The sequence below is a fragment of the Dipodomys merriami genome, unplaced genomic scaffold, assembly GCF_024711535.1.
Source record: "Dipodomys merriami isolate MVZ:Mamm:240054 unplaced genomic scaffold, mDipMer1.0.p SCAF_233, whole genome shotgun sequence".
Taxonomy (NCBI): Eukaryota; Metazoa; Chordata; class Mammalia; order Rodentia; family Heteromyidae; genus Dipodomys; species Dipodomys merriami.
In genome coordinates this window covers 1,051,687-1,122,879 of record NW_027203749.1, presented here as the reverse complement: position 1 = coordinate 1,122,879, position 71,193 = coordinate 1,051,687, and the positions used below count along the sequence as shown (strand labels likewise).

The 71,193-nt window shown below is 45.4% G+C and overlaps 2 protein-coding genes across 2 annotated transcripts; one reads left to right on the top strand and one right to left on the bottom strand.

Annotated features, from left to right (window-relative positions):
- Positions 1–17,459: 17,459 nt before the first annotated feature.
- LOC138835354 (C-type lectin domain family 2 member D11-like) lies at positions 17,460–23,893 on the top strand. Its single transcript, XM_070033956.1, has 6 exons — positions 17,460–17,498; positions 18,336–18,552; positions 20,507–20,635; positions 20,733–20,914; positions 21,480–21,586; positions 22,503–23,893. The coding sequence occupies exons 2-6, from the start codon at positions 18,474–18,476 to the stop codon at positions 22,714–22,716; spliced, it is 711 nt and encodes a 236-aa protein (XP_069890057.1). The 5' UTR covers positions 17,460–17,498; positions 18,336–18,473; the 3' UTR covers positions 22,717–23,893.
- A 26,552-nt stretch (positions 23,894–50,445) lies between these two features.
- LOC138835355 (C-type lectin domain family 2 member H-like) lies at positions 50,446–63,308 on the bottom strand. The gene is made up of 7 exons (XM_070033957.1): positions 63,243–63,308; positions 62,217–62,432; positions 57,795–57,923; positions 57,517–57,698; positions 56,847–56,953; positions 55,729–55,926; positions 50,446–50,574 (listed from the first exon to the last, which is right to left on the bottom strand). The coding sequence occupies exons 2-6, from the start codon at positions 62,293–62,295 to the stop codon at positions 55,770–55,772; spliced, it is 654 nt and encodes a 217-aa protein (XP_069890058.1). The 5' UTR covers positions 62,296–62,432; positions 63,243–63,308; the 3' UTR covers positions 50,446–50,574; positions 55,729–55,769.
- Positions 63,309–71,193: the final 7,885 nt, after the last annotated feature.

The window sequence follows — 71,193 nt, the reverse complement described above, 5'->3', positions numbered from 1 at the left end:
GTTCTCAGCACTTTGACAACTGAGAAATGATCTGGCATTTCTGCCTGGGTGCATAGTTCTAGAATAAAACCTTTATCACTTCAATCCTAAGTTCTAGGTTTCAGATTCATCTAGATCCAAGAATCCACAGGATTGCTATACCTGTAAACCTCTAGAAGAGCTGAGAAGCCTCCTCAAGGAAAAGGAGGCTTATGCAGATCTCCTGGATGGTTTGGTCAAGTCTCAAGTTGTTTTCTTTTGATTTGTTTTTTGGTTGGTCGAGGGGCTTGAACTCTGGGTCTGAGTGATGTCCCTCAACTCTTCCGCTTATGGCTAGAGCTCTACTGCTTGAACCACAGCGCCACTTCCGGTTTTCTGGTGGTTCATTGGAGATCACAGTTTCACGACTTTTCCGCCTGGGCTGGCTTTGAACCTCGATCCTCAGATCTCAGCCTTCTAAGCAGCTAGGATGACAAGTGTGAGCCACCAGCGCCCAGCTAGGTCTCACGTTTTAATGAGCACTATTTTAAATGTTTGTAAAAACCTATGTTATGTACTTTCTTGAGTTTTATTCCCTGGGCTAAAGTGGAAACAACTTCATTTTGGCAAGGTGCGCAGCATTCTGCGAGGGAGGAGGTTTGGGCTAATAACACTCGAGGCCACTGACTGGTAGGCGACCAACTGGCCCTTGAGACCAGATATATGCTGTGCAGCTCCAAAAGGTACCAAATTGCTTTGTGGGACCAAACTCTGGTTCTTGCTGCCCCCACCGCAAGGTGAAGAGGATGCTGTACTAGAGGCTTTCCCGAGATGCAGGGGAGATGGGTCCCCACTTTAGCAAAGCCTGCACACTTGGCAGCATTACAACACATGTGGCCCCGGTCTGTTTTCCACTACTATGATCACCTGGCCTCTGTCTTCAGTTCCATCTATTGGTCTGGACGAGATCATGTGACATATGAATCCTCCAAGAAACATGTGTAACAAGTCTTCAGGGATACTGCTAAAATCTTTTCTTTGTTAAATTCAGAGGGAAAAGTGATGAGGCAAAACAGTATGGCTAAAGATGAGCATTGGTGGCTCACGCCTGTCAACCTAGCTACTCAGGAGGCTGAGATCTGAGGATCACGATTCAAAGCCAGCCCGGGCAGGAAAGCCGGTGAGACTCTGATCTCCAATAAACCACCAGAAAACCGGAAGTGGTGCTGTGGCTCAAGTAGTAAAGGTCTCCCTTGAGATGAACAGCACAGGGAAAGTGCCCAGGCCTAGAGTTCAAACCCCACCCCTGACAAAAACAGCAAACAAACAAACAGTATGGCTTTAGAGAGCCTTACTGCAGCCCAGGGAGAAACCTGTGCTGCCACGCCGACCCCAGTAGAGTCTGCTTAGCATGGGAAACCATCTATCAGACCATGATAGGGGCTTCGAGACCTATCTCTGAGTTTTGGGACTTCACCGAAGTCTACCTCAGAGAATGGGGCTTTACAGAAACCTATCTCCAAGTTTTGGGACTTCACCGAAGTCTACCTCGGAGAATAGGGCTTCTAAGAGGCCTACTCCTGGGAAAAGGCTGGCAAAACCCCTGGAAAAGATGTGTTTTCTGCCTATCTTTTCCTCATAAGAGTGCCTATTAATCTTTTACTGTTTCTACTGCTCTTTGTACTTGCTCATTGTCAGCGTTTCCCTTATTCAAAGCTCTTTCTTAAGAGTGTTGATGACTCATATCTGATGAGTGTCTTAAAAATATGACTAACTCACCAGAGTTAAGTGCTACCCTGAAACCCCTCTTATGGAGGCTAGTAGACAAGCCCCATAAGCAAATATAAAAGTATTGGGGGTTTCACAAAGTCACTTCAGCAGAAGGAATTGTTTGTAAGAGATTTACAAAAAGTTGTAGGCCCGGCTAGAACAGGAAGAATGTATGGCAATTGCTGAGATAACTACTTAGGAAAAAGAACTTCCTCATTTACTAAGAGACTTGCTAAATCTAAGTCTCCTTGGTGCTTACTATTAAAGAAGAAACAGGAAAGATCTTAATGGGACAGTTAAGGCCTCTATAGAAAAAAGTAGTGGTTAATTGGTGACAATCATCGAAACCAATTGTATTTCTTAAAAATAGAGGTAAAGCCGGAAACAAGTGCCTATCAGGCGACCAGCTGGTGACCGCCCAAGAATGAAGCCCTGCAGCAAGATTATGTAACCTTTTGCCCTTTCTTATGGAGACTTTTGCTATAAAAGTTTGTTATCCTCTGCATTAAATCGCACTCAGCACTCAGCATCCACTCCTAATGTGTGTGAGTTGTCTGTTTGCCATCTCCCCATCCTATTCCAGGTTCCTCCCCTAGGTATCCTCCGTCGTCCCGACAGAACCCCGTCCGCGGCACTGTGCAATTATAAAGGTGAAACAGTCTATGTTCCAAAAAACTCAAACAATGTCTCCTCATCCCTTCAGGATGCACACGCTCAGATGAATGCTATGTCTAACCCTGTTATTAGCTTTAGTGAGCTCTTCACCTCATTTTCTGGAGCTATGTGATGGGAAAAATGCTGATTTTCCTAATGGCATTAGTATGCAGGGAATATTAATCTGCTGCACCTTGCATTGTTTCTGTGCTTTATTATCCTCCCTCATTACTCGTCTGGCTTCCATTTCAGTTCAGAGTCTAATGATGTCTGATCCTAGCAATCCGACAAACCATCTTCCCATGGCACCCCACCATAAGACCTAACTTCAGATCCCTGGCTAGTTGGATCAACTCCCTGGCTACGAAAGATGCATCTTCACCTATCAACTCCCTTAAGATCAAGGGACCCAAGTCATTTAGGGGGAAATGAGACTAACCTAGGGAAAATGAGGTATGGGAAATGGCTTCCAGGGATTCAGTCTCAAGCTTAAAGCTTGTCCATCCTACTTTCCTGAAGGTTAAGGGAACAAAGCCATTTTAGGGGAAATGAAGCTTGATAGACAAGGGACAACCAACACTAATCAGCTTACAGCAAATACAGGAGATATTCCTTCATGGACTTGCTTGAAGATTAAGTGAACAAAGCCATTTTAGGAGACATGAAGCAGGACAATTTAAGGAAACTGAGGCCTGGAGAAGGCAACTCAAAAATATGGTATTTAGAAACAGAAATGTTATCTTTACTTCAAACAGTGAGGACTAAATGCATTCTTTCCTGTAGGATGCATTTCTCACCGAAGAATTCACAACTGTCTGACAAGATGCCCCAAAACACAGATAGCAGGGTGTCTCCTTGCTTCAAGGGTAAGGATGTGTTTCATGGCAGGATGCATTGTGCCTGGAAACTCAGAGAATAACACCAGGTGGTATTAGAGCAAAGACAAAACACCTAGCTTTACCTAACCTTAAAGCCAGACCCCCTGCCTTTACCCTATAAACACCCAACTGCCCAAGGAGCTGTGTGACTCTCTTAGTATCTCCTTGTGTGTGTGTGTGTGTGTGTGTGTGTGTGTGTCTGTATAATTGTCCCCCCCGTCTTTCTCTGTGCCTGCCTGCACATATGTGTATGTGTGTGTGTGTGTGTCTGTGTATCTTATCTCCCTATGACAGCTCCCACACTGTGCTAGTGTGTGCCCTATCCTTCTGTTAGTTTCTTTGTCTGTCTGTTAGTTTCTTTCCCTGCTTGTGACTTGTCCAGAAATTCATTTTTTTGTACCGGTTGTGGGGCCTGAACTCTGGGCCTGGGTACTGTCACTCAGCTCTTCAGCTCAAAGCTAGTGCTCTACCACTTGAGCCACAGCGCCACTTCCAGCTTTTTCTTCTTATGGGGTGCTGAGGAATTGAACCTAGGGCCTCATCCATGCGAGGCAAGCACTGTACTACTGAGCCAACTTCCCAGCTCTTGTCCAGAATTTCTTATTCAGGATTGAAGTCAAGGCCCCTAAGCGAAGAGGTCCCATATTTAAAGAGCAGCTTCACTAACCCTCTCCTCCATGGCTTCAGTCATGGGGCCTGGGTTTTACTTGGCCTCGAACGCAAGGCCTCTGTGCCTCTGATCCTATCCACGCACACTTAACCAAATGACCTCCAGGAAATGGAAACAAGAGGAGGTTCTGTGTTTTGTCTTGTGCATGGGTTTCTCTGTGTCTGGGAGGGTAAGGGGAGACACAGAAATGGGGGCACAGAGGGTGGACAAATGTAGCCCTGGTCCTCACTGAACACTATGTGGAAAATGAACTCTACAATTTGTGGGTGAGGATGGGAGGGGAAAAACTAGGTGAGCGAGAGGGAATGGAGAACACTGTCCAAAAAGAAATGCACTCATGTTTTTGTTTGTTTGTGGGTTTTTGGTTGGTTTTATTTGCCAGTCCTGGATCTTGAATTCAGGGCCTGGACACTGTCCCTGAGCTTTTGCTCAAGGCTAGCGCTCTACTACTTGAGCCACAGTGCCACTTCTGGCTTTTTCTTTGTATGTGGAACTGAGGAATCAAACCCAGGGCTTTATGTATGCTAGGCAAGCACTCTACCACTAAGCCACCTTCCCAGACCAAGAAATGCACTCTTCACCTGACTCATGTAATTGTCACCCCTCTGTCTATCAACTTTATGATGAGAAGTTATAAAATGGATAAAAATAAATCACTTTTCCTCTTAGTTGCTATGCTTGCAGTTCCCAATGGAGGGCGCTGTAGTACTTTTTGTGGAGAGAGCCATAATCGTATGGAGAGAGCCATAACCCTTTGCTTCTTTGGAGGCACTTTACTAAAGGGATTATTTCCCTCGCCTTTATGCATGAGTAAAGGATAAGAATGAATTTCTGATTCCTAACTTGAAAATTCAGGTACTGGGCTGGTAAGGTGGCTCAGTGGTAGAGCATTCGCCTAGCATGCATGAAGCCCTGGGTTCAATGAGTCAGTACCATATATACAGAAAAAGCTGCAGGTGGTGATGTAGCTCAAGTGGTAGAGCACGAGCTTTGAGCAAAAGAATTTCAGGGACAGTGCCCAGGCCCTGATTTCAAGCCCCAGGACTGACAGAAAAAAAAAAAGACAGAAAATACAGGCACATTCAATCCTACCCATAGTACAATGCCAGATATAACAAGACACAGGAAGAAAAGGAGCACCAGACAAAGACATTATTGCTTGAGGCTCGTCTAATTCTTCAAAGGTGCATCTTATCTCCTGGTTACATTCTCTTACTCAATTAAAGCCCACCAAAGCTTGCTTTGTTTATTATGTATTGATTGCTCCAGCATGGGGCTTGCACTCAGGGCCTGGGCACTGTCTCAGTATTTTGCTCAAGGTTGGTGCTCTACCAATTGAGCCACAGCGCCGCTTCTGGATTTTTTAGTTGGTGGTTTCTGGAGATTCCTATTACACAGGCCCAGCACTGGTAGCTCATACCTATCATCCCAGCTACTCAGAAGACTGAGATTTGGGGACTGTGGTTCAAAGTTGGGGTAGGAAATTTCATAAGGCTCTCATGGCCAAATAGCCACCGAAAAGTGGTTCAAGTGACTTTGGCTGGTGTCTCTGTCTGTTCTGGTTCTCTGGGTTCTGGTTTCTGGAGAAATCATTATCTCTGTTGTAAATGGGAGGGAGCCACTCGCTGGCTCCCATAGGAAAGGCCCTGTGGCTTCCTAGTCCAGCCTGACCCTTGTCGTCATTGGTCCAGCCTGACCCTTGTCGTCATTTGGAGTGCTCTGCTGCCCCATGTGGCTCTACTGTTCCTCACAGGTCATTTCAGCCCCTTGTCAGAAAGATGTTTCCGTCAGTTCTGTCTTCTCTGAACCCCAAGGTCATTGTGAGAGATACTGTGGAGAGACCTATAAAAAAACACAACATAGATGCAGAGCCAGGAATTGTGACTCCTGCCTGTAATCCCAGCTGGGGAACGGCTTTCAAGGTTTTTTTTTTCTTTTTTGTCGGGCGTGGTGCCTGAACTCTGGGCACCTTCAGTTTTTCAGCTCTTCAGCTCAAGGCTACCACTTGAGCCACAGCACCACTTCGGGCTTTTTCTTCTTATGTGGTGCTGAGGGATCAAACCCAGGGCTTCATGCATGCAAGGCAAGCAGTCCATTACTGAGCCACCTTCCCAGCCCGTGGGGACCAGGGTTCAAAGCCAACCCCGCGAGGGAAAGTCTATGAGACTCTTCTTAACAATGAATGACCAGAAATCGGCAAGTAGAACTCTGGCTCAAATAGCAGAGTGCCAATGTTGAGCAAAAAAAAAAAAAAAAAAAACAAAAACACACAAAATAAAAAACTGGAAAACAGTGCCCAGGCCCTGAGTTTATGCTCTAGGAAAGGCAACAAAAAAAAATACTAAAAAAAAAGAAATTTAAAAAAATGGAAGCAGAGAGCCCAGGCTTTGCTCCTGCCTCTAATTAATGTATGGCCACACAAACAGATGAAGTATAAAGGATTGAGTCCTGCCTAATTCCCCAGGGTCAAGCAAAGCACCAGGTGTGTGCTCACCGGGGGTGGCTCATTCCCACCTGGGCCCCCAAGAGTCAATCCACAGCCAGCATTCAACTGAGGGCCTGGCCAAGGTCATTGCCCTGCATCCCAAGAAGACTGTTAGGAAAATGGAAGAGAATGCAAAAGGAATAGGCCAGACTCAATCTTCAATGGGGAGCACTGTTTATTGAGATAGATCAGCAAGGGGCACAGACGTTCCCGCAGGTTTGGAGGTTGTGCCTGAGAGTTGGGACAGGAGCTGGGTTTTTATTGGAGGCTCAAGGAAGGAGGCAGAGGTGAAGGAAAAAGCCACCAGGAAAAGGAAGTTGGGGGGCGTTTCAGTTGAGCTCTCAATCGGATGTGTACAGTGGGCTTAGATGGATTGCCCTGCCTGCACTTCAAAGGAGTTCACACACACCCGGGATTTTGCCTGGAGTCTGTATGGGCCTGGGACAATAGGCTGGGGGTCAGTCCCTCACATTTCATCTTTAGATACATAAAATGATTGGGCCAAGAGGAGAGAGGCAAATCTTTCATATTGGATCTTTGGATACATAAGGAGAATTGGGCTGAGAAGGGTCTTGCGTGGAGTTATGAGAACAAAGCAGATTCCATCATTTGGAATCTTGAAGGAGTATAAAATGTGGAGAGGCATCTTGGTCTTTTTTGAGCTATTTCCTGCTGTGGTATGGGGCTGTTGAGGAGTCACTGGGCCTGGGGGCTTCAGGGTCCAGGCTTACAGTCAACAGGACATTGTAAGCCAGGCCACTGGTTGCCTGCAGTAATTGGATTTACTAGACTTGCTCCCAGATCCTGAGTGAGGGCTGTTACCCTGCTAGAGAGAAAGTTGAAAACACTGAGATCTGGCAAAAGACTGATAAGAAGGCAGGACTGGTAGATACTAATGACACAGGAAAACATCCTGGGCACAAGCCAGAAATGTTCCATTTGGATCATGAACCCATAAGCAGTCAGAAGTTAGGGCTGGATTGCAGTAGCTAAGGGCCTGGTGAGAGACCTTGATCATTGACTGTAAGTAGCAGGTAACAAAAGCAAGAATGTCAATTCCTCAGCAGTTCGAAGTTAGACAGATATGGACATTAGATGAACATGCTTCTAAACTTGTTTCTATTGTTCTCCTGGCTCTGGTGAAGTTTGAAAGGGCAGGCACAAAGTGGCTGATGTGACATCATCTCCTTCAACTCCTGTCCACCTGGTCTTGGGGGTCTGGGTGCTTGTTGCTGGGATAACTTATCCCAGTTGGGATTTACAGGTTTTGAAGTCAAGGCCTGGGCATTTTTCCTGGAGCACTTCAGCTCGAGGCTAGCACCCTACCACTTTGAGTCACAGGGCCACGTTTTGCAATTGGCATCCTCTAAGGCCCTAATTAAAAGGTACCAGGGGGTCAGGCAGGGAAAGACTCCTGGAGTCTCTGCAGACCCCACAGACAATATGGAAGGGCAGGAGGGGCTCCTGGAGTCCCAGGGTCTGTATGGACCTAGAACAAAACATGGGGGTCCATACTTCAGAGAATGTACATAGCCCATTTTTTAATTCTCTGCCTGATATAAGTGCACAGCAAAATCCAGTCCCTGGCACAACCTCCAAATCCGTGGGAAGGTCTGTGTCCCTTGCTATTCCTCAATCAACAGTCCTTGCCTGTGGGGGATCGAGTCCAGCCTATTCCTTTTCCCTTCTCCTCCATTTTCCCAATATTTGGGGCTGAAACCAGGAGAGGAAAACACCAGGAATAACTGGGTCCTTTCCACCTGCCTCTCACCGAGCCTTTCACCTTCTCTTTCCCAGGACTTCCTTCACTTTTTAAAAATTTTTATTTATATTTTGTTGTTGGTCATGGGACTTGAACTCTGGGCCTGGGCGCTGTCCCTCAGCTCTTCAGCTCAAGGTGAGCGCTCTACCGCTTGAGTCATAATACCACTTCCCCTTTACTGGTGGTTTATTGGAGATCAGAGTCTCAAGGTCTCACCTTCCTGGCCTGGCTTTGAACCACGATCCTCAGATCTCAGCCTCTGAGGAGCTGGGGTGGCAGGCTTGAGCCACTGGTGCCCGGCAAGGCTCTTCACTGTTTGACCAACTCCATCCAACATCCAAAAGCCTTCAGGACAAGGTAACTAGCCAGGTCTGTGGATTCCAGGAGTCTCTCCCTTCCTGTTTGTGGGGTGCCCAGAGACTTCATGAGCCTCTCCATTCCTGAAGCCCTGCACCCTGTAATTAGGAACTTTGGGGATGCCCTCTCCTAATTATTGGGATCTCTCCATCCACCTTCCCAAAGCACCAGGGACGCCTGGCTCAATGGGACAGGCTTCGTAGTCCTACTGAATTTACCAAGTTGTCTCCCAGAGACACACACCCCTTGGCATGCCTACAGTCTAATCTGAACACTCTTGGCAGACACACACCCCTTGGCATGCCTACAGTCTAATCTGAACACTGTTGGCAGACTGATTGACAGTCAAAAAAGAAAAAAACCCTGACTTGTTTGTCTACTGAAATCTGGCCTCACTAAACCATGGCCACCGCTGGCCTAAACTCGAAATCTTCAGTGTTACTCTCAGTGATTTAAACAATTCTCCAACAAAACTGAGAGTGGTCTGAGGTCCCCTAAACCTACGCCCTTCTCTGACCTCCACTCTAGTGACCCCTCTGCTCTCCTGCCTTGCTCACCAAGCCCTTCTCTGCCATGAGCTTCCCAACCATCTCCTCTAGAAAATAACTCCTTGTCGCAGCTCTATCTATCACCCCCTTTTCTCTCCTTGCCTCCCTCTTTCTCTCTTTACTTTGATGACCTCCAGCACCCAAGATCCTTTTCTCCTTCCTTGCTCTTCTAACTATACTCTTGCTATTTTAAGTTAGTCCAGATTATCTAAGCTAAAACTGTCTGTCTGCTGCAACAAACTCCTCCTGCTGAACCCTGTCCCCATGCCTGGCTATCTGTCTGTCTGCCTGGGTAGCTGACACCAGGCGGAGGTGGGCATAAACTCCAAAGGTAAAACAACAGCTAATGGCTCTGCTTAAACTCCCTCTAAACAAGTCCCTCCACACTTACACATTTCTCAACCCCCTTCTCTGGCGAATACACCTTCTTCCCATCCAGACCCTAAATACATGGGCCTCTGCTCTGGTGTTTTCATTAATCTGTCAGTGACAGTGGCTGGCTGATAAACAGTTTCTCTCTTTTACTGCTCTCTCCCTTTCTCACCCCAAAATACCCTAATTAAAATGAACCAGTCCTTTTTCTCTTTGGGACTCAATTAGTCCAATCCTTTTCTCTTTCCTGAGTCCACTCACTTCAAAATCTGGATTCTTCATTTCTCCTCTAGGAGGCTGCAGAAGAGAAATCCCTCCCTCAAACGTCTTCTAATAACTCCCTATCCAATTACTCAAACACTCACTTTTCAGCACCTTCATTATGCCACATCCTCCCTTTAAATGTCTTCAGGTGCAAAGTGCTGCCTTTTCCCTTTACAAATCTGTTCAGCCACCCCCTCCCCCAGGTCTCTTTGCAGGCTCTGGAAGCTGACCCATAGGAAGAGACAAAGGCCCCATGATGGGATTTTCTACAACCACCACTCTTCCACCAAGCTTACTCCTCTTCACTCTTTTAGGGGTTAAAACATCCAATTCATATACTAATGTGCCTCATCACCAAATCTGATTTAAAGGGTTTCTGTTCTTGTTATCAGTGTTTGTTTAAGCAGGGAAACTGTTCAGTTCTGTGTGTCAAAATTGGCTGGTGTTTTTATGCTATTGCCTATTACCTGACACTGACCAAGTGGTTTTATCTTGGACAAAATGATATCCCTTTGCCACTGGAATTCCAGAACACTTTTGGCCAATTTCCTTTTTTGCTTTAAAACCCAAAGTGTTCCTAAAAACTTTTGTTTATATGCATGTATGTGTGCACATGTTCAACATAATCTCAGTGTAATCCATAAAACCTGTTATCATGGGGTCAAAAGTCATCTTGTTCCAGTTCTTGCCACTGATGTTTCCTGAAATGTATGTTCCTGGACTGCAATTGTAAATTTGGTGTTAAACAAGTTAATTACCAAGTATACTGTTTGTTAAAAGTAAACATCTTTATCAAGGGCGGTAGTGAAAAGATTGAGATGCAGCTCAGCTCCTAGCCAGCTGAGACCCAGAACACTGTAAAGTCTACTCCTAGATGGTGAGCAGACCCTGCCCAGTACCTGCATTACCTAGGCAACTGGCACACCTGGAAGAGGTCACATTCCCATCCACTGAGGTCACTTCTGGGTCCAATATGGCCACAGCTTTCTGCCACCTGGGCCCACCTCCTTACCTGGTCCCACCTCCCTTTAGCTTGGCCTTTCCCACACTTTTCACCTCCCCTACCCTAGATAAGGCCTAGCCCAGGGTCAGATGCCTTCTTTCTCAGTCGCATGGAGTGCCAACCTGGCCTGGTTCCAGCCAGAACAATGAATAAACCTACCCCTAACCTGAACATACCAGGTGTGTGGTGTTCTAACTCAGTGGCCTCCTCTTTAAAACCCTAACAAACATCAGTAAGGAGATAAGGGAATATAAATAAAGAGGAAAGCCGGTAAAGAAGATCTTGGAGAAGGAAACTCCAGAAAGTTCTAATAGGTGGCAAATCATATGAGTATGTTGTGAATTATTAACTAGTATGTAATCGAGCTAGCTATAATTGAAATACTGATTTAACCTTTATGTCGACCTTTGGTCCTCAGCTCCACCCAGACCTGCTCTCTGCCAAGACCCACTAGAACTCACGTCTACATCAGCTCCTACCCCCAGACCCTGCTGCTAGTTACAGCAGAGGCTGCCATGCACTCTCTCTCCGGGGCAAATATGGCTCCTCTAATAAACCTTTTAGGAATCTTTCTCCTGTGCCTGCATGGTCCCCTGGCATGGATGTGATGGACCCATTCATTGATGCTTTCTGATGCAGCACCAGCATGTCATCTTCCTGTCAAATATCTTTAACCAGTCTAGGTATATATTTGTAAGCAACCCAGCAGGAGATGTGAAAGTCCACCCGAGGGACACGTTCCATCCCAGATCCTGCCTGGACCAACCTGTGTAGCTGCCTCCACCATGGCAAAAGCAGACTGGACTCTTGCCTGACTCCATCACGGCAGCTGATACCTTGTGATAGACTGCTTTAGATTTACACAAACTAAGACTCTTTCGAGACACTCTCTGTTTGCCCATGTCATTCCTGTCCACCAGTCCTGCCACCTTCTCAGCCTTTTTCCTGATCTTAAGTTTCTGGTTTTTTGGTTGGTGGTGGGGCTTGAACTCTGGGTCTGGGCGCTGTCCCTCAGCTCTTCCACTCAAGGCTAGTGCTCTACCACTTGAGCCACAGCGCCACTCCCAGCTTTCTCTGCTTATGTGGTGCTGAGGAATCGAAGGGCCTCCTGCGGGCAAGGCAAGTACTCTACCACTGAGCCATCTTCCCTGCCCTCAAGTTTCTGTTTCACTGGCTTATGGGTCTCACTCAGGACCTCAGAGCAAGTCACAGGTGTTGAAAAAAATGGAGACTGGGAAAGGAATAGGCTGGACTCCATCTTCCACAGGTGAGGACTGTGTATTGAGACAGATGAGCAAGGAGCACAACCCCTCCTGGGGTTGGAGATTGTGGGTCGAGTCTGGCCTATTCCTTTTGTTTTCCTCAAATTTCTGTGTGTAGCAGAGAGAGAATGAGAGAAAGGGGGGAAGGCTCAAGCTGGTAATACTAGCTATTCAGGGATTACAGGCATGAGTGACCAACATATTTGAATTTCTTTGAGTTTTATCGTGTATGCCAGTATTGGGGCTTGAATTTGGGGTCTGCGGGCTGTCCATGCGCATTTTTGCTCAAGGTTGGTGCTCTACTATTTGAGCCACAGCTCCACTTCTGGTTTTCTGGTGGTTTGTTGGAGATAAGAGTCTCATGGACTTTCCTGCTTGCATCGTACTCCTCAGATCTCAGCCTCCTGAGTAGCTAGATAAGAGACCTGGGCCCCAGAGACCTAACTCTGACAGTGTAATTGCAATATTTTCTCAGAGACCCTGTGAACTCAGTCTGCATTTTAAGCTGTCTTTACAAATTCTTGCTCATGGCTATTGACCCCCCAGCCCTCTGTGTAAAACCTTCCAGTAGCATCCTAACTCCTTTAATCCCAGCTACTCAGGAGGCTGAAATCTGAGGATTGTGGTTTAAAGTGAGTCCAGGCTAGAAAGTCTGTGACACTCTTATCTCCAATAAACCACAAGAAACCCTGAACTGGAGGCATAGGTCATGTGGTAGAACCTCCAGCCTTAATCCTTGAGTTCAAATCCCAGCTCTGGCACACACACACACACACACACACACACACACACACACACACACACACACACACACACACACATACACACACACACCCTGAAACGCAGTAACAAATGATTCCAAAGTAAGCAGTGGTGGTCAAGTTTCCCATGTACTGAAAGAAGGAAATGATTTTATTGGGAAAATGTTGTCAGCTTAGTTCTCTTGAGCCAAAACAGAATAGCTGACATTATGGGATGGAAGCCCTTGTGTACAACTTCTTAAGGGAAGAAAATGATAATGGCGGGAAAGTGCAGAGATATAAGTGGTAGCTGTCCTTGTATCCTGAAATTCCTCTAGCAATTATCTGGTGGATTTTTTGACTGTTTTTTTGTTTGTTTTAGAACACTGGTCACAATTGATGAGCACACTTGGACAGACAGATGCTAAGAAGAATACTTCTGGGTTGGGAACACCCTCTTTCCCTGGGTGGGGGGGAGTGGCAGGGAGAGCATCTGCCTTGCAGAAGTCCTGGGTTGCTCCTGGGCAGAAAATAGGGCCCTCCCTAGGGCCCCACACCCAGTGTCAATTTTCCCTGACTCCTCAGGTTCTGCTCTACAACTTGGGGTACACCCATCCAGATAACCAGATCTCCCAGATTCTCCCCCATGAGGAGTGCTGTCTCTGCAGCTGTTGGCAAGAACTGGAACTGGGCATCTTGTTTGCTTTATCTGGATTATACTCAGACACTAACTCCTCAGCCTAGAAACCCCACACTGAGAGTCAAGTGTAGTGAGACGCATGCGCAGAGCCAATGATCTCCTGGGGTGCCCCGTACTCTTAGACCCCCAGATCTGGTGAAGGGAGAGTGGAGGGGTTGAGGCCCCGTGGCCCCGCCTCTGGGTGAGCTGGAGAACTCAAAGGCTTCCCCCGGGAGGCAGCCTGGGGAAAACAAGACATAGAAATAGAAATAGTAGACATAGACCTAGGAATAAATAGAACTAGGGCCTGTGGGGCAGAGTGTGACCTCTGGGGGCCTCCAAGATAGGGAATTGAACCCAAGACTTTACAGCCACATGCACGGTACTGTGGCTCACGCCTGTAATCCCAGCTATTTAGAAGATCTGAGATTCAGGATTCAAAGACCACCTGGGCAGGAATCCATGAGACTCTATCTTCCATGAGCCAGCAAAAATCCAGAAGTGGGGCTGTGGTTCAAGTGATAGATTGCCAGCCTTCAACACAAAAGCTCAGGGACAGTGCCCAGGCCCTGAGTTCAAGCTCTAGAACACACACACACACACACACACACACACACACACACACACACACACACACACACACTAGACCAGATGTATTTGTTCCACAGCAGCCAGGGGTAGACAACACTTCGATCTTTAGGGTGCGGACACAGGCTTCAGGTTTAACAGGGGAACTTGGGGGACAGTGAGGAGGAGGTGGAGAAAGGCCTGTAGAGTGATCACAGCCCCAGGCTCAGGTGTGTTTAGGGGTGCTGGGGAGGGGGTGTTCCAGTGGTTCAGGGCCAGGCCTGGCTGGGACAGTGGGACCCATGGGTGCTGATGGCTGTGTCCTCTCCCATGCTTGCAAGATGGCAGCAGATGACCCTGGAGAGAAAGGCTCAGGCCATGGAGCAGAGACACAGAAATGGAGTCCTCTTCAAGCCCTGCCTGTACCCTGACCCAGGAACAGAGTTAGTTTGTCTTTCACTCTCTCCCTCTAAGGTGCTGTGCCAAGGGACAAAAGTTACACATCAGGCAAACAGTACATTTCTGTTTTGGACAAGGTCCCAGCGGGCCCCAGATCCTCCGTATCAAGGCCATGTGGAACATTATCTTTTGTGGGGGATGGGAGAAGCAGCTCCTGGGACAGCAGCTCTGGTTTAGGGGGGTGAAAGTGCTTCCAAAGGCCCAGAGAGGGAAAACCAAACCAGCATCCCCAGTGTCTCACACCTCCTTTTCCCAGACCCCCTCCCCTCCACTCCTTTGCATCAGTGTCACCAGGAAGAGGGGACCCGCCCCCCCTTTATGACACATCTGGGTGGAGCCTTGGATGCCACAGGAAGGAGAGAGGAGGGAAAGAGCAGATATGATCACTGCACCATCTCAGCCTCTAACTTAGGTCCTGTATGCTAATGAAGGGCCAAGTCTGCCAGGATGTGTGCTAATGAGGCTATTATATAAGGTGGGGCAGGGTGGGTGAAGTAGTTGGGGGCAGCTGGGAAGGGACTTGGCCCTCCAGTTAGAGCAGAATTTACACTTCATAAGGAAATTTCGGTTGGTATTCCAGGTTACTGCCCCTTTCTGGAGATAAAGTTCTTGAAAACTGGCTGTGTCTGGGTATTCACTTTCTTCTTCCAAGAAGCAGAACTAACTAGGAAGCTGCAGAATGCAGGCCTGAGGGATGCAGACCTGGTCACCCTTCACAGCCCATTTCTCAGTCCAGGCCCGTGTCCAGCCCAGGGGATCTATCTGCAGCCACAGCTGGCTGACAGGGGACAAGAAAGAAAATGTGTGCTTCTAAAAGAGTGACTACAAATAAAATGAAACAAAACACCAAACCAGGTGCTGGTGGTCACGCCTGTCATCCCAGCTACTTCAGGAGGCTGAGATCTGAGGATCAGGGCAGGAAAGTCTGTGAGAAGCACCAAAGAAGAGACAGGGGAGCTGTGGCTCAAATGGTAGAGTGCCCAGCCTAGAGCAAAAACCAAGCAGACACACACACCCACAAACCCAGGCCTTAAATTCCTAGGCCTTCAATTCAGGAGCAGCACAGAGATAAAAGACAAAGCATAGCAAAAGTCCACTCAAATGTCAAAAGTAAAATGGGATTATAACTAAAACATTCTTGGGCTGGGAACATGGCTTAGTGGTGGAGTGCTTGCCTTGCATGCATGAAGCCCTGGGTTCGATTCCTCAGTAGCATATACACACAAAAAGCCGGAAGTAGTGCTGTGGCTCAAGTGGTAGAATGCTAGCCTTGAGCAAAAGAAGCTCAGGGATAGCACCCAGGCCCTGAGTTCAAGCCCCATGACTGGCAAACAACAATAAAAACAGAAATGAAACATTCTTGCTTTTGATCACAAGATCAGCAATAGGCATTGCTCTTTATGGGGTTCTGTTCTTTTTAAGTAATTATGATCTGTGTAAATGTTTATATTTGAACTTAACAGCCATGTGTGTGCTTTACAAGCATAAGCATGAATGGGATATTACCAGAATTACCAGAATCAGAAACTTCTAGAAATGCCAAATTAAAGATTCAAACTCATTCTGAAAATTTGTCTCCTCAAAGTGAGCAAAAATGTGAATATTCTTTTGCTTTTGGCTTGTGTGTGTCTGTGTGTGAATGCGCCTACACATGGGTCGGGTTTGAACTCAGGGCTTCATGGCTGTTTCTGAGCTTTTATTACTTTTTGCTCAAAGCTGGTGCTGTTGTAAATCATCCCAGAAGCCACATGTCAAAATATCCAATATTGGAGTCTTTAGTATACAGTTAACCTGCTGCAGGCCACCAGTTGTTACAAAGGCCTGCAGCATGCAAATACACAGAACACAGCTAGGAAACATGTTAAAGAGGAAAGAACAGGAGCAATACCAAGAAGCCAATTCAGCTCCAATGGAGACCTGAACTGGGACACCATGATGACTGTAGACGAACCAGGAGACAGGACACAGGACAGGACCACAGAGACACACGTGGCATGGAGCCTCAAGGCTTGGCTGGTCTGGGCATAAGTAGGTCTGCGCAGGGGGCAGATCTTCAGGAAATTCCCAGTTCCTGGCACTGCACTGACAGATTTAAGTGTCTTCCCCTGCCTCCAGGAGTCTGGGCAGGCCCATTACCTGGGAGGAAGGTGATGAGGGAGGGGGTGTTCCTACCCCCAACATGAAGACAAGATGCCAGATCTATAATCCACCACGTAGCCAATATGGCACCTGACCTTCTTACTTAAGTGTCTTTTTCTTTGTTTATTAGTGGTTAACTTGGACTTTGTTCACGCTCTTGCAATAAATCTTGGTATGACTAAAGTTTACTATTGTGAGGTCTGCCCTGGGAAGGTAGAGCAGACTCCATCCTCCTCTTGGTTAGTCTCCACCCAGTAGCTGTGGTCCACAGGTGAAAATGGCTCCCGTGGAGGCCATCACCTCCCTCCCTCACTGAGCTCACTTGGGTATTTGGTGTGGCCACACCTGCCCCTGCCCTTGGTCCTGGCCCTGGTGTGGTTCCATCTTTTTTATTCCTGCTGTGCTTGAAAATAAACCATCCCCTTCGCTGAGTACCATGTGCTGCTCTCTCTTTTCTCAACTGCCAATTTAATTTACCTAACAATATTTATCACTATTATTATTATTATTATTATTATTATTATTATTATTATATACCAGCCACCATGCTGGCTGCGTTTTTATTTTACTGTAGCAGGCTTTGAAGTCTGGACTTTACACTGGCTTCGACAGTTGAGCTACATCTGCAGTGCAGCCCAGACTTTCATTAAGTTTGCATTTTGTTTAAAATATGTTATCAGCGTGTACGTATATGTAATATACCCATATATTTATATTACATAATATATATTTGTTATTGTGGTCAAAGGAAATGGGGAACTTGCACAATTAGAAGCAGCAGTATTTATCTGGAAGTGTCTTGCACTTCCGTTGACTTAGCTTGGGTGTGTGTTGGGCGGGATCACAGCTGCTATTTATATGGGGTTTTCTCCGTTTCTCTGGCACAGATCAGCTTCTAGAGACCGACTATTCTGTGTGAGACTCGCTTCAGGTGTGTGAGTACTGAGTCTGCGTGCTACACTGCCTGTTTTGAGCGGTTTCTCGCTGCTCTAGGCCGGTTTGCAGAGCTGTCCTGCGTCTGGCCATGGATCTGAGCATTCTCCAGCTCACAGCTGTGTGCCTGTTACTAGTACTTAGAATCTGCTTTTTCAGTTTTGTTCTTTTCTTTGTTAGGCAACTCTATTATTTGTGTCAAATTCCTATCTCTTCATGCTTTAGGAATTTATTTATTTCTGTGGGCTCATTTTTCGTGTGTGTTTTGTTTTTTTGCTTTTGTTTTAAATTTATTATTATTATTGAAGTGTGCTATATTTGAGCTTTTCCACTCGAGGCTGGCACTGTACCATGTAAGCCACCTCCCCTCCACATAACTTTTTGGTGGTTATGGAGTTTTTGGTGGTTAAGGAGTTGAGCGATTTCACAAACTTTCCTCTCCTAGATTTTTCAATCCCAGATGTTCAAGATAAGATCTCAGCCTCTGAGCCTATCAGCTGCCTGTCCAGCTTCATTATTATTTTTTGAAAAAATAGATCTCAGCTTAGGTGCCCAGCTTATTTATTATTATTATTATTATTATTATTATTATTATTATTATTATTATTATTATTATTTTAACTGAGCTCAGCTGGGAATTCTCCCTCCCAACCAACCCTCCCTCCTCCCCCCTCCCCATTGTTCTATCCTGGAATGTGTGGTTTAAATGGGTGGAAATTGAGAGGCACCTGGGCATTGTAAAATCATTCTGAACCTATGGATCATGTCATTTGTAATGAATTGTTCATATCCTAATTCCTCTCCTGGGTTAGTTTTGTTTTCTTTTCTCTCTCAGGTATAGGAACGAGGAAAGGGCTCTGGTTGTTAGGAAGTGTGTTTGCATAGCTCTGATGTGATTGTAGCCAGCTCCAAGGTTACATCCATGAGTCATAGGCCCAGTCGTCCTGCCTAAAAAGAGCCAGGAGGAAAAAAAATGACATCTCTGGAAACTTCAGTGGGAATGTTACAGGGAGATTTCTCTTCCACAGAGGACTCAGAAAGCAGGAAAGCAGGTAAGCAGGTAACCCCATTCATGAGTCCCAAGGCAGACAATTCCAGGTCAGGCTCCTTAAGGTTGCAATCTGCCACAAAGGCAGCTCAGTCTGGGATGGAGGGAGGGAAGGTTGGATCTGGGATGTGTGACTTGAGTTGGGGTAACATTTTTGTGGCTAGAGATGAATGGGAAGTGTGCTGGAGGGGAGCAGAGGTGTGTTTTTGTTACTTGATTCCTCCTCTTTCTTTATTCTTCCTCATCCTTCTCTTCCCTCTTCTTCCTCTTTTTCTCTTTCCCAATTAGTTGGTGCCTAACTTCATTTACACTGGGGCAGGATTGCAAACTAGTCATCATAATCTTGCAATGTATACTGCAACCCTTGCAGAATTTGTCCTGAAGCAGGGCTTTGGTGATTCATGTCTGTCATCCTAGCTACTCAGGAGGCTGAGATCTGAGGATCATCGTTTGAAGCCAGCTCAGGTGGGGAAGTCGTGAGACTCACCTCCAGTAAATCACCAACTAGCTGGGCTCAAGGCCTGGCTGTAGAGGTCAAGTAGCAATCCTGAGCAAAAAGACTGGCTCAAGGCACTAGTGTACACACACACACACACACACACACACACACACACACACACACACACACACAGAACTAAGTTAGCAGGAAATTGTGGGTGACACAGTTAAATTATCATCTGTTGATCTCTTGAAGGAAGTCACAATAGTAAATTTAGTTCTTTTGGTAAGATTCTTGAAAAAAAACAAGGTGTTGGGGTTTTTTTTCTTCCTCATGCTCTAGTGCTTGCTTTAAACTGAGAGCCAGAAATCCAGCAAACACAGGGACGGGCTAGAGTAAGTACAAAAGAAATTGCAGGAAGCTTCTGTGTGCAGGCAGCGGTGCCCATGACTTTTGGGTAAATGTGGAAGGTAACTGGTGAGGAGGGTAAACAGGCATACCTGCTTAGAAATGTCCTTAAATGGTTGGGCCATTGGTGTTTCCAGAAAGAAGGCGTGCAAGTTCCATTCCAGCTGGAGTCCCTGTGTGTTTGGTTTAATGTGACAATAAAATACTTATATAAAGATTGCTCACTGTTTATATATATAAAACATGTATCATAACATATCATACACATGTTTTATGTAATATATGATACAAAATAATATGGTATATAGATATCTAACAACATAATATACTACATTACATACATGCTATAGCTTATAGCATATATACTATGATATACAGTATATATACTCTATATTATGATACATAATATAGCATCATTTAGTATATATGATATGCTCTATATCATACATAGAATTCATATTTTATATTGTAAAATATATATCATACTGTTATATTTTCTATTGTTTTTAATTTTATAAGTTTTTGTATCTTATTACATATATTTTTATTTCATGTTAAATATACTTCATATCATATAGTATAATATATGATATATAGTGGATAGTACTCTTATATTATATCTTATATAAAATAATATGTAGATTATCTGACTATATTATACTTTACATAATATATCTTTTATTGTAATGTTTATAAGATAAAACACAATATGTATATATAATTATAATATATGACATAATGACCATAGTATGTAGTATAAGAGTATATATAGTGGAATATTATCTAGTGTAATACAGTATAAAGTTATATCATGTTATACACACTATATATTAATGAGAGCATAAACTAGATAGTATGTCATGTATTATGACAAATTTATAGCAGCTATCATATACCATATGATCACGCTGGCGCTTGAACTCAGGGGCTGGGCGCTGTCTCTTAGCTTTTCCTCTCAAGACTGGTGCCCTACCACTTGAACCACAGCGCCACTTCTGGCCTTTGCTATGTATGTGGTGCTGAGGAATCAAATCCAGGGCTTCATGAAGTGGGGACTGTCTCCCTTCTATGTCTTTCATTAGATTCAAATCTCCTATTTCTATGTTTCCAGTGAAAGATATCCCAGGAAAATGCCTAGGAATTTTGTCACCCATCACACCCAGAAAATATTACTGCTCTGTGCTCATTAATGTTGTTCTGCTTGCAACTGTACTTGGACTTGTTGCTCTGCTTATGGCAGGTGAGTCGCTTCCAATGCAGAATGTGCGGGTAGCCCTGGGGTCTGGGCAGGGGAAAGGAATGGTTGATGAGCAGCTAATCCATTTTCTCTGCGTCAGTGAACAAAACAGAAAACCGTATTCCGGAGACAAGGCTGTTTTCCTCTTGCCCAAGAGACTGGATTGCATTTGGGAATAAGTGTTATTATTTTTCTGATGATATAAGGAACTGGACGTCCAGTCAGGCCTTCTGTGCATCCTTTGGTGCCAATCTGGTCAAGTTTGACAGCAAGGAAGAGTTGGTAAGAAATGCTTTTGGGGCTCTTCTTTTCTGTGACATGCTAAAAGACACCCTGAAATTGGACAGGTTGTATAAGGTGGAAGCTAAAACAGAATGAAGGGCGGTTGTCAGTGGCTCACACCTATAATCCCAGCTCCTCAGGAGGCTGCGATCTGAGGATCATGATTTCCAAGCCAACCTGTGCAAGAACCTCAGTGAGACTCTTGTCTGTAGTTAAGCAGCCAAAAAGAGCTGGAATGAGAGCTGTGGCTCAAGTGTTAAAGCCTTGAACAAGAGAGCTCAAGGACAAGGCTGGGAATGTGGCTTAGTGACAGAGCACTAGTCTTGAGCAAAAGCAGCTCAGGGACAGTGCCCAGACCCTGAGTTCAAGCCCCAGTACCGGCATATACACACACATGAAAAGAAAAAGGCAAATAAGTAATTACACCTAATAAATAGCTACTTAGGACGCTGAGAAGTGAGATCACAGTTCAAAACCAGCCCCTGGCCTGGGGGAAAAGAAAAGGAAAAATAAAACCATCTGAAAGATAAGGACTCATATTTTCAACTTACTGTGTTTGTTACAGAATTTCTTGGAAAGACACAGAGATTTGTATGACCGTTGGATTGGCCTTAGAAGAGAATCTCCACAGCATAGTTGGAAGTGGACAGACAACACCAAGTTCAGCAACTTGTTTGTATCAGCCATCTTTTTGTTTCTTTGTTCTGTGCCAGACCTGGGGTTTGAACTCAGGTCCTGGATGCTGTCCCTGAGCTTCTTTGGCTCAAGGCTACCGCTCTATCACTTGAGCCACAGAGCCACTTCTGGCTTTTTCTGTGTATGTGGTACTGAGGAATCGAACCCAGGACTTCATGCATGCTGGGCAAGCGCTCTACCACTGAGCCATACTCCCAGCCCAAGCCTGTGAGACCCTCATCTCCCATTTACACCAAAATGCTGGAAGTGGAGCTGTGACTCAATTGCTAGAGTGCAAAAGCTCAGGAACAGGGACCAGGTCCCTGAGTTCATATCCCTGGACCAGCACATGAACAAACACAAAAACTAAAACCAAAAAGCAGAATGGAGGCGCAAAAAATAATGGCAAAGCTGGGCGCCCGTGGCTCATGCCTGTCATCCCAGCTACTCAGGGGGCTGAAATCTGAGGAAAGCAGTTCAAAGCCAGCCTGGGCAGGAAAGTCCGTGACTCTATCTCCAATGAACCACTGGAAGTGGTGCTGTGGGTCAAGCGGTAGAGCACTAGCCTTGAGCTGAAGAGCTCAGCGCAATGCCCAGGCCCAGAGTTCAAGTCCCACGACTTACAAAGAAAAACAAATAACAATAAGGATGGCAAAAAAACAAGTATAAATGGTGCCGATGTCTCAAACCTGGAATGCTAACGACTCAGGAGGCTGAGATCTGAAGTTTGAGTTTCGAGGCCAGCCTGGACAGGAAAGTCAATCTCTAACGAACCACTAGAAAAATAGAAGTGGTGCTGTGGTTCAAGTGGTAGAGCGCCAGCCTTGAGCAAAAGGAGCTCAGGACTGACAAAAAGGAAAAAGAAAGTGTATACTCCAATATCAATATGTGCTATTTCTCTGTTTGTTTCTAGGACTGAGGTGAGGGGAACTGGGGAGTGCGCCTATCTGAACGCAGTGGGCATCAGCAGCGGGCGGTTCTACACGGAGCTGAAGTGGATCTGCAGCAAGCCGAGCAGCTACGTGCAGTGTGCAGCGACCTCGGGGTCCTTTCTGCAAGGGGTCTCCTGGCTGGGGCTCATGACGCTCATCCTTACTGGGCAGATATATATGCATATATTTTATTAGAATATCTAAATATTCTGTGTAAATACAGATAGATAGGTATATGCATATGTTTTAATAGAATACCGTCCTATCTGGAGGCACAAGCACCCTGACAGGACAGGGAAAGCTAGCTTCTGCAGAAAACCCTGGGCCAGAGGCAGCAGTCAGCTCCCCTTTCATACCTCATGTGGCAGGCCCTGCCCCTGGGCTCCCATTGGCTAAGCTGAGGCCTCTCTGCTCCCATTGGCTGGCTGAGCTCAGGTCCACAACCTGCAGAAGAAAGTAGCTTCATAGCGCCTTAGCCATAAAGGAAGAAGAAAATAGAGTTGCCTTGGCCTCTACTTACCACTTTGTAGGGCAAGAAACAACAGGTCTACCACAACGGTAGGGAGAAGTCTTATAATTTCTTTTTTGTGTGTGTTTCCATATATTTTTTTATTTTTTTATTTATTTATTTATTTTTATTTTTATTTGTGAACATACTGTACAGAGGGGTTACAATTACATGGGCAGGATAATGCGTACATTTCTTACCAAGCATTGCAGCCTCCTCCTTTTGTTTACCCTTCACATCACTTCCCAGCCTCCCCCCTCCCCCCCCCATCCCAATCCTTCTCCTTCCCCCCTTCCACCCCCCCCCCCACCGACGTTGTAAAGCTCGTTTTGGACATGACAACTTGTACTTCTCATTGTTGCAACAGGTCCACCTGTATCCTTAAACAACTGGTTTTTCCCCATCTCCTCCACAAGTTATACTGACATCAAATATAGTGAAAGCAGGGGTTATACTGTGGGGGAGGGTCATACAAAGCAACAAAGAGATAATCTTATAAATGCGTTAGAAACACATGCATGAAAGAAAAAAACATTAAAATACATATCTAAGGGTTCATTTTCCTGACATCACATTATCTGACCTTTTCCGCTTGACTCATACATATACTAGATATTACAAATAAGGGAAACCATGGGACCTATGTTTCTTTGGGCCTGGCTTACTTCACTTAATATAATTTTTTCCAAGTTTTTCCATTTCCTAACAAATGGGGCAATGTCATTCTTTCTGATGGAGGCATAGATTTCCATTGTGTATATATACCACATTTTCTTGATCCATTCATCTACTGAGGGGCATCTGGGTTGGTTCCATATCTTAGCTATGGTAAATAATGCTGCAATAAACATTGTTGTGTTGGTAGCTTTAGTGTGGTCTTGTTTGTAGACATTTGGGTAAATGCCCAAAAGTGGGATTGCTGGGTCATAGGGGAGTTCTATGTGAAGTCTTTTGAGGAACCTCCATACTACTTTCCAAAGTGGTTGAACAAGTTTACATTCCCACCAACAATGCAGTAAGGTTCCTTTCTGTCCACATCCCCTGCAGCATCTGTTAAGCTTTATAATTTCTATATACAGTTGCTGCATTGTTTTTGGTTTTCCTTTTTTGGGTGAGTTGCTTGTCCTAGAGCTTGAACTCTGGGCTTTTTCACTTAGGGCCACCTCTCTGCCACTTGGAGCCACAGCTCTACTTCCAGCTTTTTGTTGGCTGATTGGACGTCAGAGTCTCCAATTTGTCTGCCCAGGCTGGCTTTGAACTTCCATCCTCTGATCTCAGCCTCCTGAGTTTCCAAGAGCCTCCCCACAGTGCTGGGCTAGTTGAAAACACAATATGTGGGGCTGGCTTTGAATCATGATCTTCAGATCTCAGCCACCTCAGTAGCTAGGATTACAGGCATGAGCCACCAGCACCTACACTGTACTGATGATTCCCAACAAGGATGAAATAGCACATTATAAAGCTTCTCTATCTTGTAATATAATTTGTATATAAATGCCTTAGTGGTCTGGGAATGTGGTTCAATGGTAGAGAGCTTGCCTAGCATGCATGAAGCCCTGGGTTCAATTCCTCTGTACCACATACACAGAAAAAGCCAGAAGTGGCCTTGTTGCTCAAGTGGTAGAGTGCTAGCTTTGAGCCAAACAGGCTTAAGGACAGTGCCCAGACCCTGAGTTCAAGCCCCAGGACTGGCAAAACAAAGAAAAAGGCTATGTATATTTGTGTTGATTATTAGTATATTTGTGCATTATTATTTGTATATTGTACAGAAGTGGGTAACAATTTGACAAGTGTTGCAGACCATGAGGTGGCCGCAGCTGGCAACGTGGGAGCCAAGATTGCCAGCCACGGACTCCAATGCTCTGGGCTGAAAGCACTTATGCTTGTATTTGAGGAAGTGGTTTCCTCGGCTTTGGGTCTGACAGCTTGTCTGAGGGAGGATGGGAAACAAAGATTGTTTTCTTGTATATGTGTGTGTATGTTTTTTATTGCAAAAATACTGTACTGAGGGCTCACAGTTACATGAGCAAGGTAATGAGTACAGTTCCTATCGAGCATTGTTGCCTCCTTTGTTTTCCCCTCACTATCCCTTCCTTCCCACCCTCCCAAATTACTCCCTGCCCCCCCGAAAAGACTATTTAAAATAGAATGAGGAAGGATGCATACTGCATGCACTTGTTGGCAAGTTAAGTCCTGGATTCATGTGATGAAAGCCTCTGACAAATATAGAAAGTGTAGAGAGCTGAGGCTTTTGCTGGAATAAACAGAGCTGTGCCTTCAGCCTTCTCTCCACCTCCTTCACCCATCTCTTTGCCCCCCCCAGGCGCCCCTGTTTGTGCCCTGGCTAGACTGGGCCAACTGGTGTGTGAACAGGACCTGAGGAAATCCCATGGAGGACTTCTCGAGCACAGCAATAGTTTGGTTAGGGGACCGCAAAGCACAGTAGTGGAAGAGGAAAGGAGACATAAAATCGGGGTGTTTCTTTCTTTCATTTTGGTTGTGGAACTTGAAATCAGGGCCTGGGCATTGTCCCTCAGCTCTTCAGCTCAAGGCTGGGGCTCTACCCCTTGAGCCACAGCACCACTTCCGGCTTTTTCTGCTTATGTGGTGTTAAGGAATCAAACCGCGGGCCTCCTGCACGCGAGGCAAGCACTCTACCACTGAGCCAACTTCCCAACCTAGAAAGGTGACTGTTTCTGAAGCTCTCTTGGCCCTCGTGAGGCAAAAGGGCTGCGAGATTAGTTCAGAGAGGCTAGAGTCATTTTTGAGGTTGTAGAAAAATCTCTGTCCCTGGTTCCCCAAAGAGGGAAAGGTGGATTTGACTACATGGCAGAAGGTGGTTCAAGAATTAAGAAAATAGAGGAAAAGATGCTTTTCCTCCCTCAGACATTTTCTGTTTGGAATAAGAGAGTCTTGACCCCAATCACCAGAATTGAAATTGTTTCTATAAAATCCTTGTGTGAGGAGAAAATAAAGTGACCCTCCTTTGTACATCAGATGTGGAGGGAGAGGGCTGTCAGTCCCAGTGCAGGAGTGTTAGAAGCCTTGAAAGTCTGTGTCATGGGGCTGGGAAGGTGGCTCCGTGGTAGAGTGCTTGCCTTGCATGCCTGAGGCTCTGGGTTGGATTCCTCAGCACCATGTAAGCAGAAAAAGCCAGAAGTGCGGTAGAGTGCTAGCCTTTAGCTGAAGAGCTGAGGGACAGTGCCCAGACCCAGAGTTCAGGGAAAAAGAAAAGAAAAAAAAGTGTGTCCGGTTTTCCACACTCTTGTAAAGAAAACAAAGACCCTCCAAGGCCACGGCCAGCCCCCATGCCCAGCTCTGTAAGAGCTCCCTGCTCACTCCTGTCAACCTAGCTGCTCAAGAGGTTGAGATCTGACGATCATGGTTCAGGGCCTGCTCGGGCCGGAAACTCTATGAGACTCTTATCTCCAATAAACCACTAGAAAACTGGAAGTGGCACTGTGTCTCAAGTGCCCAGGCCTAGAATTCAATGACCCACCAAAAAAGAAAAGTGGAGAAGGGGGAGGAATTACCACCTGCTCTTAATTCAGACTCCTCCACCTATGTCTGCAGTCCAAAAGGCTATTCTGACTGCTAAAATACTGGGGACTTCCAACTTTGTCTTACAAGATGGAGCTATTGTCTTTATGGATTTGCCCCCAACAAATTAAGACTGAAAATGGTCCTGCTTGTATTTCTCAAGCCTTTAAAACACTGTGCCGGTGGTTCACACCTGTCATCATAGCTACTCAGGAGGCTGAGATGGGAGGATCGCAGTCCAAAGCCAGTCCAGGCAGGACAGTCTACTGTTACCTCCAATAATCCACTAGAAAATCAGTAGTGGGGCTGTTTCTCAAGTGGTAGAGCACTTGGCTTGAGCTGAAGAGCTGAGAAACAGCATCCAGGCCCAGAGTTCAAGCCCCATGACTGGCCAAAAGGAAAAACAAAAACAAAAAAAACACTGTGCTCACAAATACACATTACTCTTACCACAGGTATTCCCTATAATCCACAAGGACAGGGCATGCTACATTAAAACATCAAATTAAAAACATAACAAAGGGGGAATTAGCTACCCAGAAGATTTCACCTTATACTATCTCTTTTTATTTGAGAGGTTTTAAATGTCTAAGAGGATGGCTTTGCTACTGCGTAGCACCGATGGGAGAAAGCTGCCATGCCCACGGCAATGGGGGCCCCCATCCCTGAACAGGATGGGGTGAAGTGTCTGCTTGTGTTTATCTGCAGGATGCAGAAGCACTGAGGTGGATTCCAGGCTGGCTAATCAGCCATGCTGAGATTATGTTAGTAACTCCAGAGAATGATCTTGAAGGAGCAGGGCCCCATTCCCCAAATGGGGGCAAACCAAAGCCCTAACCTCTAGGGGTCAAGAGATAGTTAAAGTGGCAGGAAGGGCCCTCACACCCATCTGTGGTAATGCTAGCATTGAGAACCTGTGTCCAAGTTCCAGCTGAGATACACTGTGCCTCCCTGCCTGACTCCCGCCTACTGCCAGCCCCGAGTGGTGGGAGGGGCCATCCATGAGCATGTAAACTAATGCCACAGGGCTCTTTGGGCGAGCAAATGTTGGATTTCTGGAGCCATATCCTAGGCCGATAGAATGGACTGGGCTGTCTGCTCGCCCACCTATTTGCACATCCATGGACAGCCTCCTCGGGTGTGTTAGTGTGGTAGATTGAACACATGTGGTAAGGTATTCAAGGATTGATTGTGGCTCTGAGTTCCTCTGGTAGGAAAAGGTGTATGAATAGAAAAAGATGGAGCTGAGGCATGACCCATCTAGAGTGGCTTTGGAAGGAGCTGGCATGCGCCCCACATGGATTCCACTATGCCAGGAACTTCCTGCAGCCCCTGCTCATCAACCACCATGAAGGACCTGTGGATTCGACATCTTGTCTACTGTTCTGGTGGTGGGAGTTTCCCACTATGCAGTGCAAGACTGGTCGCAGAGGAATGACGTGATCAACGGTGTCTTGCCAGTCACCATCTTGGTCAGCCCACGTGGACAAGCTCATTCTCATATCTAGAGACTGGCTGTTGCCTTAAGGCTCACTTGGACTAATGCCTCTTCCTATATCTGTTCCAGAGACCTATCCCACGCCATGGATTTGTATCACTGACTGTGCAAACTTGTGTTATGCATCCATACAGGCTGGTGGCTGGGCAGGGTGTGATTGTTAATGATGGGGAGACATTTTATGTCTCTGGCAGGAATAATTGTGGTCTTACTAACTGCATAAATAATCCTGGACATTTTGGAGCACGAACAATATCTTTTACTATGCAACCCCCTTGTCTTGTTGCCTGTTAAGTTGATGCAAACATGGTTTAGTGACTGTTGGATTCAATTTGCTACTGAGGTTCCAAAGGCTCTTAGCCGCTCACAGAGATTTTTGGAACTATTGGTTGCCAGCATTATTGCTACTGTAACACTCAACTGCCAGAGATACTGCTTCTGCCATGACCATTACCCAAACCATATATACAGCACAACATGATAACACTTGAGCTTGAAAGGTTTCTAGTGTCATTGGGATCCAAGTGTGAGTGGATAAAAAGATTGTAGAACGTGTAAGTGCTTTGAAAACAGCCATGATGTGTGTTACTAATCAGGTAAAACTGCTATGGACTCAGTTAAAAATAACATGCCGTTTCCTCTAACTTCAGGAACGAGACAAGGACGTCCACTCTCCACTTCTCTTCAATTTAGTAGTAGAATGCCTACCAAGAGCAATAAGACACGATGCAAAAATAAAGGGGATCCAAATAGAGAAAGATGAAGTAAAACGCTCCCTCTTTGCAGATGACATGATCTTGTATTTAAAGAATCCCATGGACTCCACTCCCAAGTTACTCCAGCTGATTCGAAACTTTGGCAAAGTAGCAGGGTATAAAATTAACCCTCAAAAAACAATGGCTTTTCTATATGCCAACAATGAGAAGAGTGTGGCAACTACTTTTGTAATAGCCCCACAAAAAATAAAATACTTAGGAATTAACTTAATGAAAGAAGAGAAGAGCCTCTAGGATGAAAACTTTAAAAACCTGAAAAAGGAAATTAAAGCAGAACTTAGGAAGTGGACAAACCTCCCATGCTCCTGGATTGGAAAGATCAACATCATGAAAATGGCAATACTTTCCACAGATATCTGCAATACCTATCTATATTCCAACTTCATTCTTCAATGAAATAGAAGAAGCAAATCAAAAATTCATATGGAATAATAAAAGGCCAGGAACTGGTGTCTTAAGGATCGCTTTTAATCCTGAGCAGAAAGAATAGTGATGGAGGAGTATTAATACCAAGTTTTGAACTCTACTACAAAGCCATAGTAATCAAAACAGCTTGGTACTGGCACAAGAACAAACCTGAGGAACAATGGAATAGAACTGAAGACCCACAAATGAACCCACGAACCTACAGTCACCTAATATTGGATAAGGGAGCTAAAAAACTAGAATGGAAGAAAGACAGCCTCTTCAGTAAATGGTGCTAGCAAAATTGGTTTAACATCTGTAGAAAACTAAAGTTAGATCCTTATATATCATCCTGTACCAGAATCAACCCCAAAGTTACCAAAGATCTTGAAGTCAAAGCAGACACCCTGAAAACATTACAGGAAGGAACAGGAGAAACTCTAGGGCTCCTCGGTTTAGGTAGAAATTTTCTTAAGAAATACCTAGAAACACAACAAATCAAAGAAAGGTTGGACAAATGGGATTGCATGACACTGCAGAGCTTCTGCATGGCAAAGGACACAGCTAGTAAGATAAATAGAAAGCCCACTGAATGCTAAAAGATCTTCACTACCCATACAAAAGACAATGGCCATGTACCTAAAATATATTTAGAAATAAAAAAAAAATGTAATCCCTAACAACAAATCCTCAAAGAAAAAACTGCCCAATAAATAAGTGTGATAAAGACTTAGAGAAACTTCTCTGAAGAGGAAATAAGGATGGCCAATAGACACATGAAGAAATGCTCAACTTCTCTAGCCATAAAAGAAATGCAAATCAAAACAACATTGAGATACCACCTCACCCCAGTTGAATGGCTATAATCAAGAAACCTAATAACAACAGATGCTGGAGGGAATGTGTACAGAAGGGAACTCTGCTGCATTGTTGGTGGGAGTGTAAACTTGTTCAACCACTTTCGAAAGCAGTATGGAGGTTCCTCAAAAGACTCCACATAGAGCTCCCCTATGACCCAGCAATCCCACTTTTGGGCATTTACCCAAATGATCACAAACAAGGGTATACTAAAACTACCAGCACAAATCTGCCTATTGCAGCATTATTTTCCATAGCTAAGATGTAAAACCAACCCAGATGCCCCTCAGTAGATGAATGGATCAAGAACATGTGATATATATATATATAGATATATATGTATATATATAATAAAACATACATAATATATAACTATATAATATATAGATACATATAGTTATATATAATACATAATAATATATAGTATATATTTTATATTATATATATAATGGAATTTTATGCCTCCATTGGAAAGATTGATATGCCCCATTTGTTAGGAAATGGAAAGACTTGGAAAAAAGTATACTGAGTAAAGTAAGCCAGGCCCAAAGAAACATAGGTCCCATGGTTTCCCCTATTTGGAGTAACTAGTATATATCTAGAGCAAGCAGAAAAGGTCAAAAGCTATGTACATATGACCTTATAATATGAAGTTAAGCCAAATAAACCCCAAGATAGGGACACAAGTGTTTTTTCTTTCTGGCTATTGTTTTTAATTTACTTTTAATATTATATATATATATATATATATATATATATATATATATATATATATATATAATGTACTTATAATGTACTATGTGATTTTTTTTTGGTTCTTTTGTATGTTCTTCCCCCACAGTAGAATCCCTGTTCTCACTGGATTTGATGCTGGTGCTCTGCATTTTGTATATACATTTTTATAATTTGGGGAGTGGAAGGGAAATAATAAAATGCTGAAATGAGGATACAGGTTGACACATTGTAACAATGAGATGTACAAGACACTATGTTTAAATGAACTTTACAACTTCATGGGTGTGCTGGGGAACAGTTGGGAAGGTGGGGAGGGAAGGGATTGTTGGGGAAAATCAAAGGAGGAGGTGATAAGGCTTGATAAGAAATGGTCACATTACCTTACTCATGTAAGTGTAACCCCTCTGTACATTATTTTTCATAATAAAAAACATTAAAATTGAAAGATTAAAAATTAGAATTACATTTTACAATTGCTAACTGCGGATTTTGCTTCTGTAAACTTGCTTGAACTAGCACTGACCCTTCCCCTCCCTGGAAATAAATAAAAAGTTTCGGAGTCTAGGTGTCGGCCCTGGGACAAGCTCTGTAGTCATAAATAAAGAACAAAGGTTGTAAATAAAGAACAAACCAGTGTGAGTTCCTGTTTGTAAATTCCCCAAATGGGACCTGAGATAAGGGCCATCTGGCGAGTCCAGCAAGCTAGGTCAAAGGTCAACCTGTAACTATGTGAATTCCCCTCCAAGGTAACTGCTCCCCCTAGATTTGCCCTGAGACAACCAGTTTATGATAAGTGTTACAAAATTTCCCGCCAAGCAAAATGATTGCCAGAGTACATGGTGAATTTTAAATTGGGCCAATCCTAGAGCACCCATATCTCCTTACTGGTGTTTGTTAGGTTTTTTAAGAGGAGGACACTGAGTTAGAACACCACACACCTGGTATTTTCAGGTTAGGGGTAGATTTATTCGTTGTTCTGGCTGTAACCAGTCCAGGTTAGCACTCCATGTGAATGAGAAAGAGGGCATCTGTCCCTAGGCTAGGCTTTATCTAGGGTAGGGGTGCTGAAAGGTGTGGGAAAGGCCAAGGTAAAGGGAGGTGGACCAGGTAAGGAGGTGGGCCCAGGTGGGAGAAAGCTGTGGCCATATTGGATCCAGAAGTGACCTCTTCCAGCTGTGCCACTTGCCTAGGTAATGCAGTTACTGGGCAGGGTCTGCTCACCTTCCAGGAATAGACTTTACAGTGTTCTTGGACTCAGGTGGCTAGGAGCTGAGCTGTATCTCAATCTTTTCACTAATACCCTCGATAAAGATGTTTCCTTTTAACAAACAGCACGCTTGGTAATTAAATTCTTTAACACCAAATTTACAATTGCAGTCCAGGAACACCCATTTCAGGAAACATCAGTACCAAGATGCCTTTTGACCCCAAGATAACAGCTTTTATGGATTACAATGAGATTATGTTGAACATGTTCACACACACACACACACACACATTTAAACAAAAGTCTTTAGGCACGCTTAGGTTTTTAAAACACAAAAGGAAATTGGCCATAAGTGTTCTGGAATTCCAGTGGCAAAGGGATATCATTTTGCCCAAGAAAAATCCATGTGGTCCATGTCAGAAAAGTAGGCAATACTGAACAAGACACCAGGCAAATTTGACACACAGAATTAAACAGAATTTCCATGCTTAAACAATCACTGATAACAAGAACAGAAACCCTTTAAATCAGTTTTGGTGATGACACACATGACTATATGAATTAGATGTTTTAACCCCTAAAAGAGTGAAGAGGAGTAAGCTTGGTGGAAGAGTGGTGAGTTGTAGAAAAACCCATCATGGGGCCTTTGTCTCTTCCTACATCAGCTTCCAGAGCCTGCAAAGAGACCTGGGGGAGGGGGTGGCTGAACAGATTTGTAAAGGGAAAAGGCAGCACTTTGAACCTGAAGACATTTAAAGGGAGGATGTGGCATAATGAAGGTACTGAAAAGTGAGTGTTTGAGTAATTGGATAGGGAGTTATTAGAAGATGTGAGAGGGAGGGATTTCTCTTCTGCAGCCTCCTAGAGGAGAAATGAAGAATCTAGATTTTGAAGTGAGTGGACTCAGGAAAGAGAAAAGGATTTGACTAATTGAGTCCCAAAGAGAAAAAGGACTGGTTCATTTTAATTAGGGTATTTTGGGGTGAGAAAGGGAGAGAGCAGTAAAAGAGAGAAACTGTTTATCAGCCAGCCACTGTCAGTGACAGATTAATGAAAACACCAGAGCAGAGGCCCATGTATTTAGGGTCTGGATGGGAAGAAGGTGTATTAGCCAGAGAAAGGGGCTGAGAAATGTGTATGTGTGGAGGGGCTTATTTGGAGGGAGTTTAAGCAGAGCCATTAGCTGTTGTTTTATCTTTGGAAGTTTAAGCCCACCTCTGCCCATTGTCAGCTACCCAGGCAGACAGACAGATAGCCAGGCATGGGGACAGAGTTCCGCAGGAGTTTGCTTGGAGCAGACAGACATTTTAGCTTAGAGAACCTGGACCAACTGCAAATAGCAAGAGTGTAATTAGAAGAGCAAGGAAGGAGAAAAGGATCTTTGGTGCTGGAGGTCATCAAAGAAAAGAGAGAAAGAGGGAGGGAGGGAAAGAAAAGGGGGTGAGAGATAGAGCTGCGACAAGGAGTTATTTTTCTAGAGGAGATGGTTGGGAAGCTCATGGTAGAGAAGGGCTTGGTGAGCAAGGCAGGAGAGCAGAGGGGCCACTAGACTGGAGGTTAGAGAAGGACGTAGGTTTAGGGGACCTCAGACCCCTCGGAGTTTTGTTGTGGAATTGTTCAAATCACTGAGAGTAACATCGAAGATTCTGAGTTTAGGCCAGCGGTGGCCATGGTTTACTGAGGTCAGATTTCAGTAGACAAACAAGTCAGGGTTTTTTCTTTTTTGACTGTCAATCAGTCAGCCCAGAGTGTTCAGATTAGACTGCAGACATGCCAAGGAGGTGTCTGTCTCTGGGAGACAATTTGAAAAATTCAGTAGGACTAAGAAGCCTGGCCCACTGTGCCAGGTGTCCCTGATGCTTTGGGAAGGTGGATGGAGAGATGCCAATAATTGGGAAAGGGCATCCCCAAAGTTCCTAATTACTGGGTGCAGGGCTTCAGGAATGGAGAGGCTCCTGAAATCTCTTAGCACCCCACAAACACAAAGAAAGAGACCCCTGGAATCCACTGACCTGGCTAGTTACCTTGTCTTGAAGGCTTTTGGATGTTGGATGGAGTTGGTCAATGAAGAGCCTTGCCGGACACCAGTGACACAAGCCTGTCATCCCAGCTGCTCAGGAGGCTGAGATCTGAGGATCATGGTTCAAAGCCAGGCCAGGAATGCAAGACCTTGATACTCTGATCTCCAATAAACTACCAGGAAACCAGAAGTGGTGCTGTGACTCAAGTGGTACAGTACTCGCCTTGAGCTGAAGACCTAAGGGGCAGCGCCCAGGACCAGAGTTCAAGTCCCATGACCAACAACAAAATATAAATAAAAATTTAAAAAAACAGTGAAGGAAGGCCGGGGAAAAAGAAGGTGAATGGCTCGGTGAGAGGCAGATGGAAGGGACCCAGTAATTCCTGGTGCTTTTCCTCTGGGTTTCAGCTCTGGAGCTGGGTTTCGGCTCCAAATGTTGGGAAAATGGAGGAGAAGGGAAAAGGAATAGGCCGGACTCGATGCCCCACAGGCAAGGACTGTTGATTAGGGAATAGCAAGGGGCACAGACTTTCCCACGGATTTGGAGGTTGTTTAGGGACTGGATTTGGGGGTGTGCTTATATAAGGCAGAGAATTAAAAAAGGGGCTAGTTTCTCTGAAGGATAGACCCCCATGCTTTGTCCCAGGTCCATACAGACCCTTGGACACCAGGAGTCCCTCCCACCCTTCCTTATTGTCTGTGGGGTCTTCACAGATGCCAGGGTCTTTCCCTTCCTGACCCTCTGGCAGCTTTTAATTCGGACCTTAGCAGATTCCAATTGCAAAAAGTGTCCCTGTGACTCAAAGTGGTAGGGTGCTAGCCTTGTGCAGAAGTGCTCAAGTAAAAATGCCCAGGCCTTGACTTAGAAGCCCGTAAATGTCAACTGGGACAAGTTATCCCAGCAACAAGCACCCAGACCTCCAGGACCAGGTGGAGAGGAGTCGGAGGAGATGATGTCACATCAGCCACTTTGTGCCTGCCCTTTCAAACTTCACCAGAGCCAGGAGGCCAATAGAAACAAGTTTAGAAGCATGTTCATCTAATGTCCATATCTGTCTAACTTCTAACTAGACAGGAATTGACATTCTTGCCTTTGTTACCTGCTACTTACAGACATTGATCAAGGTTTCTCACCAGGCCCTTAGCTACTCCAATCCAGACCTAACTTCTGACTGGTTATGGGCTCATGATCCAAATGGAACATTTCTGGCTTGTGCCCAGGATGTTTTCCTGTGTCACTGGTATCCACCAGTCCTGCCATCTTGTCAGTCTATTGCCTGATCTCAGTGTTTTCAACTTTCTCTCTAGCAGGGTGACAGCCCTCACTCAGGATCTGGGAGCAAGTCTAGGCCATCCAATTACTGCAGGCAACCAGTGGCCTGGCTTACACTGTCCTGCTGACTGTAAGCCTGGACCCTGAAGACCCCAGCCCCAGTGACTCCTCAACACCCCCATACCACAGCAGGAAGGAGCCCAAAATAGACCACGATGCCTCTCCACATTTTATACTCCTTTAGGGTTCCAAATGATGGGAATCTGCTTTGTTCTCATAACTCCACGCAATACCCTTCTCAGCCCAATTCTTCTTATGTATCCAAAGATCCAATATGAAAGACTTGCTTCTCTCCTCTTGGCCCAATCATTTTATGTATCTAAAGATGAAATGTGAGGGACTGACCCCCAGCCTGTTGTCCCAGGCCCATGCAGACTGCAGGCAAAATCCCGGTGTGTGTGATCTCCTCTGAAGTGCAGGCAGGGCAATCCATCTAAGCCCAGCTGTACACATCCGATTGAGAGCTCAACTGAAACGCCCCCAACTTCCTTTTCTTGGTGGCTTTTTCCTTCACCTCTGCCTCCTTGCTTGAGCCTCCTATAAAAACCCAGCTCCTGTCCCAACTCTCAGGCACCACCTCCTAACCTGCGGGAAGGTCTGTGCACCTTACTATTCTATCTCAATAAACAGTGCTCCCCGTTGAAGATTGAGTCCAGCCTATTCCTTTTGCAATCCCTTCCATTTTCCTAACAGTCTTTCTGGGATCCAGGGCAATGACCTTGGCCAGGCCCTCAGTTGAATGCTGGCTGTGGATTGTCTCTTGGGGGCCCAGGTGGGAATGAGCCATCCCCGGTGAGCACACACCTGGTGCTTTGTTTGACCCTGGGGAATTAGGCAGGACTCAATCCTTTATACTTCATCTGTTTGTGTGGCCATATATTAATTAGAAGCAGGAGCAAAGCCTGGCCTCTCTGCTTCCATTTTTTTAAATTTCTTTTTTTTTAGTATTTTTTTTTGTTGCCTTTCCTAGAGCATAAACTCAGGGCCTGGGCACTGTTTTCCAGTTTTTTATATTGTGGGTTTTTTTTTTTTTGCTCAACATTGGCACTCTGCTATTTGAGCCAGAGTTCTACTTGCCGATTTCTGGTCATTCATTGTTAAGAAGAGTCTCATAGACTTTCCCTCGCGGGGTTGGCTTTGAACCCTGGTCCCCACGGACTGGGAAGGTGGCTCAGTAATGGACTGCTTGCCTTGCATGTATGAAGCCCTGGGTTTGATTCCTCAGCACCACATAAGAAGAAAAAGCCCGAAGTGGTGCTGTGGCTCAAGCGGTAGTATGCTAGCCTTGAGCTGAAGAGCTGAAAAACTGAAGGTGCCCAGAGTTCAGGCACCACACCTGACAAAAAAGAAAAAAAAAACCTTGAAAGCCATTCCCCAGCTGGGATTACAGGCATGAGTCACAATTCCTGGCTCTGCATCCATGTTGTGTTTTTTATAGGTTTCTCCACAGTATCTCCCACAATGAGCTTGGGGTTCAGGGAAGACAGAACTGATGGAAACATCTTTCTGACAAGGGGCTGAAATGACCTGTGAGGAACAGTAGAGCCACATGGGGCAGCAGAGCACTCCCAAATGAGGACAAGGGTCAGGCTGGACCAGGAAGCCACAGGGCCTTTCCTATGGGAGCCAGCGGCTCCCTCCCATTTACAACAGAGATAATGATTCCTCCAGAAACCAGAACTCAGAGAACCAGAACAGACAGAGACACCAGCCAAAGTCACTTGAACCACTTTTCAGTGGCTATTTGGCCATGAGAGCCTTATGAAATTTCCTACCCCAACTTTGAACCACAGTCCCCAAATCTCAGTCTTCTGAGTAGCTGGGATGATAGGTATGAGCTACCAGTGCTGGGCCTGTGTAATAGGAATCTCCAGAAACCACCAACTAAAAAATCCAGAAGCGGCGCTGTGGCTCAATTGGTAGAGCACCAACCTTGAGCAAAATACTGAGACAGTGCCCAGGCCCTGAGTGCAAGCCCCATGCTGGAGCAATCAATACATAATAAACAAAGCAAGCTTTGGTGGGCTTTAATTGAGTAAGAGGATGTAACCAGGAGATAAGATGCACCTTTGAAGAATTAGACAAGCCTCAGGCAATAATGTCTTTGTCTTGTGCTCCTTTTCTTCCTGTGTCTTGTTATATCTGGCATTGTACTATGGGCAGGATTGAATGTGCCTGTATTTTCTGTCTTTTTTTTTTTCTGTCAGTCCTGGGGCTTGAAATCAAGGCCTGGGCGCTGTCCCTGAAATTCTTTTGCTCAAAGCTCGTGCTCTACCACTTGAGCCACAGCACCACCTGCAGCTTTTTCTGTATATATGGTACTGACTCATTGAACCCAGGGCTTCATGCATGCTAGGCGAATGCTCTACCACTGAGCCACCTTACCAGCCCAGTACCTGAATTTTCAAGTTAGGAATCAGAAATTCATTCTTATCCTTTACTCATGCATAAAGGTGAGGGAAATAATCCCTTTAGTAAAGTGCCTCCAAAGAAGCAAAGGGTTATGGCTCTCTCCATACGATTATGGCTCTCTCCACAAAAAGTACTACAGCGCCCTCCATTGGGAACTGCAAGCATAGCAACTAAGAGGAAAAGTGATTTATTTTTATCCATTTTATAACTTCTCATCATAAAGTTGATAGACAGAGGGGTGACAATTACATGAGTCAGGTGAAGAGTGCATTTCTTGGTCTGGGAAGGTGGCTTAGTGGTAGAGTGCTTGCCTAGCATACATAAAGCCCTGGGTTTGATTCCTCAGTTCCACATACAAAGAAAAAGCCAGAAGTGGCACTGTGGCTCAAGTAGTAGAGCGCTAGCCTTGAGCAAAACCTCAGGGACAGTGTCAAGGCCCTGAATTCAAGACCCAGGACTGGCAAATAAAACCAACCAAAAACCCACAAACAAGCAAAAACATGACTGCATTTCTTTTTGGACAGTGTTCTCCATTCCCTCTCGCTCACCTAGTTTTTCCCCTCCCATCCTCACCCACAAATTGTAGAGTTCATTTTCCACATAGTGTTCAGTGAGGACCAGGGCTACATTTGTCCACCCTCTGTGCCCCCATTTCTGTGTCTCACCTTACCCTCCCAGACACAGAGAAACCCATGCACAAGACAAAACACAGAACCTTCTCTTGTTTCCATTTCCTGGAGGTCATTTGGTTAAGTGTGCTTGGATAGGATCAGAGGCCCAGAGGCCTTGCGTTCGAGGCCAAGTAAAACCCAGGCCCCATGGCTGAAGCCATGGAGGAGAGGGTTAGTGAAGCTGCTCTTTTAATATGGGACCTCTTCGCTTAGGGGCCTTGACTTCAATCCTGAATAAGAAATTCTGGACAAGGGCTGGGAAGGTGGCTCAGTAGTACAGTGCTTGCCTCGCATGCATGAGGCCCTAGGTTCAATTCCTCAGCACCCCATAAGAAGAAAAAGCTGGAAGTGGTGCTGTGGCTCAAGTGGTAGAGCACTAGCTTTGAGCTGAAGAGCTGAGTGACAGTACCCAGGCCCAGAGTTCAGGCCCCACAACCGGAACAAAAAAAAATGAATTTCTGGACTAGTCACAAGCAGGGAAAGAAACTAACAGACAGACAAAGAAACTAACAGAAGGATAGGGCACACACTAGCACAGTGTGGGAGCTGTCATAGGGAGATAAGAGACACAGACACAGACACACACACACACACATACACATATGTGCAGGCAGGCACAGAGAGAGACGGGGGGACAATTATACAGACACACACACACACACACACACACACACACACACACACACACACACACACAAGGAGACACCCAGAGAGTCACACAGCTCCTTGGGAAGTTGGGTGTTTATAGGGTAAAGGCAGGGGGTCTGGCTTTAAGGTTAGGTAAAGCTAGGTGTTTTGTCTTTGCTCTAATACCACCTGGTGTTATTCTCTGAGTTTCCAGGCACAATGCATCCTGCCATGAAACACATCCTTACCTTTGAAGCAAGGAGACACCCTGCTATCTGTGTTTTGGCGCATCTTGTCAGACAGTTGTGAATTCTTCAGTGAGAAATGCATCCTACAGGAAAGAAAGCATTCAGTCCTCACTGTTTGAAGGAAAGATAGCATTTCTGTTTCTAAATACCATATTTTTGAGTTGCCTTTTCCAGGCCTCAGTTTCCTTAAATTGTCCTGCTTCATATCTCCTAAAATGGCTTTGTTCCCTTAATCTTCAGGGAAGTCCATGAAGGAATATCTCCTGTATTTGCTGTAAGCTGATTAGTGTTGGTTTTCCCTTGTCTATCAAGCTTCATTTCCCCTAAAATAGCTTTGTTCCCTTAACCTTCAGGAAAGTAGGATGGACAAGCTTTAAGCTTGAGACTGAATCCCTGGAAGCCATTTCCCATACCTCATTTTCCCTAGGTTAGTCTCATTTCCCCCTAAATGACTTGGGTCCCTTGATCTTAAGGGAGTTGATAGTTGAAGATGCATCTTTCGTAGCCAGGGAGTTGATCCAACTAGCCAGGGATCTGAAGTTAGGTCTTATGGTGGGGTGCCATGGGAAGATGGTTTGTCGGATTGCTAGGATCAGACATCGTTAGACTCTGAACTAAAATGGAAGCCAGACGAGAAATGAGGGAGGATAATAAACCACAGAAACAATGCAAGGTGCAGCAGATTAATATTCCCTGCATACTAATGCCATTAGGAAAATCAGCATTTTTCCCATCACATAGCTCCAGAAAATGAGGTGAAGAGCTCACTAAAGCTAATAACAGGGTTAGACATAGCATTCATCTGAGCGTGTGCATCCTGAAGGGATGAGGAGACATTGTTTGAGTTTTTTGGAACATAGACTGTTTCACCTTTATAATTGCACAGGTTTCTCCTTGGGCTGCAGTAAGGCTCTCTAAAGCCATACTGTTTGTTTGTTTGCTGTTTTTGTCAGGGGTGGGGTTTGAACTCTGGGCCTGGGCACTGTCCCTGTGCTGTTCATCTCAAGGGAGAGCTTTACTACTTGAGCCACAGCACCACTTCCGGTTTTCTGGTGGTTTATTGGAGATCAGAGTCTCACCAGCTTTCCTGCCCGGGCTGGCTTTGAATCGTGATCCTCAGATCTCAGCCTCCTGAGTAGCTAGGTTGACAGGCGTGAGCCACCAATGCTCATCTTTAGCCATACTGTTTTGCCTCATCACTTTTCCCTCTGAATTTAACAAAGAAAAGATTTTAGCAGTATCCCTGAAGACTTGTTACACATGTTTCTTGGAGGATTCATATGTCACATGATCTCGTCCAGACCAATAGATGGAAATGAAGACAGAGGCCAGGTGATCATAGTAGTGGAAAACAGACCGGGGCCACATGTGTTGTAATGCTGCCAAGTGTGCAGGCTTTGCTAAAGTTGGGACCAATCTCCCCTGCATCTCGGGAAAGCCTCTAGTACAGCATCCTCTTCACCTTGCGGTGGGGGCAGCAAGAACCAGAGTTTGGTCCCACAAAGCAATTTGGTACCTTTTGGAGCTGCACAGCATATATCTGGTCTCAAGGGCCAGTTGGTCGCCTACCAGTCAGTGGCCTCGAGTGTTATTAGCCCAAACCTCCTCCCTCGCAGAATGCTGCGCACCTTGCCAAAATGAAGTTGTTTCCACTTTAGCCCAGGGAATAAAACTCAAGAAAGTACATAACATAGGTTTTTACAAACATTTAAAATAGTGCTCATTAAAACGTGAGACCTAGCTGGGCGCTGGTGGCTCACACTTGTCATCCTAGCTGCTTAGAAGGCTGTGATCTGAGGATCGAGGTTCAAAGCCAGCCCAGGCGGAAAAGTCGTGAAACTGTGATCTCCAATGAACCACCAGAAAACTGGAAGTGGCGCTGTGGTTCAAGCAGTAGAGCTCTAGCCATGAGCAGAAGAGCTGAGGGACAGCGCCCAGACCCAGAGCTCAAGCCCCAGGGCTGACCAAAAAACAAATCAAAAGAAAACAACTTGAGACTTGACCAAACCATCCAGGAGAGCTGCATAAGCCTCCTTTTCCTTGAGGAGGCTTCTCAGCTCTTCTAGAGTTTTACAGGTATAGCAATCCTGTGGATTCTTGGATCTAGATGAATCTGAAACCTAGAATTTAGGATTGAAGAGATAAAGGTTTTATTCTAGAACTATGCACCCAGGCAGAAATGCTGGATCATTTCTCAGTTGTCAAAGTGCTGAGAACAACCATGCAGGGTTTCTTCCATCTGGATAGAAGTTGGATCTGAAGTAATTTGCGCAGAAGGGGTTAAGGTCATTTCCATACTGCAGGCCAGTGCGGCCTGTTGAGCGCTGGGGTCTGCAAAGGCAATTTCCTGCCTGACTAGGAACCTGACCTTTGCTGACCTTCCCATGCAGAACAGCTACCTGTGAGGGTTTCCAGACAGCTTTTAAGAGGGACAGGATCTCAGATCCAGGCTTCACTGTGGAGTGACCATACCACGCAAGCATATTTAGGTTCTGCATAGATACATAAATTACAGGTTCAAAGCCAGCCCCGGCAAGAAAAGTCTGAGAGAATCTCATCTCCAATGAACCACTAGAAAACCGTAAGTTGCATTGTAACTCAAGTGGTAGAGCACCACCTGTTTTATGCATAGGGCTTGAACTCAAGAACTCTTCAGATCAAGGCAAACACTCTACCACTTGAGCCACAGGGCCAATTTTGGTTTTTTTTCTGAGTAGTTTACTGGAGATAAGAATCTCAGGGATTTTCTGCCCAGGCTGGCTTTGAACCTTGATCCTTAGATCTCAGCCTCCTGAGTAGCTAGGATCACAGGCATGAGTTTAAAAAATCATGCCTGGTTTAAAAAATCATGACTTTTGAGTTGGAAGGTGGCTTAGTAGTAGAGTGCCTGCCTAGCATGCAGGAAGCCCTGGGTAGATTTCCTTAAAACCACTTACACAGAAAAAGCCCGGAGTAGCACTGTGGATCAAGGGGGAGAGAACTAGCCTTGACAAAAGGAGCTCAGAATTCAAGCCCCAGACTGAGAAAGGAAAATAATCATGACTTTTTATTTTCACAACACTGGAGAAATAGTATACAAAAATCTCAAGAATTGAGATTTGGGGAGGGACTCTCCTTATATCTTAACTCTACACGAGTTCTTCGCTACTCTCATTTCTCTCTTCCTCCTGAAAAAAAAATCTCTCACACAGGTCATTATAAGAATGAGAACAAAGCCAGGCACCAGTGGCTCTTGCTTGTCATCCCAGCTACTCAAGAGGCTGAGATCTGAGAATCAAGGTTCAAAGCCAGTCAAGAAGGGAAGTCTATGAGACTCTATTCTCCAATCAAGTACCACCAGGCAACGTGGAGCTGTGGCTCAAGTAGTAGAATGCCAGTGTTGAGTAGAAAAGCTCAGGAGCCAGGCACTCTTGGCTCCCACTTATATTCCTAGCTACTTTGGCTGAGAACAGAGGATCATCATTCAAAGCCTGCCCAGACAGGAAAGTCCATGAGACCTTTGTCTCCAATGAATTACAGAAAAAGTTGCAAGTAAAGCTGTAGCTCAAGTGGTAGAGCCACCAGCCCTGAGCAAAATGAAACTCAGGGACAGTGCCCAGGCCCTGAGTTCAAGTCCCAGGACTGGCACACACACACACACACACACACACACACACACACACACACACACACACACACACACACACACACACACACACACACACACACACAGAGTTCAGGGATAGTACCCAGATCCTGAATTCAAGTGCCAGGTATGGCACCAAAAAGAAAATAATAATAATAAAGCACAATCAAGATGTTCAAAAATGTCATTCCAGAAAAATCAAGTGTCAGAGGCCTCAGTTCAACATGTTAGGGACCAGCCTCTGCCTCGTGTGGATGTGGGCCGGAGGTGGACAGCAAACCACTCGCCCACGCAGCTTCCGCCGGCTGATGCTTTTGTCTCCCACTGAACCTTTGCTTCTAGAATGTCACTTCTTCTTCCAGCCATGGATTCCTCCCTCATCGGTGCTGATTTCAATCTAGCTAGGACCCCTGATCAAGAGAGTGCCACCTCGTCCACGCACCCTCCGGGTAAGTGGCTTGGTGTTTTTGCACTTTGGTTTTTGTGTATCTTCTCAAGTTTGTGCTTTCCTCTTGTGTTTTTGAGTTTGTGCTCCCTATGCTTTGTGGATCTAGGTAAAGCACATTCATAAAGCTTGGCCCTGGATCATTATCATCTGGGAGATTTAGCCTTTCCCATGTTTCTTCCCTCTGTTATCATTCTCTCCTTTCTCTCCTTTTTTCCACACATAATATGGATTTTGCATCTCCCGTTGGAACTTTGTTCATTGCCAGAGGTTCTTACAGCTCCCTGCACACAGTCCTAATACTGAGATTCTGTGACTGTGAAGGTGTGTTCACGGGATCTCTGTCAAAATGTGCCAGGCACCAGTGCTCATGTCTACAATCCCAGCTACTGAGGAGACTGAGATCTGAAGATGGCATTTCCAAGGTAGCTCAAGCAGGAAAGTCTGTGAGATTCTTATCTCCAAGGAGATGGTGAGAAAAGTCAGAAATGGAGCTGTGGCTCAAGTGGTAGAGCATCAGCCTGGAACACAAAAGCTCAGAGACAGTGCCCAAATGCTGAGTTTAAACCCCTGGAGTGGCACAAGAAGGAGTAGGAGAAGTCGAAGGAGAAGAAACAAAATACAAAAGGCTGTCCAGAGACTTAGTGAAGAACATTCTTGAATTACAACCTGATGCTTTGTAAGTTAAAGGTAGACGTTTTTTTTTAAGTCACAGGATACAGGAGATCAGCATTAACCTCTTTCCTGTTTCTTTTCCTCTTTGTTTCTCTGTCTCTGACTCTGTCTCTCTCCCTCCCTCTCTGTGTCTCTCCCTACTTCTCTGTTTTTCTTTTCCTCTCTCTGTCTCTCTGTCTCTCTGTCTCTCTTTGTCTGTGTCTCTCTCTGTGTCTCTGTCTCTGCCTATCTGTCTGTCTGTCTGTCTGTCTGTCTGTCTGTCTGTCTGTCTGTCTCTCTCTCTCTCTCTCTCTCTCTCTCTCTCTCTCTCTCTCTCTCTTTCTGTCTCTCTCTCTCTCTGTCTCTCTCTCTCTCTTTTTCTCTTGTGCACGTCCTAAGCTTTAAACCCAGGGGCTGGATGCTGTCCCTGAGCTCTTTTGCTTAAGGCTGGTGCTCTACCCCTTGAGCCACAGCTTCACTTCTGGCTTTTTGGTGGTTCATGGGAGATAAGAGTCTCACCAGTTTTCCTGCCAGTGCTGGCTTGGAGCTACGGAGTCACTGGGATTACAGGCATGAGTGACCAGTGCCGGGCCTATTTAATGTGTTTTCAGAGTTCAGGAAGTTCATGGTGTGAGAGAGCTACTTGGGGATTTCCTGATGCTTTCAAGGATTTTCATCCCTGAGCTTAAAGCATAAACCTGAAATCACCTCACAGTGCAGGTAAAAATTAAAGAGAGGAAAATGCAAGGATTTCTTTCAAGTCAGGGAATAATATGTTAGAAATGGCAGGCCTGGAATGGAGGAGAAGAGACTAGAAACTGAGGAAGAAAATACTTCATTAGCTATATATAGCTATATATAGCTATATGTTATATTGACTATGATATATGTACATATTTACATACACATATATTATATTGTTGTATTCTCTTCTGAATTCAAACAGAATTTCTGACAATATTACCATTGTAATTACATTTCCAAATTATTTTCCAATGGAGGAATCTATGTTTTATTATTACATTTTACTATTTAAATGTATTTTAATGTAATTAATGTGCTCAATTATAACTATAATTTTGATGTTATTATGTATTAAGGTGTCATACATAGGGGTTGCAATTCTGGAATTTGGGTAATGAGTACAATTCTCGGTATGTCTTATATTTTTAGTGTTTCTTGTAGACACAAATGAACTTATCCATTTTCAGTGGGATGCCTTTGGGTCATGCCTGTCATCCTAGTTCTTCAGGAGGTTGAGATGGGAGGATCATGGTTCAAAGCCAGCCTGGGTAGGAAAGTCCACGAGACTCCTATCTCTAGTGAACTACCCAAAAGCCAGTAGTAGAGCTGTGGGTCACGTGTAAATCACCAGCCCTGAGCACAAAAGCTCAGGGAAAGCATCCAGGCCCTGAGTTTAAGCCTCAAGACTGGCGTGCCCGCACACACACATAGGTAGTGCCCACATTGCAAGACCCCCACCAAGAAGACCAAAGAGAGTCAGACATTCCGAAATGCAAAAGCAAGGTTTTGTTTAGACGGGCTGCAGCTCGGGTCCGGTCCCAAACTCCAACACAGCAGAGCCTAGGAAGAGAGCCCCAAGCTAAAGGTTTGCAGGGCTTAGAAAGGCAAACAACCAGGTGTTTGGATGACCACCACGTGTTGCTCTGTTAGCTGAGATAAACAAGCAACAAATGGTCACTGCCTCAAAAATGGAGTTACTTTAACCCTTCATTCCCCACTTGGCTTATGGTCCTGAGACACAATCTTGTGGCTCCGGCCAAAAACTAAACTCCAACAGCCCTCGATCTTGACTAGTCCCTCTCTGACCTTAGCCATGTTGTCTTTTGCTATTCCTGAACGGTCAACGTAAAAACAACACTCTTCTCCTAGGGCACCACAAAGTTCCCCTTGTTGTACTGAGCAGCTCCCAGGAGTTCTGAAAATGATAATTGCAATAATGCCAATAACAATCAGTCTTTTTTTTTTTCTTGATGCATTCGCGGAGTGGTTGGGTAGGATGCTTGGAGACTTCCCATGTTTCCCCATGGTCGTGCAGGGCAAAGGGGTCAGCCGGTCTGGCGTGGGAGCAGTGGATTCAAGCAGCAATGCTGTCCACCTTAAGGGCAGTAGGTGTAGCCTTACATAGAAATTCAGTATCACTCAAATCAGCAAGCAATTCAGTCTAAAGACTAGGGATACAGGGTGGAGGGTGTCAAAAGAAGTAAAGCCAAGCTGATAGGCTGAATTTCTTACTCTAAACAGGGCAAAAGGAAGGAGAAATACCCAGTCTGTGCCAGTCTCCAAAGACAATTTAGTTCTATCTTCCCTGAACTCTGGGTCTATAAGCACAGTGCAATTTCCAATCCATCCCCAGTGCCGCGCTATTCCCTGACTTACATTTGAGACAAAGGCCGGTCCATTGTCCCACCCAATGGTGGATGGGAAGCCATACCTGGGTAGGATTTCTTCCAGGATCTCCTTAGCCACAAAGTTCACGGTCTCATGCTTAGTTGGGTAGGCTTCAAACCATCCTTGAAAGGTTTCTACAAAAACTAGCAAATATTTATATCCAAATTTTCCAGTTTTAATTTCTGTGAAGTCTACTTCACACCTGGCCTATCTCCACAGAGGTGAGCTCCTTTTGTAATCGGTTGATTGGGGGCTTTACAATTTTTAACAATGTCCTCCATGAGTTGGTTTCCTTGCCTAATTTTTACTTCTGAGTGTCGGAGCAAGTCCTGCATTCTTTGGGTTCCCATGTGAGAGGCCCCTTGCCCAATCTTTAAGAATCCCCTTGCCCAATCTTTGTGGCAAGATAAATTTCCCCTCACCAGTTTTCCACCAGTCTTTATTTTCTTCTCTGTCTGGGGGTTTATAGGCCATGGGAATTTTCTTAGGCTCAGGAGGCAAAGCTCGTGACCCTGGGTCTACTAGAGTCAGTACTTCCGCTCTGGGCTGGAGGGCCGCCTCCTTAGCTGCCTGATCGGCCAAGTTATTTCCTTTGGTTATAGAATCGGTTCCATTTTGATGGCCAGGGCAGTGCATAATGGCAATATTTGCTGGTTCCCATAAGACCCAGATAAGGCTTAAAATTCCTTGTTTGTTTTTAATAGCCTTTCCCTCAGCTGTCAGCAGCCCCCTCTCTTGGTAAATGGCTCCATGGACATGCATGGTGGCAAAAACATACCGACTGTCTGTGTAAATGTTTAATCTCTTCCCTTTTCCCATCTGTAGGGCTAGTGCCACTAGTTCTACTCTTTGTGCAGACGTTCCCTGGGGGAGTGTTTCTGCCCACACTATATCAGTGTCCGTGGTGACTGCTGCACCTGTGTACCTTTTTCAATCTCGAATGAAACTGCTGATGTCTGTGAACCAGGTACGCTTGGCATGTGATAGTGATGAGTCCAACAAGTCTGGCCTGAGACTATATATTTGGGCCAGGATCTGCTCACAGTCATGCAGAGGCACTTCCAGATCTGGGTCTGGCTGCAGAGTAGCTGGTTTAATGCTTTAGGTATGCAAAAGCTAATCCTTGTGCTTTTAAGTAAAAGGTCTGGTAATGGACCATGCGGGCATTGCTCATCCACAGGTCGAGCGGATGTCTTAGCACCCCCTCTAGAGTGTGTGGAGTGGCTACAGTCAGGTTTTGTCCCAGAGTCAATTTATCAGCATCTTTTACTAAGAGAGCTGCTGTGGCTATTATTCTTAGCACGGGGGCCACCCAGTGGCAACAGGGTGTAATTTCTTTGACAAATAAGCAACTGGCCGCTTCCAAGGTCCAATTGGCTGGGTGAGCACTCCCTTTGCTATTCCTTTACTTTCAGGCACAAATAATGGGAATGGCTTGTTCACATCAGGTAAGCCCAAGGCAGGGGCTTCCAAAAGGCTTCTCCTAATTGCCTCAAAGGCTTTTTGCATCTGCTCAGTCCAATGAAATTCTGGGAGATTTTTGGTGGCTTCATATAGGGGCTTAGCCATCTCAGTGAACCCAGGTATCCACAGCCAGCAAAAGCCTGCTGTTCCCAGAAACTCTAACTTGTCTGGCTGACTTAGGCACAGGAATTTTTTGCACAGTTTCTTTGCATGCATCTGTCAGCCCTCCTTTAGTATGAAGCCCAGATAGGTGACCTCTGGCTTACAGATTTGTGCCTTTTTAGCATAGGCTCTATAGCCCAGATTGCCAAGAGTCTTTAAGAGCCAAGCTGTTCCCTTTAAGCAGCTATTTTGATCTGGAGTGTCTATCAGCAAGTCATCCACATACTGCAATAAACATTTTGGGATTTTTATTTTATTTATTTATTTATTTTTGGTTGGTCGTGGGGCGCTGTCCCTCAGCTCTTCAGCTCAAGGCTAGCGCTCTACCACTTGAGCCACAGCGCCACTTCCGGTTTGTTTTTTCTGCTTATGTGGTGTTGAGGAAGCGAACCCAGGGCCTCAGGCATGCAAGGCAAGTGCTCTACCACTGAGCCATCTTCCCAGCCGCATTTTGGGATTTTTAGAGCAGTTCTCACTCAGGTCCTCATGTAGTGCCTCGTCGAAGACTGTAGGTGAGTTCTTAAATCCTTGAGGCAGCCTGGTCCAGGTCAATTGACTGCTTATCCCAATTTTGGGATCATGCCAAGTCAATGCGAAGTAGCTTTGGCTCTGTGGGCTAAGGGTAGGCTATTAAAAGCATCTTTCAGATCCAATACAGTATACCACACATGGCTCGGTGACAGACAGCTCAACAGGGTATACAGGTTATTAACTGTTGGGTGAATGCCCACTACTCTTTTGTTAATCTCTCTCAAGTCTTGCACGGGTCTATAATCATTTGAATTTGGCTTTTGACAGGCAATAGCGGGGTGTTCCAGGCTGACTGGATAGGCTTTAAGACTCCTAGATCTAGCAATTTTCTAATATGGGGGGTGATCCCCTTCTTTGCTTCTAGTGACATAGGGTACTGGCGAACGTTTACTGGGTCGGCCCCAGCTTTGAGTTCCACAAAGATTGAAGGCCCGTGTTTTGCCAGTCCCATCCCTCCAGTTTCTGCCCATGCTTGAGGAAACACATGTAGCCTCTCATCTTCTGGAGGCTCAAGCTTAAAATGTTGGTATAGCCTATATTCTTCTTCTAACTTACTGGTTAGCAATATACTAACGGGCTTTCCCCTGGAGTCCATCACAGAAACCCCACTATTTGTGAACTTTATCTGAGCTTGCATTTTTGTTAAGAGATCACGCACAAGCAATGGAGAGGGGCAGTCAGGGATCACTAAAAATGAGTGTGTTACCTGGCCCACTCCCAAGTCTACTGTTCTTCAGGTAGTCCATTTATAGGGTTTGATGCCAGTTGCGCCTTGCACACTAGCCCCTCTTGGGGCTAGTAATACTGAATTTTCTGCTCCGGTGTCTACCATGAATGTGACTGGATTCCCTTCACTTTCCAAGTTACCCTAGGCTCAGGGAGGGAGTCTGAGCCCCGACTCCCTCAGTCACTGTCCTCAGCCAGTTTTAAGGCTGACAACACTCTTGATCTTGCCTTAGTTCTCTCTCTTCTCTCTTGGCTACCTTTGGGCAAGTCTTGACCCAATGCCCCTTCTCTCTGCAATAGACACACTGATTTTTCCCCATTTGCAATCAGGGTCTAGGTTTCTGTTTCTTACTTGGAGAGGAGGACTGATTAAACCTTCTGGTTTGTATGAAAGTCAAGAGTTCCCTGAGGTTCTTCTTAGTTGTACCTGTTGTGCTCCAGAATTCTGGCCAAACTCTTTTCCTTGGCTCGGTCTCTGTTTTCATGTTCAATTTCACGTTCTCTGTCCTTCCTTCCCTGTATTTGCTCCTCCATCTCTCTCTTATTGTAAACCTTTTATGCCATGGCTACTAGATCCCTAAGAGACTTTTCACCAAGTCTGTCTAGAGCCTGCAACTTTCACTTTATGTCTGGTGCAGCTTGATTCATATAGGCAAACATAATCATCTGAGCTGACTCCTGGGTCTCAAGATCACATGGAGTATATTGGCTAAAAGCTTCCATGAACTGCTCAAGATATGCTACCGGACTTTCACTTCTTCCCTGTCTTACATCATAAACCTTGGCCATATTAGTACGTTGGCGAGCCGCCTCCTTGAGACTTGCTAACAGAGCCTGGCGGTAGACAAGGTGTTGCTCCCAACCTTCAACTGTAGTGTAGTCCCATGTTATTTGGATCTCAGGGAAATAGAGAGCGATCAGGGTAGGATTTGTGATGGGCGCTCCTGTGGGCCCAGGAATATGTTTCTGGGCCACCTCTTGGATATGGTCTCTCTCCTCAGTGGTAAAAAGGAGCTGTAAAAGCTGACTGCAATCATCTCAGGTGGGCTGATGAGTAAAGAGAATAGTTTCAAGCAAACGAATTTAATCCTGGGGTTTCTCAGAAAAAGGGGCATTTTAGGTGTGCCAGTTGTGTAGATCACTGGTAGAAAATGGCCAATATTGGAGTTGCTGTTGATCATCTGCATCCACAGGACCTACGGCACGTAAGGGAAAAACAGCTGCATTAGTAGTGGGGTTGATCCCATGGTGCCCTCAGAAACTTTAAGGGCAGGTGCTGAGGGTTTGGCTGCTGGTTCTATAGCTCCCTTCTCCTCTTGATCATTCTCAGGTTCTGAAAAACAAACCTGGGAAGGGGAGTATGGGGGAGGAAACATTTCTTCTTCCAAGTTATCTCCCTGAAAAACCAGGGGATACCTTTTCTTTTCCTCTTTCTCAGTTTCTTTTTGTAAATCTAGGGGGCTAGATGGAGTGGTGCCCATGGTTTCCAGTCCCGTCAGTCGTACAGTACAAAAAACAATAAACAGTACAAACAAAACATATGCAGGCCCGACAGTTACGAAAAAAAGCTTATGAATTGGAGATCTCCTGAATTTGTCCACTGACTCCTGTCACGGCGGGGTTCCACACCCACACCCCACATCAGAAGGAGCGGACCCACAGTGGCCAGTTGAGCCTCGGTTAGGAGGCCCTCTTCGTCAGTTCCAGCCCAACACCGAACTGACCTACGCCCCACAATTCACATGGTAGGGTTCTAAGGACCCCCACCCCACAAGAGGATCTGGGACATCTCCCAGTTCCTCCAGGGTTGTCATGCAAGCGTGACAGCTTCAACAACCCTTTATGAATCGGAGCAGCTGTCCTCACAAAGGCAAACGAACGTAAAACAGACAAACGACGGGATAAGACAAATTAAAGACAGCGCTGTTTTACCTTTGGAGTCTGAGGAACTGGGAGACGTCCCAGATCCCCTTGTGGGGTGGGGGTCCATGGAACCCCTCCGTGTAGAGCGGGGGGATCTTTGGAACCCCGTCGTGTGGGGCGGGGGTCCATGGAACCCCGTGGTGTGAATTGTGGGGCAGGGGTTGGTTCAGTGTTGGTCCGGAACTGACCAAGAGGGCCTCCTAACCGAGGCCCAACTGGCCCACTGTGGGTCCGCTCCTTCTTAGGGGTGTGGGTGTGGAACCCTGCCTGACAGGAGTCAGTGGACCAATTCGGGAGATCTCCACTTCGTAAACCTTTGTTTTTTTTTTTTACTGTCAGGTCTGCATGTGTTTTGTTTGTACTGTTTATTGTTTTTTGGACTGTACGAATGACAGGATTAGGAACCGTGGGCACCACTCCATCTAGCCCCCTAGACTTACAAAAAGAAACTAAGAAAGAGGAAAAGAAATTGTACTCCCCCGCCCGGTTTTTCAGGGAGATAACTTGGAAGAAGAAATGTTTCCTCCCCCATGCTCCCCTTCCCAGGTTCCTTTCACAGAACCTAAGAATGATCAAGAGGAGGAGGGAGCTATGGAACCAGCAGCCAAACCCTCAGCACCTGCCCTTAAAGTTTCTGAGAGGCCAGTCAATCAATGACACCGTGGGATCAACCCCACTTCTAATGCAGCTCTTTTTCCCTTAGCACTATAGGTCCTGTGGATGCGAATGGTAAACAGCTACTCCAATATTGGCCCTTTTCTACCTGTGATCTATACAATTGGGGCACCCAAAATGTCCCCTTTCCTGAGAAACCCCAGATTTAATTTGTTTGCTTCAAACTATTCTCTTTACTCATTAGCCCACTTGGGATAATTGTAGTCAGCTTTTACAGGTCCTTTTTACCACCGGATACGGCGCCACAGGAGTGCCCATCATGGATCCTGCCCTGATTGCTGCCTATTTTCCTGAGATCCGACCAACATGGACTACAATATGGTTGAAGGTAGGGAGCGACTCCTGGTCTACCAACAGGCTCTGTTGGCAGGTCTCAAGGCGGTGGCTAGCCGACCTACTAATATGGCCAAAGCTTATGATGTCAGACAGGGAGGAAGTGAAAGTCCAGCAGCATATCTTGAGCAGCTCATGGAAGCTTTTAGTCAGTATACTCCATATGATCTTGAGACCTACGAGTTGGCTCAGATGATTATGTTTGCCTATATAAATCAAGCTGCACCAGACATAAAGCGAAAGTTGCAGGCTGTAGACATACTTAGTGAAAAGTCTATTAGGGATCTAGTACCCATGGTGAAAAAGGTTTACAGTAAGAGAGAGACGGAGGAGCAAAGACAGGAAAGGAAGGACAGAGAAATTGAGTGTGAAAATCGAGACTGGGCCAAGGAAAAGAGGCCAGACTTGTTGGACTCACCACTATCGCATGCCGAGCATACCTGGTTTACAGGTGGCAACAGTTTCACTCGAGATGGAAAAAGGTACGTGGGTGCAGCAGTCACCACGGACACTGAGATAGTGTGGGCAGAAGCACTCCCCCCGAGAACGTCCGCACAAAGAGCAGAACTAGTGGCACTAACAAAAGCCCTACAGATGGGAAAAGGGAAGAGACTAAACATTCACACAGACAGTCGGTATGCTTTTGCCACCGTGCATGTCCATGGAGCCATTTACCAAGAGAGGGGGCTGCTGACAGCTGAGGGAAAGATTATTAAAAACAAACAAGAAATTTTAAGCCTCATCCGGGCCTTATGGGAACCAGCAAATATTGCCATTCTGCACTGCCCTGGCCACCAAAAGGGAGCTGATTCTATAACCAAAGGAACTAACTTTACTGATCAGGCAGCTAAGGAGCCCAGAGCGGAAGTACTGACTCTAGTAGACCCAGGGCCACGAGCTTTGCCTCCTGAGCCTCAGTACTCCCAAGAAGACTTGGAGTGGATAAAGAACATTCCCATGGCCTATAAACCCCCGGACAGAAAAGAAAACAAAGACTGGTGGAAAACTGGTGAGGGGAAATTTATCTTGCCACAAAGATTGGGCAAGGGGATTCTTAGGAGAATCCATTGGGCCTCTCACATGGGAACCCGAAGAATGCAGGACTTGCTCCAACACTCAGAAGTAAAAATTAGGCAAGGAAATCAACTCATTGAGGACATTGTTAAAAATTGTAGCCTGTCAGCTCACCAATGCCCCCAATCAACTGGTTACAAAAGGAGCTCGCCTCCGTGGAGATAGGCCAGGTGTGTATTGGGAAGTAGACTTCACAGAAATTAAAACTGGAAAATTTGGATATAAATATTTGCTAGATTTTGTAGACACCTTTTCAGGATGGGTTGAAGCCTACCCAACAAAGCATGAGACCGCGAACATTGTAGCTACGAAGATCCTGGAAGAAATCCTACCCAGGTATGGCTTCCCATCCACCATCGGGTCGGACAATGGACTGGCCTTCATCTCAAAAGTAAGTCAGGGAATAGCCGCAGCACTGGAGATGGATTGGAAATTGCACTGTGCTTATAGACCCCAGAGTTCAGGGCAGGTAGAAAGAATGAATCAGACTCTAAAAGAGACATTAACTAAAGAGACTGGGTATCGCGCCTTCCTTTTGTCCTGTTTAGAGTAAGAAATTCACCCTGTCGGCTTGGCTTTACTCCTTTTGAAATAATGTATGGACACCCTCCACCCATTATCCCTAGCCTTCAGACTGAATTGCTTGCTGATTTGCATGATACTGAATTTCTGTGGAAGCTTGACTATTTACAGCTGGTGCATAAGAGTATGTGGCCCCAGCTTAGAGCATTATATGATTCTGCTTCTATTCCTCCCCCCCCCATTCATTTAAACCAGGGGACTGGGTGTTTGTTTGAAGGCACAACTTGAGATCCCTGGAACCACGGTAGAAGGGACATTACATGTTGCTACTGGCTACACCTACTGCCTTTAAGGTGGATGGCATTGCTGCTTGCATCCACTGCTTCCATGCCAGACCAGCTGACCCCTTTGCCCTGGCTGACCATGGGGAAACATGGGAAGTTTCCAAGCATCCTACCCAACCACTCCGTATTCACCTCAAGAAAAGAAAAATGGACTGATTGTTATTGGTATTGGTATTTAATAGTATGGGTAAGGTCAGAGAGGGACTATACCCGTTCAAAATCAAGAGCTGTTGGAGTTTAGATTTGGGCTGCAGCCACAAGATTGTGTCTCAGGACCATAAGTCAAGGGGGAGGGAGGATGAAAGGTTAAAGTTCTGAGGCAGTGACCACTTGTTGCTTGTTTAAACTAAACTTAAGATCAGCAAATTCTGTCTAGCAGAGCAACACATGGTGTTAATCCAAACACCTGGTTGGTCGTTTGCCTATAGCCTTTATAGATTGGGGCTCTCCTCCTCAGCTCTGCAGTGTCAGAGTATAGGACAAGGCCTGAGCTGCAGCCTGTCTAAATAAAACCTTAAAACAGCTGTAGTGTTTGACGCTAGGTGGTCTTCTTGGTGGGGGTCTTGCGACCTGGACATAACATGCCTAATAGTAGAATTAGTAACTTTTCATTGTTGTACACCGTAAACCACAAAAGACTATGCCTAAGCAACTCCTAAAACTACAGATAAAGCTGGTCAATAAATAAGGGCAAGATATTTGCACAAATGGTGCTTGTTTTCACAGGGCACCAAAAAATACCTGAAATTCCCGGGAGCCCCTCCTGAGCTCTGGCGATTGTTACCCAACAACCAGCCCTGCAGTTCAGCACTTATCCCCCTAAGTCACATTTGTAATTTTTCCCCAGTTTAGAGCACCCCAACCCTTAAACCACCCTATCCCCTACCCCCAATCCTTTCCCACTCGAATGCACCAATTATACACCAGAATTATGTTATGATTTTCCACCGAATGAGATGATTCACCACAAAATGTTATGACAACTGTCAAGCCCTGACCCACCACTAAAATTGTATTAAAAAAAAAAAACCTTGCAGATTCAGGGGGCTCAGCGTCACTAATCCCGAGTGCTCTGAGGCCCGAGTTTGAACTCACAATAAAATGGCCCTTGCTTTTTGGCTTTGACTTTGGACTCTGGTGGTCGTTTTGTGGGGGTCTCTGAATTTGGGGTACTTCATAAGGAGCTATGAAGCTGCATTTTTCTGCAGGTTGGGGACCTGAGCTCAGTCAATGGGAGCAGAGGGGCCTCAGCTTAGCCAATGGGAACCCAGGGGCAGGGCCTGCCACATGAGCTATGAAAGGTTGCTGACTGCTGCCTCAGGCCCAGGGGCTTTCTGCAGAAGGCAGCTTTCCCGTGCCTCCAGATAGGATATTTAATATCCTATAGAATATTTTAATATTCTATTAAAATATATGCATATACCTATCTATGTATCTATAGCTACACAGAATATTTAGATATTCTAATAAAATACTTACATGTATATCTGCTCAGCCAGGATGGGAGGCGTGAGCCCCAGTTAGGAGACCCCATGGAGAAAGGACCCCGAGTTCGCTGCACACTGCACGTAGCTGCTCGGCTTGCTGCAGATCCACTTCCGCTCCGTGTAGAACCGCCCGCTGCTGATGCCCACTGCGTTCAGATAGGCGCACTCCCCAGCTCCCCTCACCTCAGTCCTAGAAACAAGCAGAGAAATAGTACATATTGATATTGGAGTATACACTTTCTTTTTCCTTTTGTCAGTCCTGAGCTCCTTTTGCTCAAGGCTGGCACTCTATCTCTTGAACCACAGCACCACTGTTATTTTTCTGATGGTTCATTAGAGACAAAGAGTCTCACAGACTTTCCTGTACAGGCTGGCCTCAAAACTCAAACCTCAAATCTCAGCCTCCTGAGTTGTTAGTATTCCAGGCGTGAGACATCAGCAACAATTATACTTGTTTTTTGCCATTATTATTGTTATTTGTTTTTCTTTGTCAGTCGTGGGACTTGAACTCTGGACCTGGGCATTGCCCTGAGCTCTTCAACTCAAGGCTAGTGCTCTACCGCTTGACCCACAGCACCACTTCCAGTGGTTCATTGGAGATAGAGTCACGGACTTTCCTGCCCAGGCTGGCTTTGAACTGTATTCCTCATATTTCAGCCCCCTGAGTAGCTGGGATGACAGGCATGAGCCACTGGCGCCCAGCTTTGACATTATTTTTTGCACCTCCATTCTGGTTGTTGGCTTTAGTTTTTGTGTTTGTGCATGTGCTGGTCCAGGGATTTGATTTCAGGGACCTGCACCCTGTTCCTGAGCTTTTGAGCTCTACCATTTGAGCCATAGCTCTACTTCCAGTGTTTTGGTGGTAAATGGGAGATGAGGGTCTTACAGACTTGGGCTGGGAGTGTGGCTCAGTGGTAGAGTGCTTGCCCAGCATGCATGAAGTCCTGGGTTCGATTCCTCAGAAACACATACACAGAAAAAGCCAGAAGTGTCTCTGTGGCTCAAGTGATAGAGCGCTAGCCAAAGAAGCTCAGGGACAGCACCCAGGCCCTGAGTTCAAGCCCCAGGACTGGCACAAAACAAACAAACAAAAAGATGGCTGATACATACAGGTTGCTGAACTCGGTGTTGTCTGTCCACTTCCAACTATGCTGTGGAGATTCTCTTCTAAGGCCAATCCAACGGTCATATGAATCTCTGTGTCTTTCCAAGAAATTCTGTAACAAACACAGTAAGTTGAAAATATGACTATTTACCTTTCAGATTTTTTTTCTTTTTCCTTTTCTTTAACCAGGCCAGGGGCTGGTTTTGAAGTGTTACCTCACTTCTCACCTCCTGAGTAGCTATTTATTAGGTGGAATTACTTCTTTGCCTTTTTCTTTTTATGGGTGGGTATATGCCGGTACTGGGGCTTGAACTCAGGGCCTGGGCACTGTCCCTGAGCTGCTTTTTCTCAAGACTAGCACTCTACCACTAGGCCACATTCCCAGCCCTGTCCTTGAGCTCTCTTGTTCAAGGCTTTAACACTTGAGCCACAGCTCTCCTTCCAGCTCTTTCTTGCTGGTTAACTACAGATAAGGGTCTCACTGAGGTTCTTCCACAGGTTGGCTTGGAAATCATGATCCTTAGATCTCAGCCTCCTGAGGAGCTGGGATTATAGGTGTGAGCAACTGGCACCCAACTTTCATTCTGTTTTAGCTTTCACCTTACACAACGTGTCCAATTTCAGGGTGTCTTTTAGCGTGTCACAGAAAAGAGGAGCCCCCAGAGCATTTCTTACCAACTCCTCCTTGCTGTCAAAGTTGACCAGATTGGCACCAAAGGATGTACAGAAGTCCTGACTGGACGTCCAGTTCCTTACATCATCAGAAAAATGATAACACTTATTCCCAAATCCAATCCAGTCTTTCTGGCAAGAGGAAATCAGCCTTGTCTCGGGAATGCGGCTTTCTGTTGGGTGAACTAACACAGAGACAATGGATTAGCTGCTCATCAACCATTCCTTTCCCTGCCCACACCCCAGGGCTACCCGCACATTCTGCATTGGAAGCGACTCACCTGCCATAAGCAGAGCAACAAGTCCAAGTACAGTTGCAAGCAGAACAGCATTAATGAGCACAGAGCAGTGAAATTTGCTGGGTGTGATGGGTGACAAACTTCCTAGGCATTTTCCTGGGAGAGCTTTCACTGGAAACATAGAAATAGGAGGTTTGAATTTAATGAAAGACATAGAAGGAAGACAGTCCCCGCATTCATGAAGCCCTGGATTTGATTCCTCAGTACCATGTACACAGCAAAGGCCAGAAGCGGCACTGTGGCTCAAGTGGTAGAGCTCCAGCCTTGAGAGACAAAGCTAAGAGACAGCGCCCAGCCCCTGAGTTCAAGCCCCAGCGTGATCATATAATACATGATAGCTGCTATAAATTTGTCAGAATACATGACATAGTATCTAGTTTATGCTCTCATTAATATATACTGTGTATAACAAGATATAACAGTGTATACTGTATTATACTATATAATATTTTACTATATATACTCTTATACTACATACTATGGTCATTTTGTTATATATTATAATTTTACATACATATTGTGTTTTATCTTATAAACATTACAATAGAAGATATATTATGTAAAGTATAATATAGTCAGATAATTTACATATTATTTTATATAAGATATAAAGAAATGAATACTATCTACTATATATCATATATTATACTATATGGTATGAAGTATATTTAAAATGAAATATAAGTATATATAATAAGATACAAATAAATTATAAAATGAAAAACAATATAACAGTATGATATATAATTTACAATATAAAATATAAATTCTATGTGGGATATATAGAATATCATATATATTATATGATGCTATATTATATATCATATAATACAGAGTATACATATTGTATATCATAGTATATATACTATATGCTATAGTATATACTATATAGTATGTAATGTAGTTTACTACATTGTTAGCTATCCTATATACTATATTATTTGGTATGATATATTGTATAAAACATGTGTATGATATAATATGATACATGTTTTATATATATATATATATATATATATATATATATCACAGTGTATTTTATTTTATTTTTTTTTTTGTTTTGTTTTGTTTTTTGGGTCCGGTTGTGGGGCCTGAACTCTGGGCCTGGGTGCTGTCCCTCAGCTCTTCAGATCAAGGCTAGCGCTCTACCACTTGAGCCATAGTGTCACTTCCGGCTTTTTTCTTTTTGCTTATGTGGTGCTGAGGAATCGAACCCAGGGCCTCAGGCATGCAAGGCAAGCGCTCTACCACTGAGCCACCTTCCCAGCCCCACAGTGTATTTTATTGTCACATTAAAGCAAACACACAGGGACTCTAGCTGGAATGGAACTTGCATGCATTCTCCCTGGAAACAACAATGGCCCAACCATTTAAGGACATTTCTAAGCAGGTATGCCTGTTTACCCTCCTCACCAGTTACCTTCCACATTTACTCAAAAGTCATGGGCACCTCTGCCTGCACACAGATGCTTCCTGCAATTTCTTTTGTACTTACTCTAGCCCCTCCCTGTGTTTGCTGTACTTCTGGCTCTCAGTTTAAAGCAAGCACTAGAGCATGAGGAAGAATAAAAGCCCAACACCTTGTTTTATTTTCGAGAATCTTACCAAAAGGATTAAATTTACTATTGAGACTTCCTTCAAGAGATCAACAAGTGATAAATGAAATGTGTCACCACAATTTCCTACTAACTTAGTTCTGTGTGTGTGTGTGTGTGTGTGTGTGTGTGTGTGTGTGTGTACACTAGTGCCTTGTGCCACAATCTATTTTTGTTCAGGTTTGCTGCTTGACCTCTACAGCCAGGCCTTGAGCCCAGCTTGTTGGTGATTTACTGGAGTGAAGTCTCACGACTTCCCCACCTGAGCTGGCTTCAAACGATGATCCTCAGATCTTAGCCTCCTGAGTAGCTAGGATGACAGGCATGAGCCACCAAAGCCCTGCTTCAGGACAAATTCTGCAAGGGTTGCAGTATACACTGCAACATTATGATGATTAGTTTGCAATCCTGCCCCAGTGCAAATGAAGTTAGGCACCAACTAATCTGGAAAAGAGAAAAAGAGGAAGAAGAGGGAAGAGGAGGATGAGGAAGAAGAAAGAAGAAGAAAGAGGAGGAAGCAAGTAATGGAAACACAACTTTGCTCCCTTCCAACCTACTTCCCATTCATTTCTAGCCACAAAAATGTTACCCCAACTCAAGTCACACATCCAAGATCCAACCTTCCCTAACTCTGTTCCAGACTGAACTGCCTTTGTGGCAGATTGCAATCTTTCTTTTTTAATTTTAATTTTTATTTTTTGTGAACATATTGTACAGAGGGATTACACTTACATGGGCAAGATAATGAGTACATTTCTTATCAAGCATTGTAGCCTCCTCCTTTGTTTACCCTTCACATCCCTTCCCCGCCTCCCCCCCCTGTCCCCCCCACCCAACCCCGCACCCCCCCCCGCACCCTCTCCCCCCGCACCAAAGTTGTAAAGTTCGTTTTTGACATGACAACTTGTACTTCTCATGGTTGCATCGGGTCCACCTGTATCCTTAAATGACTTGTTTTTCCCCATCTCCTCCACAAATTATACCGACATCAAATTTAGTGAAAGCAAGGGTTGTACTGTGGGGGAGGGACATACAAAGCTACAAAGAAATAATCTTATAAATGAGTTAGAATCAAATTCATGAAAGAAAAAACATTTAAATACATATCTAAGGGTTCATTTTCCTAACATCACATTATCTGACCTTTCCTGCTTGACTCATACATATACTAGATATTGCAAATAAGGGAAACCATGGGACCTTTGTTTCTTTGGGCTTGGCTTACTTCACTTAATATAATTTTTTCCAAGCCTTTCCATTTCCTAACAAATGGGGAAATGTCATTCTTTCTGATGGAGGCGTAGAATTCCATTGTGTATATATACCACATTTTCTTGATCCATTCATCTACTGAGGGGCATCTGGGTTGGTTACATATCTTAGCTATGGTAAATAATGCTGCAATAAACATAGTTGTGCTAGTAGCTTTAGTGTGGTCTTGTTTGTAAACATTTGGGTAAATGCCCAAAAGTGGGATTGCTGGGTCATAGGGGAGCTCTATGTGAAAACTAAAACTAGATCCTTATATATCACCCTGCACCAGAATCAACTTCAAATGGATCAAAGACCTCAGAGTCAAAGCAGACACTCTGAAAACATTACAGATGGAATAGGAGAAACCCTAGGTCTCCTTAGCACAGGCCGAAATTTTCTTAATAGAGACCCAGAAACCCAACATATCAAAGAAAGGTTGGACAAATGGGATTGCATGAAGTTGCAGAGCTTCTGCATGGCAAAGGACATAGCTAGCAAGATCAATAGAAAGCCCACAGATTGGGAAAAGATCTTCACTAGCTATACAATGGACAAGGGTCTCATATCTAAAATATAATCCCCCAACAACAAATCCTCAAAGAAACAACTGCCCAATAAATAAGTGGGCTAAAGACTTGAAGAGAAACTTCTCTGAAGAAGAAAGAAGGATGGCCAACAGACACATGAAGAAATGCTCAACCTCCCTAGCCATAAAAGAAATGCAAATCAAAACAACATTGAGATACCACCTCACCCCAGCTAGAATGGCTATAATCAAGAACTCTAATAACAACAGATGCTGGAGGGGATGTGGGCAGAAGGGAACCTTACTGTAAGGTCCGCTCCTGGATGGCGAGCAGACTCCACCCTCCTCACAGCAAAGTCTCCACCCAGTACCTGCGTTACCTAGGCAACTGGGACACCTGGAAGAGGTCACATCTGCATCCGCTGAGGTCACATCTGAATTTGATGTAGCCACACCTTTCCCCGCCCATACCCTACATAAGGCCTAACCCAGGCCCAGACGCTCTCTTGCTCTTGCTCTTGCTCTCTTGCTGCTCTTTTCTTGCTCTCTCTGTTCTATTCTAGCTCTCTCTCTGTTCTTTTCTTGCTCTCTCTCTTTCCCAGCCACGTGGAGTGCCAACCTTGCCTGGTCCCAGCAGGTCTACCCCTTACCTGAATACCACGTGAGTGCTACTGTTCTTACCCCTCTCTCTGCTCTTTTCTGGCTCTTTTCTCTCTCTTTCCTCTCTTCCCAGCTCTCTCTCATTCCCAGGCCTTTCCCAGCCACGTGGAGTGCCAACCTTGCCTGGTCCCAGCAGGTCTACTGAATAAACCTACCCCTTACCTGAATACCACGTGCGTGCTGGTGCTGTTCTTACTCGGCTACCTCTTTTTAAAAACCTAACACTTACTTCATTGTTGGTGGGAATATAAACTTGTTCAACCACTTTGGAAAGCAGTATGGAGGTTCCTGAAAAGGCAGATTGCAATCTTAAGGACTCTGACCTGGAATTGTCTGCCTTGGGACTCATGAATGGGGTTATCTGCTTACCTGTTTTCCTGCTTTCTGTGTTCTCTGTGGAAGAGAAATCTCTCTGTAACATTCCCACTGAAGTTTCCAGAGATGTCATTTTTTCCCTCCTACCTCTTTTAGGCAGAACAACTGGAGCAGGGACTCAAGGATATAACCTTGGAGCTGGCTACCAATCAACTGAAAGCTGGATAAACACGCTTCCAAACAGCCAGATCCCTTTCCTGGTTCCTAGCTCTGAGAGAGAAAAGAAAACAAAACGAACCCAGGAGAGGAATTAGGATATGAACAAGCATTAGAAATGACATGATCCATAGGTGCAGAATGAATTTTACAATGTCTTAGTGCTTCTCAATTTCCACCCATTTAAACCACACATTCCAGGATAGAACAATGGGGGGGGGGCTAGGGGGTTGGCATGGAGAATTCCCAGGTAAGATCAATTCTAATAATAAAAAAATAATAATAATAATGATGACAATAATAATAATAAAGCTGGGCACCCAAGCTGAGATCCTTTTTTAAAACACAAGAATTAATTCGGGAAGGCAGCTGATAGGCTCAGAGGCTGAGATCTTATCTTAAACATCTGGGATCAAAAGGATCTAAAGCAGGAAAGTTTGTGAAATTCCTCAACTCCTTAACCACTTAACCAAGAGTTAAGTGCAGCAGAGGTGGCTTACATGGTACAGTGCCAGCCTCAAGTGAAAAAGCCCAATGATTGCACACTTAAAATATAAGAATAATAATAACAAATTACAAATAAAAGTGAGAATAAGAGACAAAACACACATCACAAAAGAGTCCACAGAAAAAAATAAATAAATTCCTAAAGCATGAAGGGCTAGGAGTATGACTCAAATAATATAGGATTGCCTAACAAGGAAAAGAAAAAAAAAAATAAACCAAAAAAGCAGCTTCTAATCAGTGTGAGCTGGAGAATGCTCAAATGCACAGGTTATTCTAAGACCAGACTCAGGACAACCCTGCAAACTGGCCCAGGCAGAGAGAAAAGCAGGCAGTGCTGCATACAGACTCAGTACTCACATGCCTGAAGCGAGTCTCACACAGCATAGTCGATCTCTAGAAGTCGATCTGTGCACCAGGATGAAGGCGAGGGGCAGGTGTGGCCACAATGAATACCCACGTGACTTCTGGGAGGGAGGGAGGTGATGGCCTCCACGGGAGCCAGTTTCACCTGTGGACCAAAGGTACTGGGGAGAGAATATCAAGAGGAGGGAGAAGTCAGCCCCAACTTCTTAGAGCAGACCTTACTATAGTAATGTATGTATATAAACTTAGTCATACATGAGCTTGAGATCAAAAGAGCACTTCAAATTTATCAGGTACAGGAACAAAGTGGAAGAGACTGACCTCCAGTTAGCCACCAATAAACAAAGAAAAAGGCAATGACTTAAGGTCAGGTACCATATTGGTTACATGGTGGATTATAGGTCTGGCATCTTGTCTTCAAGCTGGGGTAAGAACACCCCCTCCCTCATCACCTTCCTCCCAGGTAATGGGCCTGACCGGACTTAAATCTGTCAGTGCAGTGCCAGGAACTGGGAATTTCCTGAAGATCTGCCCCCTGCGCAGACCTACTTAGGTGCAGACCAGCCTAGCCTCGAGGCTCCGGATTATAGGTCTGGCATCTTGTCTTCAAGCTGGGGTAAGAACACCCCCTCCCTCATCACCTTCCTCCCAGGTAATGGGCCTGACCGGACTTAAATCTGTCAGTGCAGTGCCAGGAACTGGGAATTTCCTGAAGATCTGCCCCCTGCGCAGACCTACTTAGGTGCAGACCAGCCTAGCCTCGAGGCTCCATGCCACGTGTGTCTCTGTGGTCCTGTCCTGTGTCCTGTCTCCTAGTTCGTCTACAGTCATCATGGCATCCCAATTCAGCTCTCCATTCAGCTCTCCATTGGAGCTGAATTGGCTTGTTGGTATTGCTCTTGTTCTTTCTTTCCTCTTTAGCATGTTTCCTAGCTGTGTTCTGTGTATTTGCATGCTGCAGACCTTTGTAACAACTGGCGGCCTGCAGCAGGTTAACTGTATAATAAAGACTCCAATATTGGATATTTTAACATGTGGCTTCTGGGATGATTTACCTTACAACAGCACCAGCTTTGAGCAAAAAGTAATAAAAGCTCAGAAATAGCCATGAAGCCCTGAGTTCAAACCCTAGGACTAAACACGTGTATAGGTGCATGCACACCTTAACATATCTTAACATTTTTGCTCACTTTGAGGAGACAAATGTTCAGAATGAGTTTGAATCTTTAATTTGGCATTTCTAGAAGTTTCTGATTCTGGTAATATCCCATTCATGCTGATGTTTGTAAAGCACACACATGACTGTCAAGTTCAAATATAAACATTTACACAGATCATAATTACTTAAAAAGAACAGAACCCAATAAAGAACAATGCTTATTGCTGATCTTGTGATAAAAAACAATAACATCTTGTGATGTTATTGTTGTTTGCCAGTCTGGGGCTTGAACTCAGGGCCTGAGTGCTGTCCCTGAGCTTCTTTTGCTCAAGGCTAGCATTTTACCACTTCCAGTTTTTTGTGTGTATATGGTACTGAGGAATCGAACCGAGGGATTCATGCATTCAAGGTAAGCTCTCTAACACTAAGCCACATTCCCAGCCCAAGAATATTTTAGTTATATTCCCATTTTACTTTTGAGTTTTTAGTGGACTTCTGCTATGCTTTGTCTTTTATCTCTGTGCTGCTCCTGAATTGAAGGCCTAGGAATTTAAGGCCTGGGTTTGTGGGTGTGGGTATCTGCTTGGTTTTTGCTCAAGGCTGGGCACTCTACCATTTGAGCCACAGCTCCCCTTGCCTCTTTTTTGGTGCTTAAGTCTCACAGACTTTCCTGCCCTGATCCTCAGATCTCAGCCTCCTGAAGTAGCTGGGATGACAGGCTTGATCACCAGCACCTGGCTTTGGTGTTTTGTTTCATTTTATTTGTAGTCACTGTTTTAGATGCACACATTTTTTTTCTTGTCCCCTGTCAGCCAGCTGTGGCTGCAGATAGAACCCCCTGGGCTGGACACGGGCCTGGACTGAGAAATGGGCTGGGAAGGGTGACCAGGTCTGCCTCCCTGAGGCCTGCATTCTGCAGCTTCCTACAGTTAGTTCTGCTTCTGGGAAGAAGAAAGTGACTGCCCAAATATAGCCAGTTTTCAAGAACTTTATATCCAGGGAGGGGCAGTAACCTGGAATACCAACCGAAATTTCCTTATCAACTGTAAATTCTGCTCTAACTGGAGGGCCAAGTCCCTTCCCAGCTGCCCCCAGCTGCTTCACCCACCCTGCCCCACCTTATATAATAGCCTCATTAGCACACATCCTGGCAGATTTGGCTCTTCATTACCATACAGGGCCTAAGTTAGAGGCTGAGATGGTGCTGTGATCATATCTGCTCTTTCCCTCCTCTCTCCTTCCTCTGGAGTCCAAGGCTCCATCCAGATGTGTCAGAAAAGGGGGCGGGTCCCCTCTTCCTGGTGACACTGATGCAAAGGAGTGGAGGGGAGGGGGTCTGGGAAAAGGAGGTGTGAGACACTGGGGATGCTGGTTTGGTTTTCTTTCTCTGGGCCTTTGGAAGCACTTTCACCCCCTAAACCAGAGCTCCTGTCCCAGGAGCTGCTACTCCCGTCCCCCACAAAAGAAAATGTTCCACATGGCCTTAATAAGGAGGATCTGGGGCCCGCTGTGACCTTGTTCAAAATAGAACTGTACTGTTGACCTGACCTGTAACTTTTGTCCCTTGGTACAGCAACTTAGAGGGAGAGAGTGAAAGAGAAACTAACTCTGTTCCTGGGCCAGGGTACAGGCAGGGCTTGAAGAGGCCTCCATTTCCGTGTCTCTGCTACATGGCCTGAGCCTTTCTCTCCAGGGTCATCTGCTGCCATCTTGCAAGCATGGGAGAGGACACAGCCCTCAGCACCTGTGGGTCCCACTCTCCCAGCCAGGCCTGGCCCTGAACTACTGGAGCAGACCCCTACCCCACCGCTGCAACACCCCTGAACACACCTGAGCCAGGGGCTGTGGAACAAATACATCTGGTCGTGTGTGTGTGTGTGTGTGTGTGTGTGTGTGTGTGTGTGTGTGTGTGTGTGTGTGTGTGTGTGTTCTAGAGCTTGAACTCAGGGCCTGGGCACTGTCCCTGAGATTTTGTGCTGAAGGCCAGCAATCTATCACTAGAACCACAGCCCCACTTCTGGATTTTTGCTTGCTCATGGAGGATAGAGTCTCATGGATTCCTGCCCAGATGGTCTTTGAACCCTGAATCTCAGATCCTCTGAGTAGCTTGGATTACAAGCATGAGCCACAGTACCGTGCATGTGGCTGTAAAGTCTTGGGTTCAATTCCCTATCTTGGAGGCCTCCAGAAGTCACACTCTGCCCCACAGGCCCTAGTTCTATTTATTCCTATGTCTATGTCTACTATTTCTATTTCTTGTTTTCCCCAGGCTGCCTCCCGGAGGAAGCCTTTGAGTTCTCCAGCTCACCCAGAGGCGGGGCCACGGGGCCTCAACCCCTCCACTCTCCCTTCACCAGATCTGGGGGGGTCTAAGAGTACGGGGCACCCCAGGAAATCCTTGGCCCCGCCCATGCATCTCACCACACTTGAGTCTCAGTTTGGGGTTTCTAGGCTGAGGAGGCAGTGTGTGAGTATAATCCAGATAAAACAAGTAAGCTGCCCAGTTCCACTTCTTGCCAACAGCTGCAGAGACACGGCCCCTCATGAGGGAGAATCTTGGAGATCTAGTCATCTGGATGGGGGTACCACAAGTTGTAGAGCAGAACCTGAGTAGTCAGGCAAAATTGACACCGGGTGTGGGGCCCTAGGGAGGGCGCCTATTTTCTGCCCAGGAGCAACCCAGGACTTCTGCAAGGCAGATGCTCTCCCTGCCACTCCCCCCCCCCCACCCCAGGGAAAGAGGGTGTTTCCAAACCCAGAAGTATTCTTCTTAGCCTATATCTGTCCAAGTGTGCTCATCAATTGTGACCAGTGTTCTAAAACAGGCAAACAGAAAACAGTCAGAAAATCCACCAGATAATTGCTAGAGGAATTTCAGGATACAAGGACAGCTACCACTTATAGCTCTGCACTTTCCCGCCATTATAATTTCTTCCCTTAAGTAGTTGTACACAAGGGCTTCCATCCCATAATGGCAGCTATTCTGTTTTGGCTCAAGAGAACTAAGTTGGCAACATTTTCCCAATAAAATCATTTCCTTCTTTCAGTACATGGGAAACTTGACCACCACTGCTTACTTTGGAATCATTTCAGGTGTGTGTGTGCATGTGTGTGTGTGTGTGTGTGTGTGTGTGTGTGTGTGTGTGTGTGTGCCAGAGCTGGGATTTGAACTCAAGGATTCATGGCTTGGCTTTGTCCACTCAAGGCTGGAGGCTCTACCACATGACCTATGCCTCCAGTTCAGGCTTTCTGGTGGTTTATGGGAGATAAGGGTGTCACAGACTGTCCTGCCTGGGCTCGCTTTGAACCACAATCCTCAGATCTCAGCCTCCTGAGTAGCTGGGACTAAAGGAGTTAGGATACTACTGGAAGGCCATAAAGAGAGAGAGAGAGAGAGAGAGAGAGAGAGAGAGAGAGAGAGAGAGAGAGAGAGAGACAGAGGGATTAATAGCCATGAGCAAGGATATGTAAAGACACCTTAAAATGCAGACTGAGTTCACAGGGTCTCTGAGAAAACATGGCAATTAAACTCTGAGAGGTAGGTCCCTGGGGCCCAGGTCTCTTATCTAGCTACTCAGGAGGCTGAGATCTGAGGATCACGGTGCAAGCAGGAAAGTCCATGAGACTCTTATCTCCAACAAACCACCAGAAAACCAGAATTGGAGCTGTGGCTCAAATAGTGGAGCACAAACCTTGAGCAAAAATGCACAGGGACAGCACCCAGACCCCAAATTCAAGCCCCAATACTGGCATACATGATAAAACTCAAAGAAATTCAAATATGTTGCTCACTCATGCCTGTAATCCCTGAATAGCTAGTATTACCGGCTTGAGCCTCCCCCCTTTCTCTCCTTCTCTCTCTGATACACACAGAAATTTGAGGGAAACGAAAGGAATAGGCCAGACTCGACCCACAATCTCCAACCCCCAGGAGGGGTTGTGCTCCTTGCTCATCTGTCTCAATAAACAGTCCTCACCTGTGGAAGATGGAGTCCAGCCTATTCCTTTTCCATTCTCCATTTTTTTCAAGAGCCTTCACTTGCCCCCAGGTCCTGAGTGAGGGCCGTTAGCCTGTGAAACAGAAACTTGAGGGCAGGGAAGATGGCTCAGTGGTAGAATACTTGCCTTGCACGCAGGAGTCCCTTCGATTCCTCAGCACCACATGAGCAGAGAAAGCTGGAAGTGGCGCTGTGGCTCAAGTGGTAGAGCACTAGTCTTGAGGGACAGTGCCCAGACCTGAAGTTCAAGCCCCACCACCAACCAAAAAACCAGAAACTTAAGATCAGGAAAAAGGCTGAGAAGGTGGCAGGACTGGTGGACAGGAATGACACGGGCAAACAGAGAGTGTCTCAAGAGTCTTAGTTTGTGTAAATCTAAAGCAGTCTATCACAAGGAATCAGCTGCCTTGATGGAGTCAGACATGGGTCTAGTCTGCTTTTGCCATGGTGGAGGCAGCTACACAGGTTGGTCCAGGCAGGATCTGGGATAGAACGTGTCCTCGGATGGATTGTCACATTTCCTGCTGGGTTGCTTACAAATATATACCTAGACTGGTTAAAGATACTTGACAGGAAGATGACATGCTGGTGCTGCATCAGAAAGCATCAATGAGAGGATCCATCACATCCATGCCAGGGGACCATGCAGGCACAGGAGAAAGATTCCTAGAAGGTTTATTAGAGGAGCCATATTTGCCCCGGAGAGAGAGTGCATGGCAGCCTCTGCTGTAGCTAGCAGCAGGGTCTGGGGGTAGGAGCTGATGTAAATGTGAGTTCAGGTGGATCTGGGCAGAGCATGTCTGGGTGGAGCTGAGGACCAAAGGTGAACATAATGCTTTCAACATCAGTATTTCAATTATAGCTAGCTTGATTACATACTAGTTAATAATGCACAATATACTCCTGCCGTCTGCCACCCTTTCCAAGGTCTTCTTTACTAGCTTTCCTCTTTATTTATATTCCCTTATCTCCTTACTGGTGTTTGTTAGGTTTTTAAAGAGGAGGCCACTGAGTTAGAACACCACACACCTGCTATGTTCAGATAAGGGGTAAGTTTATTCATTGTTCTGGCTGGAACCAGGCCAGGTTGGCAGTCCATGGTACTGAGAAAGAGAGCATCTGGCCCTGGGCTAGGCCTTATCTAGGGTAGGGGTGCTGAAAGGTGTGGGAAAGGCCAAGGTAAAGGGAGGTAGGACCAGGTAAGGAGGTGGGCCCAGGTGGGAGAAAGCTGTGGCCATATTGGATCCAGAAGTGACCTCAGCGGACGGGAATGTGACCTCTTCCAGGTGTGCCAGTTGCCTAGATAATGCAGGTACTGGGCAGGGTCTGCTCACCATCTAGTAGTAGACTTTACAGTGTTCTGGGTCTCAGCTGGCTAGGAGCTGAGCTGCATCTCAATCTTTTTACTACTGCCCTTGACAAAGATATTTACTTTTAACAAACAGTATACTTGGTAATACTTGTTTAACATCAAATTTACAATTGCAGTCCAGGAACATACATTTCAGGAAACATCAGTGGCAAGAACTGGAACAAGATGACTTTTGACCCCAGGATAACAGCTTTTATGGATTACACTGAGATTATGTTGAACATGTGCACACATACACGCATATAAACAAAAGTTTTTAGGCACACTTTGGGTTTTAAAACAAAAAAGGAAACTGGCCAAAAGTGTTCTGGAATTCCAGTGGCAAAGGGATATCATTTTGTCCAAGATAAAACCACTTGGTCAGTGTCCGGAAATAGGCAATAGCATAAAAACACCAGGCAATTTTGACACACAGAACTGAACACTTTCCCTGCTTAAACAAACACTGATAACAAGAACAGAAACCCTTTAAATCAGTTTTGGTGATGAGGCACATTACTATATGAATTGTATGTTTTAACCCCTAAAAGAGTGAAGAGGAGTAAGCTTGGTGGAAGAGTGGTGGTTGTAGAAAAACCCATCATGGGGCCTTTGTCTCTTCCTATGGGTCAGCTTCCAGAGCCTGCGAAGAGACCTGGGGGAGGGGGTGGCTGAACAGATTTGTAAAGGGAAAAGGCAGCACTTTGAACCTGAAGACATTTAAAGGGAGAATGTGGCATAATGAAGGTACTGAAAAGTGAGGGTTTGAGTAATTGGATAGGGAGTTATTAGAAGATGTTTGAGGGAGGGATTTCTCTTCTGCAGCCTCCTACAGGAGAAATGAAGAATACAGATTTTGAAGTGAGTGGACTCAGGAAACAGAAAAGGATTGGACTAATTGAGTCCCAAAGAGAAAAAGGGTATTTTGGGGTGAGAAAGGGAGAGAGAAGTAAAAGAAAGAAACTATGTTTATCAGCCAGCCACTGTCAGTGACAGATAGTGAAAACACCAGAGCAGAGGCTCATGTATTTAAGGTCTGGATGGGAAGAAGGTGTATTCGCCAGAGAAGGGGGTTGAGAAATGTGTAAGTGTGGAGGGGCTTGTTTAGAGGGAGTTTAAGCAGAGCCATTAGCTTGTTGTTTTACCTTTGGAGTTTATGCCCACCTCCGCCTGGTGTCAGCTACCCAGGCAGACAGACAGATAGCCAGGCATGGGGACAGGGTTCAGCAGGAGGAGTTTGCTTGGAGCAGACAGGCATTTTAGCTTAGAGAATCTGGACCAATTGCAAATAGCAAGAGTGTAATTAGAAGAGCAAGGAAGGAGAAAAGGATCTTTGGTGCTGGAGGTCATCAAAGTAAAGAGAGAAAGAGGGAGGGAAGGGAGAGAAAAGGGGGTGATAGAGCTGCGACAAGGAGTTATTTTCTAGAGGAGATGGTT

What these genes read in the sequence shown, in the direction of transcription:
- LOC138835354 (XM_070033956.1), top strand. Translation starts at nt 18,474, where the DNA reads ATGACATCTCTGGAAACTTCAGTGGGAATGTTACAGGGAGATTTCTCT. An exon ending in CTCAGAAAGCAGGAAAGCAG is followed by an intron (nt 18,553 to 20,506) that starts GTAAGCAGGTAA and finishes CTATGTTTCCAG; the next exon opens with TGAAAGATATCCCAGGAAAA. An exon ending in TTGACAGCAAGGAAGAGTTG is followed by an intron (nt 20,915 to 21,479) that starts GTAAGAAATGCT and finishes TGTTTGTTACAG; the next exon opens with AATTTCTTGGAAAGACACAG.
- LOC138835355 (XM_070033957.1), bottom strand. Translation starts at nt 62,295, where the DNA reads ATGACATCTCTGGAAACTTCAGTGGGAATGTTACAGAGAGATTTCTCT. An exon ending in TTGACAGCAAGGAGGAGTTG is followed by an intron (nt 56,954 to 57,516) that starts GTAAGAAATGCT and finishes TGTTTGTTACAG; the next exon opens with AATTTCTTGGAAAGACACAG. An exon ending in AACACCGAGTTCAGCAACCT is followed by an intron (nt 55,927 to 56,846) that starts GTATGTATCAGC and finishes GCTTGTTTCTAG; the next exon opens with GACTGAGGTGAGGGGAGCTG.